The sequence below is a fragment of the Eurypyga helias genome, unplaced genomic scaffold (assembly GCF_000690775.1).
Source record: "Eurypyga helias isolate BGI_N326 unplaced genomic scaffold, ASM69077v1 scaffold21574, whole genome shotgun sequence".
NCBI classification, from domain to species: Eukaryota; Metazoa; Chordata; class Aves; order Eurypygiformes; family Eurypygidae; genus Eurypyga; species Eurypyga helias.
The window spans coordinates 1-51299 of NW_010244843.1; the positions used below are offsets into that span (position 1 = coordinate 1).

Here is a 51299-nt window from a genome sequence, read left to right on the forward strand (position 1 = left end):
TTGCCTTGTTTCGCTTTGGTTAATTACCCCCCCACACCTGCCTCCCATGTGCCGAGGAGCAGAACTCAGTTGCTAATGAGGAAACATGCATTTAGTCAATCGTAGCTTTTCTTTTTTTCGTGGTCTTTCAATTTTTTTTTCCCTCCTTCCACGCAACTTGCTTGTCAAGTCACACGTTCCAACTCTGGAAGTTCCTTCCCCGAGCGAGAGGTGACACCGTGAGCGGTATGTGTCGCGCCTCCCTCCGAGGCCGCGGCGAGGGCGCACGTATGGATAAGCCAGTTTATGTTGCACCCTGGAAAGTCTGGATTAAGCCTTCTGGAAGGTGCTCCGGTCGATGCCGAGGCTGTTTCTGTAATGAGAAGAGACACGGTTTCTGCTTCTTGAGGCTGCTGCGTGAATTATTAATAAATAAGGCCCAGTCGGGCTTTTCAAAGGCAACAGGTTGGATCTCGTGGGCTGAGGGAGCCGTGGTGCTGCTCCGAGTTACTGGCATTGATCTGTGTAGAGCTGCTTCTGTGGGTGCATGAAACACTGTCAAATAATGAGAAAACAGCGCTAGTTAAACTCCAGTTACAGGTTAACTTGCTTCTGGCGTATAATGCAATCAATCAGAAGCAGCTCTTCGAGAACAACAAAAATCCTGGTTTTCTTTTAATCCCCCCCTTTTTTTTTTTTGACCCTGCACTGCTTGTGCTTCCCAAGACCAAAGTTTGCGAGGATCGTATAAACCTGAAAACCCTTTTCTTGGGTTTGGTGAGAAGGCTGAAAATACTTTTAGGGTGTAGGGATGATATTTGATCTGAAGTCGGTTTGGTGGTGTTGTACACGAAATGTCAGCTCGATCGTTAACGTGGCTTGTTTTTACACAAGGCAGTCCCTAAAAATGTGGGGAGTTAAGTAATTTACGCCGTGGTCGCAGCCCTTCTGAGCTGGAGGATGTCACTTCAATAACTGAGAAGCTGTTGGGTTTGATTTTAGAGGATGAACGCTGCATCAGAATGCCTTTCTTTTTCACTTTTAGCGAGCACTAGTCTCCTCTCCTAACGGAGATCAGTTCTGGAAGGGACAAGTTTCAGTTTATTGAGCAACCTGGTGGATTATTTTCCTTTTTTTACTCTCTTTTTTTAAACTGTATTGAAGAAATCTCCTGCTTGCTCAACACATCTGGTTTTACAAGCATGAAAATCAAAAATAAATGACATTCATCAGAAATAAATGGCTTTGGGAGAGGTTTAGCTTTCGAATCGTTGGGCAGTGCTGTATTCTCGGCTTGGCTGGAGACCAGCCTGCTGACTTACCTGTTTCAGACAGCTGCAGCTAGCGTGGCTTTTGTTTTCTCAACCCTTTGGCTACTGGGAGACTTGAGCTGATTTAAATCAAGGCAGAGGAGCTCCTCTGTTACGATTTACTACCTGCATTGTGTTTCCTGTGATGAGAAACCGTTTGTTCCGCGCTCCTGAGAATAGCTGCCTAAATACCACTTAGTGCGAAGATGCCTGCGAGCGTCGCTTCGCACCTGGGAAGGGAACGGAGGTGGAATCTTTCGTGGGCTTTTTTTTAAAGATCTATTTTTTTCCTTGTATATTGGGAATAATATTTTAGCAGCGTGTTGGGATTATTTATGTGAATACATTTAAAAGTTCTAGGTCCTGTGATCATCAGAAGTGATCTTCCAGCTCATATAGAATGGTGTCGGTCCTATCCCGATACAAATCGTGACGAAGTACAGTGGCAGATAATTCATCCTGTTCGGAAATACTGCAACAAGCCAGCGTCGGCGGGTGGGCTGGATGACGGGTTAAAATGGTTCTGTGTCCTACGGAGCTCGAAGATGTTAATTTTACATCATCTCCCAGTTTCTCCGAAAGCCTGTGCAAAGTTCCTCCATTGGAGATTTGGCCACTGTAGGAGCCGGAGATACTCACGGCCTTGTCTTGGGCTGCTTGGAGCAGCTCTGGGCAAAGGAAGGTAAAACTTAAGTCCGTGGTCTCTCTGTATCCCAAACCGGGGATCGAAGTAATCCAGGGATACTGTGAGGGCACGTGCTCAAAGTCCACTCAGGATCTTCGGGGGGTCAGGGAGGGACATGATCCACAGGCCAAGAGCACGTGTCCCTTTTTTTTTACTGACGTGTCTCTCTGAAACCTTTGTTTGCTGCCGCAGTCGCTGCTCCCTGGGGAAGTTCCAAAGGGTTCATCGTCTCCAAGGCTTACGGGCGTCTTGCTCATACTGTGATATCACCCAGAAGTACTCGTGAATCTGCAGTCTCATTGTGCCGGGGATCGGAGACGTTCCTATTCCAGGTAGCCTGAAGGATGCAGAGGGAATCAGAAAGGTTGTGAAGAAGTGGACTGAAAACGTAACTTTTCTACCAAACCAAGCTGCAGGTTGTGTCGTGGCTTCGTCTGTTCTGGCTTTTTCAGCCGTGTCTCAGCTGAGGAGTTAAAAGCTGGCTGGTGCCACTGTGGAACTGAGGAAGGATTGGGGAGGAAAAGGCGTTTGTTTAAACTTTGTGGGTCACTCCACAGATGGGGCAGGAAGGGGGGAACGATCTCGTGTGTGAGGGCAGATGGCCGTGACGAGGGCTGGTGGCAAAACCGGTGTCTTTATCAGAAAAGCAGGAGTTGGTGTAAGAGGAGAATGCAGATAATGGTCTGCAGGCATCCTGCTCAGCAAGGCTCAGGGTACTCTGAGTGTGAGAGCGTGCTCCTCCTTGGCAGGCCCGGCCGGGGAAGGTGCTGGGCTGCTGGTGGGTGTCGCAGTTCTGGAGGGAGGGTGTAGGTGAGAGCCCTCCCAGGTGTCAGGGGAGCAAAGTGCGGTGTCCGAAGCATCAGGGAAGAGTGAGGAAGATGATGGGAAAAGAGTGGTTTCTGTGAGGTGAGGGAAGGAGTCAGAGGGGATTTATAGGTGACAAGTTTGATTCCTTAGGAAAAGTGATGGTGCTCAGCAGTGGCAAAGAAAGAGGGAAGAGGTGACACAGACCAGTATCCTGAGCAGCAGCACTTTCAGTTCGCTGTAGTCAGCACAGTTTAGGGAAGTCCCATCTGCAAAACTGGACCAGTTAGTAGCTGGTGGCTTGGAGTCTTTTTGCCTTTGTAATTTAAGGAATAGATGGAACAATACAGTGACTTCAGGTAGAAAATAAAATGCTGAGGTACCTTAACAGCAGCGTTTGCCCCGGGCTGTTACGAAGGCACCGGTTGAAATATGTCATAAATGTCAGTGTGTTTTGCATCCCTTTTGTGACTAATGTCGGATCGATGGATGCAGCCAAGTTAACTGATCGATGGCAACACCAATACTGTGACCTGGACGGTTTTACATCCCGCGTTCGGAAACAACGAGGATCTGTGTAGGGATCTCCGTGTCAAACGTCGTAAATACTCCACAGGCTGCCTGTAGTTTTGTGTTCCTACGTCAGGGCGCTGGCGCGAGGAATTTGGGGTTTAACATTGAGCCGGCTTCGTGCGAAGGGGAACGCGGTGGGAAGCGGCAGTTTAGCAACCCCGAATTTATTTCGCGTGGTAATCCGGGAGTGTGTCGAAATCGATGTCTCGTTATTTTCGCCTCGCAAGGATTTTCCTCGCTCCGCGCCTTCTGGGAGCGGGTTGCCTGGTTGTGGTTGGAGCGCCGGGCTGGAACTCGACGCCGAGCTTCGCTGCAGATTTCCTGTGCGATGCTGAGCGAGGCGCTTAACCTCTCTGCCTCCTTTCCCCGTTTGTGGTAGGGTTTTTTGAGGGTACCTTGGTGGCTGTTCGGAGACCCGTGGAGATGGGCATGGCAAAGGGGCTTGGGGCATGTAACTGGGGGACTTTAAGGGCTGGGGAGGGAATAATCTTGCTTTCAAGGGGGGAAGTGGAGAGAGCAGCCTTTGCAGCCGGCCAGCTGGCATCTTCGGGCTGCCGGAGTGGGAATCCAAGGAGCAGCCTTTTCCTCTGGGCAGGCTATGGGTAGCCAGTCTCCTTTTTTGTTTCTCCCAGTATGTCAAAGCAGTGCCAGTACCATTGTCCTGGTGGAAGTCAATTAAATCTCCAAAAAGAGTTTGTTTGAATATCCCCCTCAGGCAGGGAAAGTAGAAACAATAACTACTTTATTCCTAACTTGAAACTTTCTTTTCTCAAACTGAATGTGTTCATATAAAGAAATGCAATTTGGGATATGGCTGCGCAGTTACTTAACGATTCCTTCTTTATTCCACCCTACCCACCAGTCTCAGAACAGTTTTCTCATCTGTTTCCTTAAACAGCTTTATCACATTTCTAAAATTCTGTAGCATCATCCTTTCTCTTCGCGTTGCAAAATTAAGCAATCCCTTCCGGGGGAATATAAGCAGTGTTTCCAATTCCTCAGCGGGGCAGTTGATGTTGCCCCGTGATGTGACGTGTGCCGGGGTGCTGACCTCTTCCTGACAGCGACTCGGAAGCTGCTAAAGCTGACGCTGTAAATAAAGATAAAGGAGACCCCTCGGTTGTTCCTGTAGCTGGCTGGAGGTATGCTTGGCAGGGCCTGGAATGAGGAAGTGCTGTATGGAAATACCATCCGTGTGTGTGTTTTGGAGGTTTACCTGGCTCGTTGCCCAACTTGAAGCAAGTCCAGTTGACACGCTTAGCGTTGGATGAATCTGGTTAGATGACTTGCTGCTATTTATGGTTCTAGAATTGAGCACTCGCTCGGCTGCCTTGGTGGTGGTAGGGGAGAGTGGTTTGGAAAAGATGCGGTTGAATTGGTCCGTGTAGGATGTTTGTGTGTTTAGGTGTGTACGCAGCAGAGCAGCTTGTTTAAGACCTGAGTGAAGAGAAGATGAAACAGAAAAGGCTACAAGAGGCAGTTCCATCTGCAGTTTTCCCCTCAATTAGGAATTGAATTTCTTTTGTTATGATTTTCCATTATGATTCTTCTAGAAGTGGCCAAAATACTGCTGGGAAAAGGACCAAATTCTGGAATGTCATTGAAAGCTTTTACCTGTATTGCTGCTTTGATATTTTTCATGAAAACTGATGCTGATTTATTCTCCCAGAGTAAAACAAGCTTGTGCTACCTTGGTACTGAAAATGCTTTGTTCTTTCCTATTCCAGCGGTTGGAGGGGGGAAGGGAGTCAGGGAGATCTTGAGTCTCGAATGCTTGTTGACAAACCCTGTGCCATTTCTCCTGTTGAGGATCTGTTTAGGGTTTAGAGTAAGCCTGTGTCCAGGTCTCGCGTGTAGTCCTCAGAGCAAGGCTGGGGTGCTGTCTCTGACGGTGAGGACGGTGCTACCGTTGATGGACTTGATGTCATCTCACCTTCTTGAACGTGCCTGTTGGAAAGCCTCAAGTTGAGCGTGGAGGTAGCCGAGACCGAGCACTCTTGTTAGGGCTGGCAGTGAGGAAGCTGCGCTGCTCTCGGGTTATGATGTGCTTGCAAACGAGTACCTGCAGGTCCTGCTGCGGTAACTCAGGGTGTTACCTCCTTGCTATTCTGCTGACCCCCCACTGCCAAAAATTTGTCACCCACCACGAGAAAACTGGCGGATGCAAACCTGTGCTCACGCTTCAGTGCGCGTTCAGCTTCTCCACGTGAGTCTAGCTGGAGAATTTAAAGGAAGATGCTGGACTTTAAAAAGCTGAGGTATGTATCTGTGTTGCCATTATGGAGGAGCTGACTTTGGGTGAGAAAAACCGAAGAGAGAGAGGGTAGTGATCTCTTAAACCACGCGGCAAGCTTTGCTAGAGCTTGTTCGTTAGCGTACGTCAACTGACAAACGATTTATTTAGGTGTTCGTGTCATAGAAGAAGAAACCCACCCGTGTGCTTGCTAAGGAGGAGTCGGGAGGTCCGTAACAGGTTAAGGTGCTGCGTGTTTGTAAAATCCGTTTCACATGTCTTTGAGAGGAAATTCAGTCTTTTTTGAAAGAGGATCCCTGGGGATATTTCTCTCTGTTTTCCATCTCTCTCTTTCTTTGTGGAAGTCGTAAAACGCAATGGGAGGACAGAACAAAAATATTGAAAGTTTTTCTTTCAAATATTCTCTTCCGAACGGGCAACGACGTGAGGAATATTTGGGTGTATAGGAGCTGGGTGATAAATGCGCCGATACTCGAGTTGAATTGGCAGAATAAGCATGCATGCTGCTTTAGAAAGAATCTCTCCACAGGGCTGTAATAGCTTGATGCCTTCCTCTTCAGTAAGTCATTTTTGTCAAGTTAAAGGCCAAAATTCAAACTGGCTTGTTGTCAAGGACACTAAGCACAGCAGGCAAAAATCCCCAAGGCTACCCAATTCACAGCATAGATAAAGCTGGCAGAGCATGGTTTACTCTTCCTCCCCTCCCCCATGAGAAATCCTCTTGCCTGGGTGGGTTTTTTTTGAGGATATGGACACTATTATGCATACTAATACAATTTAACAGAAAATATTTAAATGGAAGGTTTGTTCGTCTGTTTGTGGGTAAAACAATGCATTATTGTTTGGGTGTAAGGCCACAATAACACACAATTCCCCCAACACCCCCCCCCCCAAGTGATGCCACGGTGCTGCGGGCTGCTGTGCCGTTCCAGCTGTGCTCACCTCCGCCACAGCTGGCTGGAGGGAATTGTCACTGGCAGAGGAGCGGCTCCAGCTCCGCGTCCCGGCGAGCACCAGCCCTTTACGTGTGGGCTGTTGTGTGATGAAGCGGTTCAAACGGGTTAAGCTCATAATCCTGAATCGTGCTGTTACGACCGTAAGAAATGATGGCAAATCCTGTGGAATTAGGTGTTTGTAATAGCTTTATTTTACACTTTGGTTCCTCGTTCTCTCGGAAGAATATACAGCAGCCCATTTAGGAATAAAGGGCAATGTTCAACCACGCTATTAAGTACAAGTATTATTGAGCACTAGAATACTCCAGGAATATTATGTGTCCCTGAATGTCCTCACTAATGGGCAGTTTTAGCCACGGCTGGTTTTTTTGAATGGTAGATGTTCCTTTCCCAGTGGATTATGAGGAAGCCGTGATGAAGAAAATAGAATTTGATTCTCTTTCTTTCATAGATAACATGGTATTATCTTTCTCTCACAGTAGTTTTTGCTTTTCCTGGTAACCAGTAGTAGGTAAAAAAATATTTTTCTACAGGATCCAGTCTTTTTTTTCCTCAAGTTTATGAGTCTTTGTTGATACATTTTATTATTTGGAGAAAAATGGCATTTTTTTGTATGAGTGAATAGGAGGAATAGTGTTTTCTTTGACCTTTTCATGTGTTTGCATTTTTGTCTTCCATAAAAATCTGCGTGTTTCCTCTGATGGTTAGACTAAAATAAAACACGTATGTTCTTATCAGCGTAAAGTTTCCATCTTTTGTTTACTTCACCAATCGTCAAATCAAATCTGCATCTGTTAAAATCTATTCTTCTAATTAACCTCCCCAGCTTCCAGGACACTATACTAAAAGGTCTCCTTTGTATTCCTCTCCTTAAAATAAAGGTTTAACACCCGTTCAAGATAGTTGTCTTTTGATTTATTTGGAATTCAAGGCAGCTGCTGACATCAGTCTGAGAACTTTCTTTTCATCATCCTGACGTCTCTTCCTCCCCCCCAGATGTGGTCTGTATCCCATCCCCAGGGCCAACCAGGGTGCCTGTGGTCAGTCGCGTTACGTCTCCGAGCGCGCGGGGCCTCTGACGCGAGGAGCCGCTTGAAAAGGAAGCGTTTCAGAAGAAAAAAGCCCAGACTGCAGATGAAAATGAACCGCGTGTGTGGATTGTGCTGTTGCTTCAACGTCTTTTATTTTTGACCGCACAAGTGCAGGATGTAGAAAAGCGAGGAACTGCAGTTGGGTTCAGACTTGCAGGGGTGGATACGCTTCCAGGGGAAGCCGTGCTCTTCATCCTTGCGGTTGATCTGCTTTGGTTTTGTCACGTGTGCAGACGTTTTTATCAGCACGTGGGAACTTTTAACTTAGAATTAAAACCCCGAGGTGTCCTATCCTACCCGTGTACGTCTAACGAGTGGGTACCTCGTTGCTGAACAGGGCATCTTCCGTGATTGCAGCCTCAGTGGGGAATGAATCCATTAGATATGGTAAACTGTGGGTTTGGCATGGAGTAAGTGAGTGTTAGCTAAAGATCTGATTGACAGCCTTTGAAAGAATAATTGGGTGAATTTTTGGGGTTCTTGAAATGATATTCACTTCAGCATTACTATACAGTAGTAGAAACTCCAAGGAGTATCCCTTGTATCACTTCCTTAAACGTCTCCGGACAGGTAACCATCAAGCTAAATACTGCCATGGGCACGTTCGTATTTCATGTTAATACCCTGTTAAACAACAGATCAGAGAGAACAGAAATGCCTTGGTGCAAAGAAAATGAATAATGCCCGACGTGTTGGGGCTTTTGGAATTTGCAGAGAACTTCCATGTGTCTAATTTTTCATCTCCCAGCTCTGTGTGTATCTTTATGCTGCAACCTGCCGATGCATTTAACCTACTCCTGAAATGATTTTTAAACAGAGTGAAAATACTTCTGTTGAGGTCCTCCTCTGACAGATGAGTGCTGAAATGAGGTGAGATAAGGTTAAAAGGCACTAAGTGAGGTTTGGGAGGTAGTAGGTGCTGGTGAGTGCACAACTCATTCAGACATGAGGTGGTCCGTCAGCCCGTGAAGGTACAGGAGTCGGAGAGGGGGTCCAGATTGTGAATTTACTCTGTAATGACTTTGTTTGACTTGGTAGTTGTGTGATTAAGTTAAAACTCTGGTTTTAATCTCTGCCCTTGCACCTTTTCCCAAAGATCCTGTAATTCATGAAATAATCCAACATTATATTTGCCACCGCAGAAGCCCAGGGTGTAGGAATAAATGTCTGGCTCTTTGTAAGACTGACTTCTGCATATTGTGCAATAATTACCTAAAACAGTGTGTGCTGCACCTACAGCTAACACACCATAATCGAAGCACCTGCGTCTCGCATTCCTTCTTTCCAAGTCTTTTAGGGAATTGAGACTTTTTTTCCAAGACGTATTAATTAGCTGTGTCTGCTACAGCACGATAAACCAGCACAGGTATGAGAGATTTTTTTTTCTGAGAGGTATTAATTAGACGTGCCTGTTGAAGCACGATAAACCAGCACAGGTATGAGAGATTTTTTTTTCTGAGAGGTATTAATTAGACGTGCCTGTTGAAGCACGATAAACCAGCACAGGTATGAGAGTCGGTCAGCCAGACTGACACCAGCCTGCAACCCCCAGATCTACTTAGGGTAATGTAATCAGTTCCGATAATTGCCCTGTCACCAGCTCTTATTAGTAGTGCTTTTACGTGGGCTAGAAGGAGACTTCGGCAAACAAAAGCAACATGGAAATGGGCACTTTTCAGTGTTGTGTCCTTCAGTTTAAAATTAAATACCTTCTTGGAGTTAAAGGTCTGTCTGGTAACAGCATAAATAATACCTGGTGTAATCCAACAGCTTGGCTTGGACATGCAGTCACAAATGAAGGGGTTTTTCGATGGGATTTTTTGTTCAGTCATAAAAAGTAAATTGACCTGTCTACAAATAATGTTTTGGTAAACGTCAATAGAAATTAGCAAACCCGCCATCAAATGGGATTTATAAAAAGTTACTTGGGAAAATGTGTTGTAAGTAGTCTGCAATTCAAGGCATTTCCTTTTCAGGATGCTTATCAAGTCTGCATGTGCTACTTCTAAATTGAACTGGAGCACAGAGGAGAACTATTTTTGATAGAAGGGGAAGGAAAAAAAGAAAATAAAGCCCAGTTGGAAAGTAGTATGGTTTTTTTTTATCATTGCCCGAGGATGTAAATCCTACAAGTGTGCAGAGAGAAAACAGACTGAAACACCAGAAGGAATCAGATTAATCTGTGATGTTTGAGATGATGCTGGTAGTGTAAACATGATTGAAATACTCATGGTAGGAGTGGTGAGTAAATATACTGGAAGCCTTTGAATAAACTGACTTCTCTTTGATAGTATGTATACCAAATAAAGACAAGATGTCCTGCTTGTTTCTGTGATGTTTCCTCACCAGGGTGGCTGTATCAGGGGAGCAGCTGCCACTTTTGAGGACAGTCATGCTTCCAGATGCTGATGTAAAGCTCTTTATCACAGAATCACGGACTGGTTTGGGTTGGAAGGGACCGTAAAGATCATCCAGTTCCAACCCCCCTGCCATGGGCAGGGACCCCTTCCACTAGCCCAGGTTGCTCCCAGCCTCATCCAGCCTGGCCTTGGACACTTCCAGGGATGGGGCATCCACAGCTCCTCTGGGCAACCTGTCCCAATGCTCCCCACCCTCTCTGGGAAGAATTTGTTATATCTGAATCTCCCCTCTTTCAATTTAAGCCCCTTGATCTTGTCATGTCGAGCATGATAGCAGCAAGAGGTCCCAGCCATGGCTGCCAGCTTCTGGGTTTGGTGGGATTAAGATGTAGAAAGACCAAAGGGAAAAGAATCCAGCAAATATTTTTGCGAGGATTTATTCAGATATTGGAAAACTGCTATTAATTGGTTTTGTCGCCTATTGTTGGTTTCACCAACAAGCAGTGAAACCTGGTACACGGAAGCCGTCTTCTATAGATTTGGGGAGGTGGTGCTGCCTTAGTTCACCATCAGGCTGATGGATACATTTAGGGGACAAGCTTAATCTTCTTTCCAAACCGAAAAACTAGACTTTCCAGGCTGACAACAGGATTGCAAGTGTCATTCTCTAAATAATTTTTGCCTCTTCATCTGGTTTCAGTCAAATTTGATAAGGGCGTGAGGTGTTCTGCATACGATGTCTCCAGGACTCGTGGGGATGGGTAGCTTGGTGGAATGAATCCCCCCGCCCTCAGCCTGCTGGTGCTGCCTGGGGTGCCCAGGCCTGGTCCCAGTCAGGACAGGAGATGTCGATGGAGCAACCTGGGAGAGTGGGAGCGAAGCTCTGATGTGGGAAGGGGAGAAAATAAGTGTATTAAGTCCACCACACATGCAGGTAAACTAAGCTCCATGAATTAAACTCCTAATTGCACAACTGGACTGAGAGTGGTTTGGGTTTTTGGTTTGTTTGTTTTTTTTCCCCCCAGAACTTAACAACATTCTCCAAGGGAAACATCCAGATGACTTTATCAAGCTGTTGTAATAACACTCCCTATACGTTTGTTTTGACTTAGGGGGCTGGTTTTGCTTTTTAACCCAGGTGAAATTGTGCGTTAATTCCTTACACACAGACTCGTCTGCGCCCTGTGAGCGTGGCACTTACAGCGTCAGACAGTGCCTCAGCCTCCTACTGGCATTTTTTAATTAAAAGAACAGCACTCTCACGTCCAATTAGTGCCACGCAGCTTATTTTAGTAAGGAGTGAAATGGTGTTTAAAGGTTTTTCTCTTATTAAAATTGTTTATTAAACTGTGCTGTCTTTTGGTTCTCTAGTAGTCTGTCATTCAGTGCTTGGACACGTTCAGGTTCCTGGGCGAGTGATACGAGTGCAAATAAAAGGCTTCCTTTTAATATCTCATTTAATAAATAGAAATCACCTTCTTAAAATCAAACAAACGTGTTACAGTTTTATGGTTCCCACAGAGCACGCTTTAGCCTGTTTTCACGTGCATTCGCTGTGTGGAGAAGGCAGTGAAGAAATAGGTATTTCTGGGAGGTTGGGTGCCATGAACTGTGAAGAGCTGCTTTCTGTAATCCTGTACAGGGAAATTGGTAGGCCTGTGTTATACTAAATTACTCTGAGAGCAAGTAATATATCCAGTGAGAGCTAGCCCGAGTGAGAATTTTCCTCATACAGCATTTCATTTCAGCTGGAATGTTAGCGCCGTTAACCAGCCATGTGAAATGTAATGTATTGGATCTATTTAATCAATTTAAAATGGAAAGCAAACGTCTTCGGGTTGACTGAACCGGCTGTCCTCACCTATTGGGTTTGGGGTTTTTTTAGGTATTAAATTTTAGACTGGATATGTTAATACAGCAGTTTGATGAAGAACTATTTGTTTAGGAGAACTTTGCGTGTCTCGTGGCAGGGTGCCGCAGCCAAGTGGGTGTTGCTTCCATAAAATCCCGAGTCTGAACGCGAAGTGCATCCGTTAAGGTCGCGTGGGTAGAAGCATGGTACCTCTGGGTTCAAACTCCGGTTCATTTACATAATACCTTTGATCCAGGTATCTCGGAGCAGTAGCGGCGTTACAATTTATTGGTGGAACGGACACTGACAATTTTTACAAGGAAAATCGCAAACAGCTGCTGCTGCAGCGAAGAGGTGAAGGGTTAATGTTGAGAAAATCATAACAAACATCCTGGTCGGAATAATCACTCCAAGGATTTCATCGAGATCCCAGCCCTTGTGACTGGATTCACTTGGGGTTAGAAAAGGGGTTTCCTTTACTGAGTAGCTTGCAAATTGTTCTTAAAAAAAACGTGAGGGGATATCCACGTATGTTGCTGTTAAGGCACCGTAGGGAAACAGACTGTGCAACGAAAGCGTTTATGGGGTTTAATTTTAAAAACGTTTTTGCTGGAACGCTCCGCGCAGGCTGTACGCTATCTGTTCTCATGCTAAACTCTATTTCTGTTTTGCTCGCCGAAGCCAGCCCGTCTCTCAAACATCCCTGCCATCTTTTGGCCGGAGATGTAGTCAAGGACGTTTTTCATCCTGCTTTCAGGACGGTGCTTCCAGCCTTTCCTGAGGTTGGTCCAAAGGAAATTTCCTTCCGTGGCGGGTACGGTGACAGTGAGGGAAGTCACAGCTTATGGCCCGAAGGCTTTAGTGACATCCTTTTGCCTTCATCAGGTCCTACCACGTTTAATCTGGAAGCAAAGGGAAATACTCAGCACAGCTAGATGGTACAAGGTAAGGGTCGGAATCACTGCATCCACGGTGTTAGTTCTGCTCGAGCTCACTCAACTCACGAGCTGGTTGTTAGCAGATTAATAGGGACAAATGTTTTATGGGATGAAGGAAAGGGACTGTGTCCGTGTCCGTAGGCGACAGACCTCCCTCCCCACCTCCCAGCTAAATCGAAGGGTGTTTGCCCTCGTGGATGGGTTTTTCCTACTCCACCACAGATTGGCTCTCACCGGGCTGTTTGTTTTGTTGTTCATCCCTGGTGACTGTCAGTGGCGCTGGGCTGAATAAACAGAGACTATTGATCAAATTTGAAGTCATTAACTTGGCAGTTTAAATAGATGCTGTCCTATATAATTAGAACAAGGGAGTAACACATAGGCTGATACGGCTTTATTCTGAATAAAAGCCTTCTTTTCATGAGATCTTGTGTGGTGCTATTCAGCTCTCCGTTTTGTGCCTCCCCGTAGGTCACGCAAGAATTGGACGTTTTGTTTAAAATGCCTAACGTGAGGAGGATGGCTTTGCTTGTGCAAGAGGGCGATGGCACCAACGTATCGTGGGTCTGCTGAACTTTGATACGAATCGGAAGTCGTGTTTGGAAGAAGGGGGTGCTAACATGAGGTTATCGGTTAACCACGTCCAGCTACAGAGGAGTACCGCTCCGGATTACCCTCTGGCTTTCAGCTGGGAAGCAGTAGTGGTTTCTGATTGTCCATCTCGCTGCTGCTCAGCTGAGAGCAACGCATGCCTGTTAGATTGGATGTTTATACTCAAACACAACGGGTGATTAATTATTTCTGAAGGATGATTAACGGCTACTGTCGTGCAATGCGCCCGTCAGCCTTCTAACTCGTTTTAGCATTGGAGACGGAGCACGGCTGTAAGAGACGCGGAGTATTTTGCTGCCTGTGTCCCGGGCTCCTTGAAGGTGCGTTACAGATGAGTGGGGGTGTCGTGCCATCGCATCGGCCAGGAGCAGCGATAAGCTCATTAATAGATGCGCAGCGTGTGCCGGCAGACGGCCGGCTGCTCCTGAGTCACACTGCCGCGAGTCCCTGGAGAGCGTGCAAATTCAGCAGTAGGATGCGCGCGTGCTGACCCACATTTCCTCGGGCAGAGCAGCAGTCACGTGCGTCTCGCCGCTTGGAAATCGGATGAGAACGGGTGTAAACTTGGTTCATCCAGTACGTGCGTGACCCGAGCCAAAGTGCTTTTCGGGATTTACCGCTTGTGTGACTAATAGGTGATTAGGTGGATTGTAGAGTGTCTGTGCTGCTGGTAGACAAGACACCGTGTAACAACGGCGGCAGCAGTCTCTTAGCACCATTCTCTCATCGTAGCTTTTAAATGTTCTTTATTATATATTTAAATCAGATTGTTTTTTCTCCGCATAAAAGCAATTCTTTGGAAAGTTTGTTCACAGGGATGTTTTTCCTTCAGCAGATGGACAAATAACCTATAGAAGAAAACAGTGATTCTGCACTGGAGTTAATAGAAAGAACAAAATTACGTGAATGAATGATAAAAATTTGGCTTCCAAAAGCTATTAATATCGCTGTAATTGCAGCCTTTTTTTGGAACAAGCCTCCTTTCTGTCCTGTTCTTTCCCCTCTCCCACAGCTTCCGTATTCCCACACACACCCCCTCCTTCCGCGTTCTCGGGTGCCACCGCTGTCACCTCCCGCTCCCCACGTTCCCCCCGCGCCTTCAGCAGCGCTGGCGCGGGGCCCGGGCTAATAAGCCGAGACGAGCTTATTGAGTGGCAGGAATCCAGCATCGCCGCTCACCTTTTAGCATCGGTGCCCTTCGCAAATACAGTCGTGTGGTGCTTCCTGTGGTTTTTCGTTTGTAAACAAGGAGGGTTTAAGCTGAACTCTTCAAAAAAATGGAAAAAAAAAAAACCTTAAAGTGGGGAGTGGTTTGTAGGATCTCGTGCAGATGTTGAAAGGGGTTATAGCAGGCTGAATAGTGAGGAAACAAACTGAAGATTTCAGAGGTGAAAATTTCCAGGAATTAAAAACAATATTCTAAAACAGCTGAGGTACTTTATTCAGAATCAGAAATGATGCCCAGAATTTAATTTGGATGAACACAATTTGTCTTTCCTCTCCCTGAATTTAAACTCTGCACCTCTATTTTAGCTTTTGTATTGGAAATTTCTCAAGTAATTCATCCCTTTTTGTAGCTAAGCACTTGATCCGTCAGAATTATTTTTTAAATTTTACCTGGACAGTCAAGGTGTCATTTTTCCCATTTTTTGGATGTACCTCTTGCATCGTCTGGAACCCGATGGAGATAATTCGAATATGAAATGGTAACAAAGCCCAAACTAGATGTGTGGCTCTATTTTGCCCAGTGTCAGTATGTAACAGGCTCGAGGTTCGTGATCCTGCAGAACATGGGTCTGGCGGTGGCTGCTGCCAGGGCGATCCTCTCCCATGCCTGTCATGGGGCTGCTGGAACCCTACCCAGGACCTGAAAACAGGCGAGGTGGTGCTTTCCGTGAAACCCTGCTCCATCCGCAGCGTACCGTGTCGGTTGCGTGCGATGAGCGAAACTGCTCACCTCCTTTTTAGTACAGGTTTGCTCCAGGGAGTTACCCAGGCGGCATTTGGAATAACTCTGGCTTTTTTTGCCACAACAGCTTTACTTGAATGAGTATTTTTAAAACAAATGCAGTCTTCCCTTTTCAGTAACCCATACTGCCTGTCCTGTGTTGACAGCAGCTGAAACCTGGCGAAAGGATGGAGGTTGAAACTGTTCACTGATCATTACACGTACAAGGTAATCCTCAAGGACAGAAGTCAGTAGAAAGTTTTAATTCCATCCAGCTTGGGCAAATCCTATGGTTTTCCCCACAAAACACTAAAAAGCATTTATACCTCAGTACTAAGATCCAAGTTAGGATCAAACCTTCATTTATTATGGGCTGTTAGGCTGGGCCACTTCCTTCCAGCACCAACTCGATGATCCATATGCGTCTTACCCTCAGGATGGTACCAGCAGCCTGGGGAGCTACGGGGAAGGAAGAAGGACTTCTGAAAGAGTTCCAGCCGGTTCCGTTTTTGGTTGGCCCTTTGCTAAGCAGCCCAGAACTCGGTGCTCCAGGCTTTTGTGCGCTGTTAACTCTTCACTGACTATTGACTTTCACCACCCCGATATTTGAATCTGGGCTCGCACTTGGTCCCTTCAGGAAGGACTACTCCGTCTTATCTGTTTGTTATCATGCCTAGCACAAAACGAAGTGGATCTGTGGATCAGGAAGGGAAAAGCTGTAAGAGGATGAAAACGCTTCTTTGGCAGCACTGCCCATGGCTTTGAAAAGCCTTATATGACGAAACTTGAGGGTTTTTATGTTGCTATCCAAAAAGCACTCCGCATACCTCAGTTAAAATACCAGCATGGAGGAGAGCTCAATGCGCTAGAAATTAGGGAAAGTTTGTAAGTCATTAGTTAACCAGAGGCATGTGGTTTTAAAGCAGTGATAGGGTGCTGATGCCTCACTTGAAAGCAAGAATGCTTTTCATTTACTTGCAAATAAAAATCTGGGGTGTTGACTGTGCCTCTTGAAAAGTCATCCAGGACGTGCTGGAATTTCTTCTGGTCAAAGGTACTGACATCAGGAGTAGTGCTACAAGAGGTGCTTGGCTCTTAGCAGCACGTTTCCAGTAACTGCTTGTTATAAGATTGTCCAGTTATTGAAGCAAGGCAAAATGGGTTCAGGTTTTACTAAAACAGCTTAAGCCCACTGTGCGTTTTTTCCTGAGGGTTGTTCTTTTTAAATACCTGATATTCTATAGGCTGAACCTCTGCAGAATTTTTGTCTTGGAGATTCATGACTCAGATGTTTCAGCTTGAATGAAGAACTGTGGATTCTTGAATATCGTGACCATGGTGGTTATTAGTGTTTTCATAGAATCACAGACTGGTTTGGGTTGGAAGGGACCTTAAAGATCATCTAGTTCCACCCCCCCTGCCATGGGCAGGGACACCTTCCACTAGACCAGGTTGCTCCAAGCCTCATCCAGCCTGGCCTTGGACACTTCCAGGGATGGGGCATCCACAGCTTCTCTGGGCAACCTGTCCCAGTCCCTCCCCACCCTCTGCGGGAAGAATTTATTCCTAGTATCTAATCTAAGTCTCACCACTTTCAGCTTAAACCCGTTACCCCTTGTCCTGTCACTACAGGCCCTTGTAAAAAGTTTTGGGGGTTTTCTATTTTTTTTGGGGGGAGGGTGGTTGGTTGTTTTGCTGGCAGTTAATTTCAACATCGGCAGCATCCTGGGTCACCTCAGCACATCTCTCGCCCCCTTGTCCTGTCACTACAGGCCCTTGTAAAAAGTTTTGTGGGTTTTCTATTTTTTTGGGGGGTGGGTGGTTGTTTTGCTGGCAGTTAATTTCAACATCAGCAGCATCCTGGGTCACCTCAACAATTCTCTCGCCAGCTTCCTGTTCCTGGGTCACCGTGCAGCTTCAGTTTAACACTGAGTTGAGCACTCCGCCTTTAACCAGAGCCAAACCTGGATATTTAGTTTTAAGGCAATGTTCCATGTGAATTGCTTTAACTAAAACTCTTCTGCTGATACGCTGAAGCCCTCATGGGATGAACTAATAGTTTACATAGTTTACAACTTACACATAACTTAACGCCATTCATTTTTTAAATAACAATGTTCTGGCTTTTAAGCATTCGCCTCAGCGCTTGATGGAAACCAGACATTGATTTTGTACTGTTTGTTAAAATGCCCCCACTAGAAAATTCTGTTCCTATAAAGTTGATTTTGTACCTTATTTAAGTGCAGTACGATATCAAAGGAGCCACATAGTGGTTCTGTCTAGAAAACCAAATCTCAGTTCTTAAATTGAGATTGAGAATGTGTTCAACTGCATTTATTTTTCCTCCCTTAGAATAGTGTTTAGCATTCAAATTGTTCTGTTGAATCATTGACGCTACCTGTAGGAGAAGGGCTGTAAATACCAGCCGCTCTGTGGAGATACAAAACACATGTTTTAGGTTTTAAACTGAAAAATATGCTTAATTTTCGCTTGGGATTTTTAGACCTTTTACTGTTTGACAGAAACTCAGTGTTTCTATTGAAATGTTCCTTGGCTGGATCTAGTCAACCTTTGCCAAGATTTCCAGTACTGAGGTTTCTGCTGTCATAGGTTTTACATGTTTTGCAGTGGAAGGTCAGGTTTTTTTTCTGCAAAACAGGCAGATATTTTGAGGCAAGACAATATGTGTGTGGAGAGAGTTGGAGATCATACTGGCTTAGAAAGTACAGCAGTTGTGTGCTCTGTTCCTGTCATTTCGAAAATGTTTTGCTCATGGACAGGACCAAGGCTGGATCTGTTTTAATCAGTCTGATTGCTTGGTCCTCCTACTACTAGGTGCATACTAGGTGTATGGTAAGGATCCAGAGACATGTTGTTTCTGGTTTTGGTCTCTTGTTCTGCACTTTTTCCTCCTTTATAAAGCAGCAGAGAGCAGTTGTGCAGGTTTTCCTCCCAGGCTTAGAGCTTTTACAAGGCATTCGTTTCCTAAATTCTTTAATCGGGTGGCATTTTTTGGGGGTAAAAAAACTGCTGTTAATACAAAAATGTACTTGTAACTTGAGTCTCGCAAAGTGGTTGTAAACCATAGACCTGTAGTGGTGTGGGTAGCCCCGTCGAGAATATCAGGGAAGAAGGAGAACCTAAATTTGTGTGTTTTATAGTGAACATAATATTTATTGAAAAACCCTTTTATGTACTGAATTAGTAAGCAAATGATCAGCTGCACAGCAGAGCCCTTGTAAGCTGCTTTTGGGTAATGAAAATAAGGTGTTTAACGCTTTATACGTTAAACTTATGAAAGTGGAGATCAGAGGCATGTTAAATTACACACACCTAAATTAAATGCTGACTGAGCAGTAGGCTGTGCCGCACGTTCTCCGTTACAGGAGTGTCAACTGGTTAATACATAGTTTCTGCCTAGGTAGGATCTAGAGTGTTGGGGTTTTTTTCTGTATTTGATTAGTTGTTCATCTAGCATCTTCCAGAGAAACCCATCTACATGTCTGAAGACTTGGTATTTCTAGAAAGGACCTTTTGTTTACTGGTGTTGGGAGTAGGGCTGGGTTTGAGCCTGATCCCCAGCTCTGGGACCTGCTGTGAGCAGCATTAGGTTGAGTATACGGTGCTGTTAGGTGTTGGCATTTGTAGGGATTGGGGAAAAAAAGGTGCTTTGAAAACTCCCAAATGTTAAAAGTGCAAAATATTTTTGGCAATCTTAGTAAAATTCGGTTTGGAATTTGAGTTATGAGCGCATGTGGGTGGAGGAACATGTTTTTCATGCTTTAGGAATTTTTTTCCAGATGCTTTTTCAGTGCTTGGGTAACGATAAAAGCTAAGTATTAAGACTTCAGCAGAGTTTTATTCCTTAGTTTTAATGTAATTTAAGAAAATTGAGCTGCATCGTTTTGTGGTGCGTTTTGAACTTCACTGTGGCGACGATGTCGCGCAGCGCACGCTGGTGTCTTGCCTCAAAACGCAGGCACGCGCGCGTGCAAACGCGACGCCTCTCTGACGGACACTACCTGCCTGAAAACGTGAATTGCTCAGTGCGAGGGTGTGTGGTTGGAGATAACGAGAGGGGTAAGGGAAGAAATCCAGAACTGTTGATCTCAGCAACGACGACTTCCCCAACGAAGCGTGGAGGAAATGCAAAATGCCATTATGTATTTCCAGTGGGAATTTTGTCGTTGAAATTGTTAGGTTTAGCTGTCAGCTAAAAGATTGTGTTTGCCCTGAGAGTGGGACATTATGTGATTTTAAGAGAGATTTTGAGTTCTTTCCAGATATTTCCATTTCTCACTAGTGTATTCAGAAGCTGACACGGGAGCAGAAGCCTGAGCATATACTCTGTTTTCAGGGAGTTGGGAGACCATCTGTGGACACTTGAACAAAGGAAAAACTTGCCTGAATGTGGTAAATCTCTCTCTACAAAATCATTATTCTGCTTGGTTGTGATTCTGGCAGGTGCGTTGGTAAGGGTGAGGAGCTGAGTTTTAAAAACGTTACAGGAGATGTGAACGACCTTATGTTCTGTTAACGTTTTCCCTGGTAAAACTCTGTGATCGTAGGGTGGTTTTTTGAGAATGGCTGTAAAATGGAGATGGTAATAACTGACCAGGAATTTCGGTTCTCGAGAAAAATGGTCGTGCTTTGAACTTGCTGGGAGACAGTCTGCAAAGAAAAGGTACGAGGATGTGAGGGAGGACGGAGCTTGAAGAGCATCTTCTTGTTGAGAGAGGAGGCTTCACCAGGTACAGTCTCTCTCCTGCCCCAGCATCTCCGGCTGCATTTGTCACAGCTGAGCCGTCAGCGTAGGGCCAAGAAGAATGCTTGGCTGAAGGCAGTGAAGAAGCAGTTTATGAAAGGTTTGGTCTAAAAAAATACATTTATTTTTAAAAAAAAAACCCTGGAAGTACAAATTGAGTGAGAAATAGGAACATGGGGCAAACATGTTCCACGGTTGGGTTCTGCTTGTGGAGCTGAGGCTGGGCTGAGGGCAGGTCTGTAAGACACCAGTAGCCAGGGGTGCTTGGGGTTTACATCTAACTGGGAAATAGGAGACTGTAGAGACGGTACGAGAAGGTTCTTGGCCTGGATTAGAGGAAGGCACAGTCGTAAGAAAACTGATGTAATAGCTAGGATTTAATGAAAGATTTAATCTGGGAGGTAGCCTTTATATCAGGTATTTGTGATATCTGGGATGTGAGCAGAGGAGGGGGAGAAGAGACAGAAAAGTTAGTAGGAGGGATAATTGGATATGCTTATTTCCACACCTCTGATTTGCATGCCTTTCTCTGATTCTGTACATCAGCATTCATTCAGCTTCCTATTGATCTCCCTTTTTTTTTTTTTTTATCCCTGCAAAGTTCTTCAGCTAATTCCAGAGCTCTCAGTGGTTTTAGGAATCAGTCAGTTCGTTCTCAAACTTGCTTTACTGGCCTTGTGTTGCACGCAGCCTCAGTTAACTGGGAATGTCGTGGGTCTCGTTCTTTCAGTAGTCCTGTGCTGGCTTTTTTAATGATTTATGTTACTGAGGGCTAAATCAGCCCTTGCTGGGGTGTATATGTATGAAGACTTACCGTTGGTCAGCGCCCAGGAGGATTTTTCAGTTTGACTAATTGTTAGGAATCCTGGAGATAAAACTCTTCTGTTTTGTCAACTTGGTATTGTTTGCACTGCGAGGACTGACTCTCCTTCGTGACGAGTTTCTGCTTAGGTAGGACGGAATTTTGATTCTTGGCTAAGCAGATACTTTAATGACATGTTAATGGACTAATAAAAATGGCTTTTTCTGGGTGTGTGGTTTTTTGAAGATCTCTTCAAAGTTGTCTAGTGTTTGCAACCGGCTACGCGAAGCCAAGTTCCAGCCCACGAGGAAAGCATGCCTTGAAAAGCGGCTTTGATTTTTACTGCAGCCTACACAAACGGGCCACAAAAAGGCTTCGTGTATCAAACCCAGCAACGCTTTGAGAATTGAGGGCTTTTTTCATGAAGCATCGCTTTAATCTGGTAGTCAAGGTCTGGTTTAGCATGCGTTCAGGCAGAGTCGTTCGGCGTCAGGGCATGATGTGTACTGGTCCTCCACTTTGAAGGATTTTGGGGTTTTTTGGGGTTAGCTTACGTGTCAGGGTGCCAATCTCATCGGCACCACGATATGAAGATTGTTAGTGAAGGCCACTCAGTGTACACATCTGTATAAAATTAGTTCTGTACAGCTAATTGGTTCATAAGAAGATCGTTAGTGAAGGCCACTCGGTGTACGCATCTATAGAATTAGTTCTGTACAGCTAATTGGTTTGTTTGGCTCATGTAAGGGAAGACTTGGGGTTTGTTTATCTTTTCCTGCATGTGAGGTGCTGCAGCGATTCAGATTTGGTCACTGAGAAGTTAAAGCAGTCCGCGGATGTATGCGTTTCAGTCTCAAGCAGACAGAGAGGAAGACCAAAAGTATTCCTAAAGCCAACAAAAAAAAGGACTAGAATAGAAACTTTGGCCTTTGCAGTTACAATTTCAACTCCAATTTGTGAATAAAGTGGTATCTTTCAGTTCAGTGATGTGGCTGGCTGTAAAGAAAGTGCGTTTTTACACACTTGGTGCCTTTAGCCATCTTTCTCATTGAGCTCTTTCTCTTGTACCCTACCAAGCGTAAATGACTGTTACCCCTAAAAAAACCCAGAACACTTAAAACCTTCGTGGGTTGCCTAGTAGTAGAAATAAACCCGGACGTCTGTCTGCAGTGAAGTCTCATTGAAAGTGGTGTGCAGAGAACAGGAACGGTAAGCACTCATTCGTCAAGGCGGTTCAGAAGGGGCGAGTTGTGGCATTCGGAGTATTTTCCACAAAATATGCCGAACCGTTGGGACGAGACGCGATTTCACGGGTCGGATTCAGCAAACATTTTAATTGTGGGCCATGGCGCTTCGGGGTGTTAGGGCGGCATGTGGTAAATAGCTAATGTTTGCCTTTTTTTTTTTTTTTGAGGCTTTTTTTGACACTTCAAGCACATCATTTTTGCCGTGCAGCTTTCTGTTTTTCAGAATGGCAGAATTTTTGCTGTGGAAGCCTGTAACCAGCGTGCGGGGGGGCTGTCCTGCTGCCGCGCAGTAGCGTGGGAGCACCGCTACCGCTCGCACAGGTTGCTGCTTCACAAGTCAGAAGCCAGGCAGACTTGGAAGCAGTAGCAGAGATGTCTCCGTTCATTGGATATATCAAATCCGACCTGCTTTGCGGCCTTTTTTTATTTTTCAGTAGTATGCAGTAAGTTTAGTTTTGTTTTATGTCAACATTTTTAGCCCTCTCTCCGTCAAAGCCTCATTGTTCTTCTTTGCTTCTTGCTTATATCTTCAACTAACAACCTATGATGGTTTTAACGATTATTCTACATGTTTATGTCAACATTTTTAGCCTGCTCTCTGTCAAAGCCTCATTGTTCTTTGCTTCTTGCTTATACCTTCAACCAACCAACCTGTGATGGTTTTAACGATTATTCTACATATCTCTATGATTAAAGATGGTCTACACAGTAGTAAATATTACGTAAAATCCTTTCTATGTCATCGGCCTGCTGGTCTGTGTTTATCTTCTGTCAAAAAGTACAACGAATGTATCCTGGAATCTAGCTGCCTGTTTGTACAAGCACAAATGATTAACCTGGAGTGTCGAAGGGAAGGCCAAAGATGGCCAAGAGGTGTATTTGCCAGCATCGTTCAGTGTGACCTTCCCTCCCCTTTTCTAAGGAAGATGTGGACGTACCGCTGTCTTGGCATGTCTTCAGGACTGACTTGAGTACTGCATTGAAGGCTGGCGTTAGTTCAGGTCCCATCCCTGTGTAAAAGTCCTTCATAGAATCATAGAATCACTGGGTTGGAAAAGACCTTAGAGATCATCCAGTCCAACCGTATCTGTCCACCACTAAACCATCTCTCTCAGCACCTCATCCACCCGTCTCTTAAACACATCCAGGGATGGTGACTCCACCAGCTCCCTGGGCAGCCTGTTCCAGGGCGTGATAACCCTTTCGGCGAAGAACTTCTTCCTTTGAGCAAGGAGGCTCTTCCTTCTAACTCACAAAGTGTGAATGGATGCAGTCGAGGTGCAAATTTGCCTGTTATTTGGCACTGGTACAGCCTGGGACCCACTGAATATTTTCATCACCTAATTTTTTTCCTTTCTTTTTCCGAGGTCCCAAAACACAACTGCCTCGTTTTTACACCGTGCAGCTGACAACCGCTGTAGCATCTTAGCACGGGAGCTGATAATGGTTGTACGTCTTGGCAGGGGGCTATGGGATGGGGTGTGTTACACGTGGATAGATCTGGTGCGGAGGCAGCAACGTGCAGCCTCTCTCTCGGGGCAGCCGCCATCCTGTGAGCACGGACAATCCGGGAGGAGGAACTTGCACACCAAGGCTTTGATTTTGTAGGCCGGGTCTGTTTACTCAGGGATGTTTGAAATGGTTCCTCACCCAGGCTGTCTTTTCCCTGCCTCCTCTCTGCAAATGCTGCTCTTGCTGCAGAGATGGGTGTCTGAGCGATGAAGCGGCAGCTTTCTGATGCAATTCTCAGCCGGGTTGTGCGGCCATCGGTGCCTCTGTGCTTCCCTTACTACACCCGTCTGCAGCTTGTTCCTGCGGCACCTCCGGAACCGCAGCAGATGATTCATTTCTGCTTTGGAAGCAGGGTGGACAACCTGGGGCTGGCAGGGGAACCGCTCAACTCGCTCAAGTTACATCTGCATTGAAGACATCCCCAGGGTGAATACTGACTTTGTATGAGGCTCGTCCTTTCTTCACCTCCTGCCAAATACGCTTTCACACTAGTACTTCACCCAGCTGGCTAATTGGCCTTTGAAATTATCTCAATAATGTCAGGTACTTAAAAAAAACATTCCCATCCCTTTATAAATATTATAATCTAGATGTAAAGACATTGTTTCAGTGTTGTTTGGGATCTGTTGTATTAAAAAAAATAATAAAAAAGTAGTTCTTAAGTGCTGTGCAGCAATCCAGAGCAGAGTATAAACAAATACTGTGTCAAGCTGAAACAAGTCGGTTGACTTTGAGAAGGCAGAATGTAAATGCCCAAGTCAGGAGAATTAGTACCTTTTGTAACGTTGCAATGAATGCAGCGAGATTGCTCCTGCGGACAAGCCCTAAATCTTTCTTGTTTAAAAGAAAGAAGAATAAAAAGCCCTTTGGAAGGATGGAGAGTGGGTACAGGTGAGGTTGGTGCAAAGTGCCTGGTTTGCAGGTAGGTATCCAGCCCGGTCCCCTACGCTGCCTCTGATACAGGGATAAAATTAATAATTTTTTAAGCCTTTGTAGCTGAATCTACCCGAGTTCACAGGTTTGGAGTAGCAGCAGTCAGACCGTGCTGGCACTCTTGCCAAAGTCCTGTTGGAGACAATGCATTTAAGGAGCAAATCTGGCGTGTTCTCAGCTTTACAGAGCAGGGAGGGGCTGTCTGCTCCGCCGCTGGCGTGGTTTCACGTCCCAGTCGCCCGTTGCTGACCTTTGTCACCTATTTTTTTACTGGAATTTAGAAACCTATGGCTTTTAAGTGATACAACACTTGAAAACATGTTTTTTTGCTCTAGCGGGTTTAATGTGCAAATAGTGGAACAGAGCCAGCGGTCCATCTCCGGCAGCCCGATTCTGGAGACTGCTCCATAAGGCTTTATTTCGCCTATTAGCTCTTGTGCCAATATTTTTCTTACAAGAAAGAGTAATGATTTTTTGCAACCTAAAATTGAGTGTTTCACAGGCTGCAACTGGAAATTTGGCAGCCGTGCTCTTCTGCTGTAGCCTGACAGCCCGTGGCAGAGGGAAAAGTGTTAAATGAACAAATATAATTCTGCAATAATAGCTTTAGAAACTTACTCTGCTAGTTGGGGCTAGAAAACACACCTGAAATACAGAATAAAGGTGGTAATTATATAGTCAGACTATATGCAGCTCGTTGGAGATGACATGCCTTCCCAGCTCAATCTGTGTTCTTAAAATTGGGGATGGGGAAGTGAAATGAGTTATTTGATTTAAAAAAAAAAAATGCAGCTCCACCACTCACAGGGACTTTAAAATTCCTTTTGGCTAATACTAGAACATACAAGTTCTGATTTTACCCGTACTTATTCCCTGTTTGCCTGGTATTTTATCCTCTGAAGCACTCGCCACAGGAAGAGGAAATTAAAGGTTGCTGGGTCGTGCTTCCATAGCCCAGTGGACGGTGACTCCGTAATCCTGTTTTGTTTCAAACTGGATTGCCATAGTCCTGCAGACTTCTCTTTTTTTGGTCAGCTGTTCAAAAAATAAAACGACGAGACAAGCTTTCGCTGATGATGCAGTTTGCCAGTGTAAGAAATAAGTCATTTTTAATCCATTCTAAAAATAGTTTCCTGGTGTAGCTGCTTTAATTTTTACTAAGACGGAGGATTTGTGTATTTTTTCCCATGACCATCTGGGTTAAACAGGGGACCTCCTTGGTCTGCTTGCTCGACATGTGGGGTGAGGCAGTTTTTATTCTGCTGGCTGTTTCAGGTGGGGAACGCTGCTCTGGGGTTGAGAGGTGGGATTCTAGTACCAGTGTAAAAAAAGTAACACGTTGTTCCAGTATTTCTGGCACCACATCTTCCCTTTCCCCGGTGTAGGGTTAAGGTGTGTGTAAACATCCCCGGTGGGACTGTAAGTCAGGAGCAAGGTGAGATGCTCCATTGGGGGTGGGGGGGGAATGGCCATTTGAGCATCTTCTGAGCATTCATTGTCATGCTGCAAGAGCAGAGCTGGGTGGGAAAGAGGCTCCCTCAAAAGTAGTTAGGTTTTCTATCGTTACCTTCCTCTCTTGGATCTTAGTTTTAGATAAGTTAGGGCTCTAATATGTTCACTTTTGGCTCTGTGGTTATTTTTTCTGGCCCCTTATAAGAGTTTAATGGATATTGGACAAGTTGGATTGCTTAAATCGGACTGAGCAGTCCTTATTGGAAAGCAAACTTGGGCTTGGAGCTGGTAGTAGACCTAGCAGAAACGGAGATTGATGCGAGTGTCCTGATCTGCTCTGCCCTTTAGTAGACTTGGAGAGAGGGAAATGCTGTCTCATTTGCGGCGCTAACAAAGGAATGCATCTTGATGCAATCTCTTACTCCGTGTATTGTTTCCTCCTGGGTGAGGTGCTGTCAGACCACAAAGCCTGTGGCTATTTGCACACTGCTTACCCTGTTACAGCATCCCGCCCGCGCGTCGTTGTAGGGTGTATCGCGCACCTTTCGCGTGCAGCGAGCAGGAGCTTGCACCGTATTGGATGGCACTTGGCACGGAGATCTCCTCCAGGAGCCCCAGACCCCATCTTGGTCTGTGTAATCCTTGTTCTGAAACGGGCGGGTTCTGAAACAACATGTGATTCTGGTTTAGCATTGGTGTAAACACGTAGTATCGAAAATTACGAGGTTTTAACACAAAGGGCCATTCATGAATTCTGCTGTATATTGTAACAATAGAACAAAAGCAAAGGAGTTTTTTTTTCTTTATGTAAATACATATTCCAAGCACAGATAAAGAAAACAATGCTTACATTTAATATTCGGGTGGCGTTTTATGAATTACAACCAGTAGTGTTGTAGCTGGTATGATTGCTGGAAAGCCCTTATTTTTTTTTTATGGTTTTAAAATTTCTCTGTCTGATGTTTTTGTTTTGCAGTATTATGTGCCAAGAATCTTGCAAAGAAAGATTTCTTCAGTAAGTACGCCCTGATTGTATAACCTTCTGCTCTTGATTAATCAGATTTATTTGTAGATTGCACATTGCTGTCGTGGCTCAGCTACGTGTGTCATTTGTGGTGTGGGTCCATTCTTGCGTTGCCACATGAGCACACATTACCCTGGGTTGTACTGAGATAGCCTAGGCTCTAGGATTGGAAAGACACTCAGGTCCTGGTTGAAAGCCTGGCTGGTGAGACCGCAGGCAGGTTGCTGCTTACAGTTCTCTGTGTGGGGCACCAGTATCGTCCATCTCAGATGACTCTTAGTGAAGCGTGCCAGGGGGGTGAGTCAAGCATCCCACTGCTGCAGCCTCAATATTATGTTAAGGACTGAACAAAACTCGTGGAGTCACAGACTGGTTTGGGTTGGACGGGACCTTAAAGATCATCTAGTTCCCCCCCCCCTGCCAGGGGCAGGGACCCCTTCCACTAGACCAGGTTGCTCCCAGCCTCATCCAGCCTGGCCTTGGACACTCCCAGGGATGGGGCATCCACAGCTTCTCTGGGCAACCTGTCCCAGTGCCTCCCCACCCTCTCCGGGAAGAATTTCTTCCTGGTGTCCAATCTAAACCTCCCCACTTTCAATTTAAACCCATTCCCCCTTGTCCTGTCACTACAGACCCTTGTACAAAGTCCCCCCCAGCTTCCTTGTAGCCCCTTCAGGTACTGGAAGGCTGCAGTATGGTCTTCCCTACTTATCAGCATGAATGTGTCACTTAAGCACTGTTAAATTAAGCACATTTAACCTTTTGTTTTCTAAAAAAATTGGCAATTTATGGCAAACATCAACCTGTATGACAGAAGTACGTTACCTAATTAGAAAGTCTATTCTCTGTTTTGGATTTTTTTAAAAATAGTTTTAGGATAATAGCAACTTTCCTTTCTTGGGGGCAGGGGGAACAAGCAGGAGCTCATGACAGCATTATCTTGGAAGAAACCAGCCAAAAAGTATTATGTTTAATAGCATCTTTTCCCTTCCACAGGACTTCCTGACCCATTTGCAAAAATAGTTGTTGATGGGTCAGGTCAGTGCCATTCAACTGACACTGTGAAGAACACACTGGACCCCAAATGGAACCAGCACTATGATCTGTGAGTTGATAAATCATAAGTAAAAAATACTCCAGAGGTTTATCTAGCAAACGGGATGCAAGGGCTGGCACTGCAGCTTCGTTTTGGGTTAGCAAGAAGTCACATTTGCTGAGGACTGACTTTTTTTTGGCAACAAGAAATTAGCTGCTAATAACAGAGTGGTACTTTGCTTGTAGGTGTTTGAATTTGGAAGTATTTGTGTCTCTGGGATACAGCACAACTGCTTAGAGTAAGCTCTGCTGGAGCAGTGCAGTCCAGCTTGTAACAAAAGACTGTCCCTTTTAGTGATTTCTCTTCTTCAAATTACTAGAAACGTAAAGTTTTGGGCGTTAATCAGGTTGTTGTGTAGCTTTCAACGAGGCTCTGTAGTTAAATTCATGCTGCAGCAGTATCAATTTAACAAGCAGTAATGCATTAATAACACCATTTTGGGCTTTCTGTCTTTATAATAAAGCAGCAATGTACTAAAATGTATCAGAATTTGTACCAAACAAAACATAAATTCTGGGCAGTAAAAAGAGGTTATTTTTTCTAAAATTACTTTTCTAATATGTATTTTCCTAGATATGTTGGGAAGACAGATTCCATAACCATCAGCGTATGGAACCATAAAAAAATCCACAAGAAACAGGGAGCTGGCTTCCTGGGGTGTGTCCGACTCCTCTCCAATGCCATCAGCAGGCTAAAGGATACTGGATGTAAGAACAATTCCCACCTGGCACAATCAAGAACCTTCCATGCCTTGTATCTGAGTAGTGAATGGCGTTCCTACCCCCCCTCTGTGTTTTGTTGATCCTGCCTATTCTCATTTGCAGACCAGCGTTTGGATCTATGCAAACTAAATCCCACAGACACCGATGCTGTACGAGGCCAAATAGTGGGTAAGAATACTCTCAGCTAAACTTTGATTTTCTGGGGTAAAGATACTGTATGGACAAATGTATTAAAGAAGAAACGTGTAGTCATTATTGCTCTGTGCCTTAAGGCTGAGAGAAGTGGGTTAAGGCTGAGAGAGTTGGGCTTGTTCAGCCTGGAGAAGAGAAGGCTCCGGGGAGACCTTATAGCACCTTCCAGTGCCTGGGGGGGCTACAAGGAAGCTGGAGGGGACTTTTGACAAGGGTCTGTAGTGACAGGACAAGGGGCAACAGGTTTAAATTGAAAGTGGGGAGATTGAGATGGGACATCAGGAAGAAATTCTTCCTGGAGAGGATGGGAGGCTCTGGGACAGGTTGCCCAGAGAAGCTGTGGATGCCCCATCCCTGGAAGTGTCCAAGGCCAGGCTGGATGAGGCTGGGAGCAACCTGGGCTATGGAAGGTGTCCCTGCCCATGGCAGGGGGTGGCACTGGGTGGGCTTTAAGGTCCCTCCCAACCCAAACCAGTCTCTGATTCTATGATTCTCTGTGTTGTTTTTTCTGACTTCAGTGGGATTAAATTACATGACCTGAAAATTTTCATTGCACTCCTAGGTAGGAGTTTGTTTTCTCTCAGTTGATAATGGGAAACTATTAAAAAGAAGTTTCCCATTATCCCATTATTAAGAAGAACATCTGAATGTTACTGAGTGAAACTGGATGAATGTTACTGTGAAACTGATTGCATTTGGACCAGGGTGACAAGCAAAGAGAATCTTATGTAGAAAAGAGGATCTGGATCTGGAGGAGTTAAAAGACATTTTGCAAATTACTGTTTTAATACCTTCGACTTGTGTAACCCGCTTCCAAATTTCAACAAGGCAGTGCTAGTTTTACGGCCAATTTACTCCATCTTACCATGTTTTGCTGCCCCTCAGCCCAAGCTTTTCCTTAGAGACGCAGGAATACAGTTGGCAAGCGCCAAATTCTCACCGTAGGGATGACATCTAGTGGTGAGTCATTTCTTTCCAGCTTATTGCTGGATCCTCATGAAACGCAGATGCAGAACCTGACACGTTTGATATGTACAGAAATAGACTCAGCCTAAGGTTTGGCATGGTGATGCCTCTGGTTTCTCTTTTCCTTTTTAAAAATCAGTAATGCTTCAGGTTTATAGCAGGAGCTTTAGTAAGCCTGCGTAGGACATAGCTTTCCTTAATATTTTACCCTGTCTAAATGTGGGTCGTTTGGTTTTATGTTGCTTTTACAGGGACGATTGTCCTTTTATTATTAACTTGTGGGGTTTTTTTTTTTCAGTCAGTTTACAGACACGGGACAGGATAGGTACAGGAGGCTCTGTCGTAGACTGTCGAGGGCTTTTGGAGAATGAAGGGTAAGGATTTTCTTTACACTTAATTAGAAAAATGGTTTATATGTGGAAAGAATGTAATTAACACTAGAAATTTAAAATATCAATGTCACTCATGTATTGTCTGGGAATATCTATCAGGTAGTAAGGTTATAGTTGGATACTTGAGGAAAACAAGCTAAATTGGGTAGGACTTGATATTTTTGGTTAGCAGCGCTTCTGGCACCTCCATGAGAAATTTGGGGTATGAAAACATTAAGAAAGTGGCATATCTTGGGTTAAAAGTAGCAGTTCTTGAAGTAAAAGAGAGAGGGAAATGGTTATTTCTGCATTCACTTCTCTGTGATGGAAACTCTTGAAGTTTCCCCATTTTCAGAACGGTTTATGAAGATTCCGGACCTGGAAGGCCGCTGAGCTGTTTTATGGAGGAACCAGCACCGTATACAGACACTACGGGGGCTGCTGGGGGAGGCAACTGTCGCTTCGTAGAGTCCCCCAGTCAAGATCAGAGGCTTCAGGCACAGCGGCTTCGGACTCCTGAAGTCAGAGGTCATGTACAGACACCTCAGAACAGACCCCACGGACACCAGTCGCCTGACCTTCCGGAAGGCTACGGTAGGCGTTTTCCGGAACTATAAAATTGGCGTTTTTTCAAAAGACTTCAGAGAAGAATTCTCCTGTTTTAATATATAGATGTGGTTTACCTGTTAGAACATGCAGCATCCACGTGCATCTAATGGCCTGCGTTTTGGAAAAGGAACTAAGCAGTGCAGATGGAAGTCTTGAGATTGGCTAATTACCAGTTGGCTACGCCAGGATACACTGAGGGGTTGATGGTAAATTAAACATGAGTTTGTGGTATGATGCTGTTACAGAAAATGCACTGCTAATCTTGGCTGTGTATCTAGGGAGAACGAATGTAAAGAGCTCTTTAATCTAGAGCAGTAATGCTATTTTTTCCTTCCCCCTTGGCATGTTGTGTAGGTTTGAGCCCACATTTGAGAAAAGATCAGGGAAATATAAAAGCAACAAAGAAGCCAGCAGTACAGAAGATTAGGGAGGATAAGATTAAGGAGAATTTAAATCTCAGGAAAAGAGCACACCAAATGTAGGAGTAAAGAGATCCAGTTTGAGGGTTTGGGTTGTCTCAAAATCTAAAAATAAAAATACGACGCTAAAACACACTGGGGCATGGATTTGAGTTTCAAAAAGAACGCTGAAATGTGTTGTCAGGTATACTTGTGAAGGCTGTTTAAGGACAAAACGGTCCGTGCTGCCAGAGGCCAGGTGGGATGGCTCAAGTTCATTCGCCCGGCTCTGTCAGAAAGATAATATGCTGCTGGATTAACAAACTGTGCATTCTGGGGTGGGGGGGTTCAGATTTATAGTTAAGAATAATCTTTCTTCCTTTTTCATAGAACAAAGAACAACGGTACAGGGACAGGTTTATTTTTTGCACACGCAGACTGGAGTTAGCACGTGGCATGACCCTAGGATACCAAGGTACGTGTCTGCAGTTAAAGTCGTGTTGGTTTTGGGGGGCAGGTGTGCGGCAGTAAGCTGAATCTTTAAGAGCAAAAATCCGTTAAATGGCCTGTCTCAATTTCAAGGGAGACCTATGAGCAGAAGAATAATTGTCATAGAATCTTTTAGGTTGGAAAAGACCTTTAAGATCATCAAGACCAACCATTTTGGATGTTTCTAGACACCTTTTCACCAAACATTAAGAATGGCTCTTTTTGAAAGACGGAATTATCTACTTGTGATTTGTGTCAAACAAAAGGGAAGAAGTTTATGGAGTCCTTCAGGAATTCTCATTTGACAAATTCTTCCTAAAATGTTAATGTGACTTTGTTTTTTTGGCTAAGGGTACAGATCGCTGAATCTTACCTGATTTTTTGTTGTCGTATGAATATGTATGTATTCGGACTGCAAATTCAAGAAAAAAAGTGACTAGTTTCTTAAAACCATTGTTTCTTGAGTATTTAGCTTGTATCTTTTGCTCTAGTCATGCTCACTTAGGTGTAACTAAAGCAGAAATTCCTTGTATTCTTTAAACTTGAAGTGGTGGTGGGGTTTTCTGTGCTTTAGACCAATGATTTGCAGCTAGAAAACTTGAATCCTTCACCTGATTAATTTCGTAAAGCCTCTTTAAACCTTAACCTGCAGTTAATCCAGGTCTTTGTGACTGAGGTCTGGCGCTCTTCCTTGAGGAGCTCTGAATCTGGGCTGTTTGGCTGGACCACCTGCACACCAGATTGAACAGCGAAACACAAAGCTCGTAGCTCTCCAGCTGCTGTGCTGGCTGGATAATACGTGATTGTGATACAGGATATTAGAAAAATGATATGAACTAGTGCAGGCAAAAGTGTTGATAAAAGCACAGTGTATGAGAGGATATGAAAAACAAAGCTGAGGGGGAAAATAGCTGATGTTAGATTAGCTGGTATCGTCGGAAGAAGAAGTGACAGTGCTCGTTCGTTCCTGTTACTCGTGTCAGGCTCGTGCCTTGTCTCTTCGGGTGATGCTGCTTGGCCTCATGAAGGGTATTGCTGCTTCTCTCAACAAACATTAGAGCCAGGTTTTCAGGGCCATCACTGTAAGGGGACGCAGCGGTGTGTTGTGTGTCACAGGTCAGCCTTACTTCAGTTGGAGGTGGCTTTCATACCACCAGCTTGCACTGCAAAACACTACCCTTGGCATTTAGCACAGATAGAGGTTAAAACTCGAGGTAAGGAGATCTCTGCGGTACTTTCAGAGGCACAGCTGATGGAAACAAATGGTTACAACCATAATCTCCTTTAAGGAGCCTTACAAAGGCTTGTCTGTCTGCCACGAATCCCCTGCTGGCTTGTGCTCCCTGTGACACTAACGGAGCCTTTGGTCTACCAAGTGCTTCGACCTTTCTGAAGCCTCTCACTTTACCCATACCGATGCCGCCTGGTTAGATTTAGGTAAGGAAATACACAGAGTGCTGTCTTCAACGCTGGATAATAGATGAATCCATGCCAGCTGTTTAAAGAATACTTCACTTAACAAGAGCTTTTCTGTCTAAAAATCATCTTCAGGTTTCCCTCCTTCCTTTTCTTGCCACTCTTAGTATTTTCCTCTATTAGGGACCTGGGGCCTTAAGTGTTTTCCGTTTTCTGGGTGTAAATACATCCCACAGGCTGAATTCGAACACTACCTGAAAGTGAGTGACTACCATTAGCAGCACTTAGAATGATACACGAAATTTATCTGGGGTGAAAGTGCTGGTAAAGCTTTCCTGTCAGTGATTTGTCAGTCAAATAGTCAGGATTCTAGCCTTCTCTAATTAAAGAGGTGATTTTATTTTTTAGGTGATGTTAATATTTGGCTGCCTTAGCCTCTTAGCGACTGGTTGGTGCAGAGACCTTTGGTTAATTATGTGGTTCTTCTGCGCATGAATCACGTTAGTGTTAATGGGAATTTTTCTGCGAAATTTTTGCTGTGAAAAAGTGTCTCTTCCCCCTTTTACAGCCCTCAGCAGCACAGTCATCACCGTCATGGTGATGCTGCATATTGAAGTTACTTCTAAGCTCTTCGGCTTTGTTACTTTCAAAACCTTTCAAAGGGCAGAGGTGTCTTGCTGATTTGCTCTTCTGCCCGCGTACCACGCACACACAGGGAGTTGCACTGCTTAGACTGAGGATTCTAAAAAGGCAGCATTAAAACAGCTATTCTGTCTTTCCTCCTAAGACTTTGAGCCTAGAACCACTGAGTGCCAAATTCATTCCCCCCTCTCCCCTGAATGTAAATTGGTTCCGTCTTAACTTCATAGCTGCTTTAACACTTCGTTTGCTCTTCTCCTTAGAGACCTTAACAGCGTGAATTGTGATGAACTAGGACCTTTGCCTCCGGGTTGGGAGGTTAGAAGTACGGTTTCAGGAAGAATATATTTTGTAGATCATAACAACAGAACCACACAGTTCACGGATCCACGACTACATCACATCATGAAGTAAGAACCTTGCCCGATACATAATTCATCTCGTTTGGATTCTTAAAACTGGACATAAATGAAAGGTTTAACTACAGTCTAGAGTCATGAGGAGCTGAAAAACTGCGAGATAGTGATATTGAGGAGCAGATGCAACCAGTGCTCCCGTCAGGGTCCGAGCAGTGGTTCTCGGTGCTGGTCATATCTAAGCTTTTTGCAGAGACATTCCTAAAATGTTTTTATTGTGCTTTGCAGCCCTCAGGTTTAAGGTAGAGCTTGCTTCATTCGACACAACACTGATCTCTCTAAGCTGGTTTGATAAAATTGCCCCATGCTGTGCTGGAGCGAATATGCAAGTTCTGGAAATGCTGGGCTGTGGGGTAGAGGGTCTGCCAGGCTGTTTCACAGCAGCCAGCTCATGCCTCTGGATTAGCAGTTCTAGCTCTGTGCTAGCTATGCTAGATCCAAACTGGCTTCCTGGTTCCTTGAGCTCCAGACAACAGGAATATAAAGCCAGCTGGAGTCTGGTCACCTGGTGCTGTGCACAGCCAGCTCGGGTTTAGCAGGATTTGATAAGCTCCAGTTCCGCATCATGCAAAGGCAGCCCAACTGTTCGAGAACTGACCCTGGGAGCAGCCTGGCAGTGCTCTTTCTGCCCAAGACCAGACTTTTTCCTGGATTCCAGTTGTCTGTGCTTGAAGCCAGCTGGGAAATCTCTGTATCTAAAAAATCATTGCTCCACAACCCAAATAAAGCACTGACAGATAAGGATTGTTGCATGTATGAAGCTACAGCTATTTGGGAGAAGTACATCCTTCTCCTTTAATAACCGTAGCTGCAATACTTTCACTGTGTCAAGAGTCTCCAGCCTTCCTCTCCATGGAGCTGGAATAAAATTCATTGCAGCTGTTAGATGGTTCCACTTACCAAGCTGCTGTTTGTTTCATTAGAGCTCTCTTTTGTTGTGTCAGGCTCTTGAAAGTTGTCTCCATATGGGAGAAATACCACACAGACTCTTGAGTTACTTCTCAGTCAGCATTCAGCGATCGTGCTCCACAGCCTTCCGCAATGTATCGCCATGTAAAAAGTGAGCTGAGAAATGCTGAAACTCTATTGCAAATGCCTGCATTCCTTACTTCCCTAACTGCAGGGTAGTGGTGCTGTCAAGTCACCCAGCTGAATGTACAGTTCATGCCAGGTTCCTCATAGAGAAGCTCAGTCAGTTCTTCCGTCATTGTTTTACAAATTCCTTTTTATTATGCCACTAGAATAAGTATTTTACTTTCTTTTCAAAGCCATCAATGCCAGCTGAAAGAGCCCAGCCAGCAGCCCCTGCCAGCTCCGAACGAGGGGTCACTTGAAGACGGCGAGGAGTTGCCCGCACAAAGATACGAAAGAGACTTGGTACAAAAGTTGAAAGTTCTTAGACATGAGCTCTCTCTTCAGCAACCACAGGCTGGTCACTGTCGCATTGAAGTATCCAGAGAGGAAATATTTGAGGTATTTGATTGACTTTTTACTACTAATAGCAGCTTTTGTCACTCAGGAGTTAAGTAAAACTGATCTGGGAGTATAGCAAGTTTGCTTCACAGGAGAGGTGGTGAGTACCACCAGGTGTTAGTGAGTTGTCAGTGCGATTTGCTTCACATCAGCACCTAAACAGGATAATGTTTGCTGTAGTTGAATTGCAAACCGTGTATTACAGTGATGCATCGTAGTAGACTTAGTTATAGGAAGGAAATAAAATGTCTGATTGTAAAAATATGCGTATAGGAATCCTACCGTCAGATAATGAAGATGAGGCCAAAGGACTTGAAAAAGAGGCTGATGGTGAAGTTTCGAGGGGAGGAAGGCCTGGATTACGGAGGAGTAGCAAGGTGAGATGTGGGGGTTTGTCTGACACTTTTTAGCTGTAAAATTGCCCTTAGTGACCGGTGGCTGATACCATTCCCTTTCAGATGATCTGTTAACGGTGTGTGTAAGTTATCTGTGATCTAGTTCATAGGAAGTGGGTGTAAGGTTCACTCTCCATATCATGGTAGGTTGGAAAGTGGAAGCATTTGACCACAGTTGTCCCACAGCCCTCCTGGTGTCAAGGGCACATACTTAATGACTTGGTATGCCTTGTATTTGGGAATATTACTGGGATTAACGCCAGACTGAGGTGTTTCAGTTTACCCTCTTCTCCATAGGTACTCTGTTTTCATCACCATTACCCAGTGAGTGCCAAAGGCTTGTTTAGGATAGGCTATTGATCTTACTGGAGAGAGTGCTGATCCCAGCAACAGGCCCCAGTTTCATATGTGCAAGTGTGATCAGCTCAAGTTGTAAAGTCTTTCAAGAAGCCTACAGACTCTGAAATAAAATCCAAATCACAGCAAAGGTTTTGTTAAACGCAGCTGTCTGACTTCCAGCGACTGGATTGCAAGACGATAGGGGTTCCTTTTAGTTACGTCTCAGCTACGTTCTGGAGAGTCCCCTGATCTGTCGAAGCAGGAGTAGAAATCCTAAACAAAAGCTAATGTTTTAGAGAAGACTTGGTCTCTCTTAAAAATAATTCCCTGCGGGTCGCACCAGATCTGACGTTTAGGAGGTGATTGTAACCTCATCACCCAGATACTCACCTTTACAATGGCTCAGACGCATCCTGTAACTTCACCGAGAGATTTCTCAAACCCACAAAAGCTTCATCACCCACTTAAGTGTCTTTCAGCTGGACAAAATACAAAAGTTGGAGCATTCTGAGCTGCCTTACCCAAGGCAACCGTGAGCATCTCCGCTGTTGCCATCCCGTTGCCCTGGTGGCTTTCACAATTGCCCCTTTGCTGCAACAGACTCGAATCAGTATTGCCCTGCTTCTAAGCACTGAGCTTGATGGTTCTCTCAGAATATTTTGAACCTGGGATGGCTGTCCAAATTTAATAATAAAGGACTGTTTGTCATGGTGAGTTGGGAGGTCAGAAATAGCCTTAGTTCAGTTCCAGTCCTTGTATGTTACTGAGATGAGAGAATTTACCTGACCCCTCCTCTCTGAATGCCTTTTGTCTCTCTGCCCGTTCTGGGCTGGTCTGCTGAAAGCAGAGATTCTCTGGTCATCAAGCATTGCAGAAAACCAGCTTTTCTGAAGACTGCCAGTGCCTGCAGTGGTTTTAAACAAGAGATCTTTGCAATATTACTTGATCTCTCCAAATACCTGAACTCTCTACAAAGTCAAGATTTTTGTGGAACTGGGTCTTGTTCAGACGCAGGTTGTCGATGGTGCTGTCCAACAGCTTGCTGTAGCCTCTCTAATGGATGTTATTCTCATCAGTACTGCTAACTAAAACCGGTCTGCCTGTGAGTGGAGTAAGGCACTCTGTGGGTTTTTAAGCATACAGTTTTGGTCTGCAAACGGAGGGCAGTACAGGGTGACCTGATTTTGAAATGGGCATTTCAGAACTGGTAATTCATAGAATCTTAGAATGGTTTGGGTTGGAAGGGCCTTTAAAGACCATCTAGTTCCAACCCCCTGCCTTGGGCAGGGACACCTTCCACTAGACCAGGTTGCTCCCAGCCTCATCCAGCCTGGCCTTGAAGACATCCAGGGATGGGGCATCCACAGCTTCTCTGGGCAACGTGTCCCAGTGCTCCCCACCCTCTGTGGGAAGAATTTCTTCCTGATGTCCAATCTAAACCTCCCCACTTTCAATTTAAACCCGTAAATTCACAATGATTGTGTTGTCTGAAAATATCAGTAGAAGTTGCCCCCTTCTAAAATAACTTGTTTTGGTTTACTCTGTTGGCAGAGAGTGGTTGTATTTACTGTGCCATGAAATGCTGAATCCCTATTATGGACTCTTCCAGTACTCCACGGATAATATTTACATGCTGCAAATCAATCCAGACTCTTCTATCAACCCTGTAAGTACTAACTTCTGAGCGACATGCAGAGCTTACCAGATGGCCCCTGCCGCTTTTGTTGGAGCTGTTCTTCCGTGGCGAGACTGTAAACTGAAGAGTAAAGCAGAATAAGAACGTGTTAATGAGTCTCACATTGACACAGTATGAAGCAGAGGGGGTTTTGTTCAGAAATCAAAAATGTGCCACAGGAGGGATCCTCCGATTCCTTCAAGACTCCTTGGTACTGGCTGGGATGCTCGGTGATTCCATCAAGATGTATGTGGGTGAAATTCATCTTCGCTGGGAATGCAGACGGTTGTGTCAGCAGCGCTGCATCCTAAGCCGCGTCCGGCCCATGACCGTGAGGGTTTGTACGCCTTGCTTGCCCTTTCTCAGGAAGCTGCTGCGTTGCTTGTTTTCCTTGCTGGAGGATCTGTATTGATGCAGGCCCTAAAAGGAGCGGCAGTTCTGTGTTAGTACAGCGGAATTTTTCCTGACATGACATTTCCTGACATTTGCTCTGTAAGATGAGGGAGATCGATGGGAAGAATCTCAACCACGGGACTTAGGCCTCGGTTCTCAAAAGTCAGTTTGTAAGCAACGTGGCAGACAGGAAGGAAGCGAGCACATGGCCTGCTTCCTCAAGAGCAGAACAATTTTGATGGTTAAAGAAAGAATAAGCTAATTTGTTTGGAATTGTCATATCTTGGATTCTGGGGGTTTCATGGGGGTTGTTCTCTTCAGGAGTTTTGCCTTTTGAGAGGTCTAGAGGATTTGTATCCAATTTATTAGTCAGGTAATGCTCAAGAGACTCAGTCGAGGCATTTAATCACGAGATATTTCCGTTCTTGGCTGCGTTATAAGGGAAAACGGTGGCTCCTCTTGCCCAGAGAGGCAGGCAGCTGGCACGGCACGTAGAGCTGATAGGGTGGATGTAACCACAAGATGTCAGTGTCTTCCCACCGCCTGATTTTCCTCTCCGCTCTCTCCCCGCAGGACCATTTGTCTTATTTCCATTTTGTTGGTCGGATAATGGGTTTGGCTGTGTTCCATGGACACTATATCAATGGGGGTTTCACGGTTCCCTTTTACAAGCAGCTTCTGGGGAAGCCCATTCAGCTATCCGATCTGGAATCCGTTGATCCAGAGCTACACAAAAGTTTAGTGTGGATCCTGTAAGTAGCTTTCTATTGCCTCGCTCTAGAGAAGATGGGGTACAGTTTGTTGGCAGTGATGATGCTGGATAGAAAACGTTTGCAAAAAGCTTGTAACGGGGGAGATCTGTACAAAATTAGGAAACTGCAGTTTCTATGGCAGAACTCTCAAGGTGCTTGAGGAAGAGTTTTCATTGCAAACTCGGTGTTAACACTACTGGCAGCAAAGTAGATACTGAATCATCACACGTTGCATGGGTATGGTGGAATATCCCAGTCTCAGAACCCATTCTCAGGACAGTTCTGAGGGGAAGTACAGCTTCCTCGTACAAGAGAAAGCCAGCTTTGATTAAAAAGTAAATAAATTGGAGTAATTTGGCCTTCTGCACATTTACGGTTCAGAACAAAATCCACCATTCAGTTGGCTTTGTGACTCTTCAGCTCTGCTTTGTGTTTCGTTACGGCTGTCGCTGGGATTCACTGCACGCTGTCTCTTCCGTGCTCCACACCGACCCGTGACAGCAGATCAGCTTATTGCTCTCTGTGGGTGTATATAAATATATATTAAAATAGCATACGTCTGTGTGGGTATGTGCATCTGTGTGTGTAGGGTTCGATTCATTACGGTGATCCTAGAATTAGGCAGGTGACTCGTATCTGGTCAGGCTTTTCACCCATTAAGCTGTACAGAAACCAGTGATTGTGGCAATATTTCGAGTGGTGTGAAAGGCAGATGGCTCGTTACTAGGCTTATCCTCAGGTCTAGGTGTTCAAATAGCAAACTATCAGCGTTACCAAAGTACCAAAAATACTGACTTTCACCTTTTGTCTTCCCATTGCCAGAGAGAACGATATCACCCCCGTTCTGGACCATACATTTTGTGTGGAACACAATGCTTTTGGGCGGATTTTACAACATGAACTCAAACCAAATGGCAGGAATATTCCAGTGACAGAAGAGAACAAGAAAGAATATGTCAGGTATTGCAGAACAAAAACACATCCTGCAAATGTAGTGGAAAGAAGGTAGTAGATAGGTGAATTTTTTCATATGGTGAAACGAGTGAAGTAAGTATTTTGGAGGGAAATACCCGAGTCATAAATGACGTGAGAGTTTTCACACGATGCTTTATTGCAACACCTGGGGCCATGAGGCTGTGAATTGTACTTTCTTTGTTCTGTTGATGACGCAGTAATTAATTGCTTTTGGAAAAAGAAACCCATAAGCACTTCCTTCGTAATAAATGTAAAATAATGTGTATTAAAACATGTTCCTCCGTAAAACAAGGAGCTGTTCTACATTTTCCAGCTCTGCTATGAAAAGCCCAGTCCTATCTAGCTCATCATCCCGGACTTTTTCCCCCTCAGGTTGTATGTAAACTGGCGATTTATGAGAGGAATAGAGGCACAGTTCCTGGCTCTGCAGAAGGGTTTTAATGAACTTATTCCTCAACATCTCCTTAAGCCTTTCGACCAGAAGGAACTTGAGGTATATGTTTTATCCACATGGAATATTGTTGTGTAATTTGTTTGATCCACAATCAAGCGCTGGTTTTAAAACCAAAACAAGCCCACCCACAAAACTTACTCCAATTGACAGACCAGAAAGCTGTGTATTTGCTTAACCAAGGTTTATTCTAGACATTCTTTGGGTTAACATTATTCCGGGGGCTCCTTAAACAGGGAAAGACAAATACACCATGTATTCTGAGCAGGGACTAACGCTCAAAGCAGGTGGTCCGGGCAGGGAGGGAGTACTGCAAGTCTGAGGAGTTGTTGGCAAGACCTGACACGTTGTCTACCCCAGAACTTGTTTTCTTCAGTCGCTGTTTTCATACCTGGCTGTTTCTACATGCACACGGGGCTTGGTTTACAGGGACTGAAATAGCCGTGTAGAGCATACAGAAATGAATTTGTCTTTTCATTTAATGCTGAGATGCAGAATGCTACCGCTTAAAATAATTCCTGTTACTGCAATTTGTCTTCTGATTTTGCCTTTTTTTTTTAAAAAAAAAATAAGGCAACCTGTGGAATATGGACCATTTGTGGTATTGGAAGCGCTGGCTTCGTGCTTGTTGTTCGTGCTTGCTGATTAATCCCACGGAGTTACTGCATTCCATTTGCTAGCTGCTTGAAATGGCAGATTAAAAAGTCGTTAAACATTTCAATACTGTCTGCGTCAGAACAGACCCAACTGTCCCAGTAATGTAAATGAGTGTAAGTGGGGGCTGTCTTGGTGGCCCAAAAAGGCAGCTGCTAAATGGTAGTGCTTAGAAATGTGATCCTCAATGTGAAATATTATGGGAAATTTGGAATATGATGCACGTCTTGAGGGGTGAAGCTTTCTCTGTGCCATTTATTTGCCGTTGCCGGGGGAGGTGGTCAGATTCGTAGCGAGCAGTGACTTCCTTTTAAAGTATTTCGCAACCTGGTTCCATCTGAGATTGAAAGAATATGTCTGGTCTGTGCCAGAGCCTCTCACAAATGACATCAGAAGGCAGATGCAAAGTGTTGGTCGTTTGTTGTGGAACAGCACAGCAGTGAGGATGTTACCGTAACCCAAGCGGGATCCTGTCACGGTTGGTATGGGCGCACTCTGGGACAGCCCTGCATCAGGAAAATGATGTGTAGTGCAGGGCTGCTGGGGAGACTCTTGTGAAAATTCTGGTTCTGGTAAGTGTAGCCTTGGCCTCAGTTTCACTACAGTCAAACTGGAGAGTTTTAGTGCCTGTTTCGAACCGCTTTGGAACGTTACCATGCACCAAAAATGTGGTTCAAGCGCGTAAAGAATGCTCAGCTTGGTGAAACCGTTGATGTATCTTGTTAGAACTGCAGACCTGTTTGAGTGCTAAAGTGTTTCCTGATCCCTTTACCAGCTAATCATAGGAGGCCTGGATAAGATAGACCTGAACGACTGGAAGTCAAACACACGTCTGAAGCACTGCATGGCAGACAGCAACATTGTGAAGTGGTTCTGGCAGGCAGTGGAAACGTTTGACGAAGAAAGAAGGGCAAGGCTGCTGCAGTTTGTGACCGGGTCGACACGTGTCCCGCTCCAAGGTTTCAAGGCTTTACAAGGTGACTGATGTGGAGGCCAAGTTAATCTGTGGTGGGAGAAAGAGATAAAAATCACATGGGATTTACTAGCCCCTTGTAGAATATCAGCATGTTACTGGATAAGTCAAGCACTTCCAAGCTGTAGACCCCCAGAGCAGTTTTACGTCTGTCAGCAGCTCTGCTGACGGCGAACACGTCAGCTGTTGCTGACCAGGGTATGAGCTGCTCAGTCTGTCAGTGCGTGGCACTTCAGTGTCAGTTTTAGCTTGGCCATCTCCTCCACGTCTGTGGCCTGGTGTTAAAAACACTGCACGCAAGCACGCACGGGACTCTGGAGTTGACCAAACAACTTTTCCATCAGAAAACCATATTCCTTTCGTTGTTTGGCAACAGATCATTAGACTGCAAAACAAGTTCCTGAAAATTGCAATTTTTGTCATCAAAAAAGGTGGCGGTGTCCTCGGCTGTCGTGCTTCTCCTGGTAACATTCCATCTGTTGGCTGACAGTGAACTGATGTTCACAACTAAAATCCATAGTTCTGTTTTACAAGGAAAACCTTCTTGCACTTTTCATGTTTGAAGGTGCAACTCTGTTAATAGAAAATTTAGCAGCTCTCCAAAACGCTGGCCAGCAGATTCCTTGTCATGAACAGCCCCGTCCCTTCATCAGCTGCAGATCTGATCCGCAGATGTAGCCTATGACACGCTTATGTTTGCAGCTGGAACTCTGATTTTCTCTCTCGCCTTTTTATAAAGGCAAGATACACACAGATACAGATTTCATATGTATTTATAGAGAGTATAAACATATGTATTTTACAGCTAGCAAATCTGTGGGCATGCGTGATGTTTTGTTGAAGTGCATTAACTAGAATGTCTGTCTGTAAGGTTCTACAGGCGCTGCAGGACCCAGACTGTTTACCATCCATTTAATAGATGCAAACACAGACAACCTTCCAAAAGCCCATACTTGGTAAGCTGAAAACATTCTGCTTCCTCTGCTTGCTTTCCCTTGGTCTTGGTTTAAGGGAGTCATCCCTGTTTGTCCTGGGTGTGGACTAACCATGGGATATGCACAGATGACTCCAAGTGTGCTTTGCCAGCTTGGAAATACCTGTCCTCTGCAGCCAGCGAAGTAGTCAACTTTTCCTCTTATAGCTTGTTTTGTCTTCTGCACTGTCTGTGCTTTTGGTTTGTCCTGGAGCGGATTACGCTCGACAGTGAGATGTCTGTAAGTTTATTTCTACACGTTCAGCCAAAGGGCTCACGGAGAAGTGAGTTGCAGTCCCTGTGCAGGATTCATAGAATCACAGACTGGTTAGGGTTGGAAGGGCCCTTAAAAATCATCTAGTTCCAACCCCCCTGCCATGGGCAGGGACACCTTCCACTAGACCAGGTTGCTCAGAGCCTCATCCAGCCTGGCCTTGGACCCTTCCAGGGATGGGGCATCCACAGCTTCTCTGGGCAACCTGTCCCAGTGCTTCCCCACCCTCTGCGGGAAGAACTTCTTCCTGATATTTAATCTAACCCTCCCCACTTTCCATTTAAACCTGTTCCCCCTTGTCCTGTCACTACAGACCCTTGTAAAAAGTCCCCCCCAGCGTCCTTGTAGCCCCTTCAGGTACTGGAAGGTGCAATAAGGTCTCCCTGGAGCCTTCTCTTCTCCAGGCTGAACAAGCCCAACTCTCTCAGCCTGTCCCCATAGCAGAGGTGCTCCAGCCCTCTGAGCATCTCCGTGGCCTCCTCTGGACTCACTCCAACCAGTCTATATCCTTCTGATGTTGTGGGCTCGATTGCACGGAACCGAGCTCTGGGAGGGCAGTCTCACCCCGTCGGAGACGGGAAGCCTGGTCAGCAGCAGCACAGGTCATCTGCGGGCAGAGCAGGGGCCAGGCCTCTCGGATGGTTTGCTCTACTTGCGGGTCTCCTGCACCTGCCTCCCCACAGACGCTGCCCTGTTCAGTCCTGCTGCACAAGGACGGTTGGTTTGTATCCTGTCTCCTTTGGCCACCGACGTGGCTGAGGTTTTTACAAACCCCATGTACTTCTGTTTTCAGTGATTACTGTAGATTCATGTACTGCAACGTGTCGTTATTTCACCCCCAGCTTTAACCGGATTGACATCCCGCCTTACGAGTCCTACGAGAAGCTTTATGAGAAGCTGTTGACAGCTGTGGAAGAGACGTGTGGCTTTGCCGTCGAGTGAAAAAGCAACCAAAGGCAACAGATGCTAGCTCATGGACCACCCACTCAAAAGCTAGAAGAAGCTTGCTGTGAACTTCCTGCTAAGCTGTCTGAAGCATCGGAACTCTCGACAACTTAGAGATGGGGCTGTTTCCCTTCCGCCGCTGGTGGATGAGGGTGGGGGTGGGGGCTTTTGTTGGTGGTCCCAACTCTGTTTTTCTCCCCTTTGTTACGATAACCCCTTCCCTCTTCTTCCATCCCCCATGAAACGAAATGAGGCCAAGTTCAGCATTTGGCTTTGGTTACACAGGAAACTCTGCTAGATTTGTAACACATATTGTGATAGGGTCAGTGACCTGTGGGGGTTTTTTTAATAAGAGAATCAAAGTGTAATTAAGAATGAGCTTGATTTGCTGAGGACCTGCCCCTGGTAGGCGTACCAGGTTAGTTTGTCTGAAATCAAGCTTGAGCCCTTGTAGAGTCCGGCGGGTGCAGAGTGTCTGACTGGCACTGGAATTTGCGTTGCACATTTTAAACACCTGTTTAAAAAGTAAAACTTCTAGCAGAAAATACCTCCATATGAACATTGAACTGAAAGGAAAAGAAATCCAAGCTCTGCCTTAGCAGGAAGCTCCCAGTGGAAGCTGTGGCTCACCGTGAGAAAGTGAAGGAATCTGGGATGGCTTGAATGGTATTGTACGATTTCTTTTTGGTTGTCCTGGCCGAAATCTTAATTGTTTTGCACATGAAAACAATGATTTCCTCCTGCAGAATTGCTTCCCGTAGTTCGTTCGGATGTAAGTACCTTGCGGAAGAGAAGCCTCGTAAGGAGACAGAGGCTAAACCTCTGTTCAGCCCCAAAGCTGTGATTTCTGTGCCGCTGTTTTACCCGAAACGCGTTTGTCCGACTTCAACTTCCCAGACTGGCATGGAAACGGCCAAAAGCTAAGCAAACAGAGCAGACTTCTGTTCGGAAGTTGTTGGCCTCGGGAAAGGTGTGTTGGGAGGTTGAGGTGAAAGGGTGACTAGAGAATTGGGTACGTTTTAAATGCTACGGAAGGCTTTTGGAAGAATTTATGCCTTCGGTTCTGTAGGGACAAAAATTTCTCCAGAGAGCCATATAAGGCTATTTTTTAATTTTTTTTTTTCAAATATCTGAAACTAATATTAAAAGATTTGTTCTCTAACCCATCGCTAAAACGACTTCCCAGGGGAAACAAAAGCAAATCAAATACCTGAATCACTAACGTTTTTCCCAGTTTGCGCACCACAACCAGACGCTGTTTTAACGAGGAACTCGGCGTCGGAAAGACCCTGTTCTCTGTTGGTCGTGTCTAAACTCGGAGGTGAAGCAGGCTCGCTTGTATAGGATGGGTTCTTTTGTCTGGCAAGCCTGATTTTTAGAGCGACTCATTACTGAAACAATTAACAGATGTTACGTTTATGGCATAGTGCGTTGAGATTGAGCTGTGGGTGAGAGATCGTTCGTGGGTGACGTCTACTGGAACACTTCTATTTCGTCTCTTTTTTAATTGAATTTGATAATAGCTTTAAACTGTGATAGGACAGAAAGTAGACACTTGTCAAAACCCTGGCATCTTTCTCTTGTTTTGTTTGTGCTTTTCTGGTTTTTTTTCCATTGACCATAATCCTTGTAATTTGTCGTTGGGAGTAAGGATTGCATTTGAGGTGTAAAATTGTACCGTCTTGTGAGATTTGCCCGGGGTGGCTGAAGATGCTCACCCTGCAGGACTGTACAGGAGAGGCGTGTTTAGACCCATGTTCCGTAGGAGTCTTTTTTTTGGCACTTGGGGACCACTTTCTGCAGCGCTGGTTGTTGGGATGGGGATGAAACTGTGTGGCTCTGGAGGAAAAGAGAGGAAATGCAGCTGTCTGCAGAGAAGCATCTGCAGGGTCTTGGGCCGAGTAGCAGAATCCCCACAGCCCCGGCTTTTCCCCATGGCTGTGAAGTCGTACCTGTTCGTAGAGTGTAATTAAGCCTTTCAGTACGTGTGAATGTGCAATAAACCGGTCGGATAGGGAAAAAAATGCAAAATGGATTATTGCCCGAAAGCTTTGCATGCAGTCTCATGTGGATTTTTCACTAAAAAGAGTTTAAAAAAAAAAAACAAAACCCAAACCCCCAGATACCGAAGCCCACCACTGACAAGAATCCTGTCGCGCAAGCTCTGGAGGGCGGACGTCGAGGCCCTCGGGTCGGAGATCTCTAGGTCGAGTCGCTTTATGTCAGCGACACGGTTGACATCCGGTAGTCCCCAATGTCTTTGCTAGGTCAGTGTTTTATCGAATGCACAGAATAAGAATAGGCAAGGATTGGTGTTTTGAAGAGTCCGTCTGTTTTTTGCTGTATTTAAAAGCCCTTCTCAAGGTACCTCCTCCACGCTGACGGTGACGAGAGTGGGGCAGTCTTTTGAATTACTTCAGTTCTCTCCTGAACAGCTTCGCCACCTCCCCCATCGTGTTGTCTTTGCAATTTTGTGCCACTTCAGCCACGACGAAGGCGTTTTTTGTGGTGTTCTCTACGTGCATCTGGGGCAGGCCTTCAACTGGTTGGATAAAGCGGAGGAGAACAAGGTGAGGCAGAATGGGTTTTAAGGGTTGGCTTGTTCTTCCCGTGGCTGGCTCCAAGGCCAGGGAAGGGTGAAATGCAAACAGGAGTTTGCATGGCTCGAGCCACTAACTCCCTGGGGTCTCGGGAGCTGTCGGGATAACCTCAAACCGTCTTGATTTGTGTGTTCATTCCCACCTGGTCTGCCAGCACTCGAACTGGTCGTTACTTCTCAAACTTGCCCAAAGAATAACATCAAGTCTGCTGTTCATTTTGTCATTACGCGTTCCGCCTTGTGCACGGATACTCTTGGATCTGACCGGAAGGAAATACGAGGTACAGTGTGTCTTTTGTTCCTGTCCTAAAGGCAAACCTAAAAGCCAGCCCCTTGGCCCAGCCCTTCAGTGCTTGCCCCAGTACTGCTCATCAGCCTATACTACGCTCAGGGATGTAGGAAACCACCACTTTGCTCGTGTTTTAAATCGGGAAGAAATGAGACCGTTTTACGGACGTTAGAGTTAACTTGGGCATTACGTTAGACGAGACCCTGCTTCAAAAAGGCTGCTCGACGCTCCGGACGGGGAGATCGGCGTTTGCTCAGCAGTGTGGGCTTGGTTCAAGTCGAGGCGGTTACGAAATCCAACAGATTTTGTAAATCAGCGATCCGGCCACCGGGCCCTCCGGAGCCGGGGCCCAGGTTCAGGGCGGTGTGGCACAGCAAGTTCCCAGAAACACAGTATGGATCTGATTTTAATTTGTTTATTTTTTTTTCTTTTTGTTCCTCAACCACTTTATAATGTATTTTTTTAATTTATTATTTTGTAATGTCATGTTTAAGTATTGCTGCTATCCTTGTTATTCTTCCCACTGTTTTTATTGCAGATTTATTTTGTGAAAGTTGTACACTAATATTTCATTTTATGTCTAAATCAAAGTATTTAAAGAAATACTAGTTCTATTTAATGTGGTTATGGAACCAGCTGGAATAAACAGTGATTGTATAGGAGGCTGGACCCAGGAGGTCATGTTCATTTTTGTTACATATGCAATAAACTCACAACTTTAAACTCTTGATATCCACCACTCTGTGTGTTAAAATATTTATGGAAGTCACGGGAAGATTGATTTGCTCTTAATGAAAGGGTGTGGTAGCGCTGTGCTCAGCTGGAGATGGGGCGGAGGATAACGACAGAGCGTTAAAGGCTGCAGCGGCAGAAAAATGTTGCTGTCATTGAAATTTCTGTGGCATTGCAAAATACTGAGTGAGGCAGAAAAGATAAAACCCAGCTTGTCTGAGTTCAGGGCGGTGAAGCTGCCCTGGCGTGGGCAATGACCACGTGAATACTGAGCGTCGGTGTTTTCCGGCCCACGCTGTCCGAGTACCAGCATCTCCGCAGTGGGATCCTGGCTGCGGCGGGCAAGATACAGAAATGCCGCTGATTTAACAGGTCTGTGCGGACAGCCCTGACAAAAGCCCTCCTTTCCAGGTAGAACACTTAGCTTCATTATTTCTTTAACTGCTTAATTACCAGCCTTAATCATTTTCTGCGTCCAGCTGTGGGGCCCTCAACATCAGAAGGATATAGACCGGTTGGAGCGAGTCCAGAGGAGGCCACGGAGATGCTCCGAGAGCTGGCGGCCCTCTGCTGTGGGGACAGGCTGGGAGAGTTGGGGGGTTCAGCCTGGAGAAGAGGAGGCTCCGGGGAGACCTTATTGCAGCCTTCCAGTGCCTGGGGGGGCTACAAGGAAGCTGGGGGGGACTTTTTACAAGAGCCTGTAGTGACAGGACAAGGGGTAATGGGTTTAAATTGAAAGTGGGGAGGTTTAGATTAGATATCAGGAAGAAATTCTTCCCGGAGAGGGTGGGGAGCACTGGGACAGGTTGCCCGGAGAAGCTGTGGATGCCCCATCCCTGGAAGTGTCCAAGGCCAGGCTGGATGAGGCTGGGAGCAACCTGGTCTAGTGCAAGGTGTCCCTGCCCATGGCAGGGGGTGGCACTGGGTGGGCTTTAAGGTCCCTTCCAACCCAAACCAGCCTGTGATTCTATGATTTTCCTTTCTTACCTTATTTGTCCTGTTATTTTTCCAAAACCTCATTTTTCAATAAAGAAATTCTGACACAGACACCCCCCCTTAATGAGAGTTGGGGAAAGACTCATTAATGCTGATGAAGCTGCTTTCCTGTTTGGTTGGGGGGGAGTGTTAATTAATAGTGTTTTGCAAGTGAAGACAGACCGGTGCGAGTCTGAGGACGGCGCCGGCAGCGATGACCCAGCAGACCTGTCCCTCTCTGAACCTGCCCGCTGCGCCTTCTTTAATCTGTGCTTTTTTATTCGTTTTTTCAAAGGGGGTGAGGAACAATTCAATATTTTTTACTCTTTGAGTAACTTCACAGTATGACCAAATGCACTGACGAACAACAAGCAAACGGCTGTGGAGCTGGTTTGCCCACCCCCTCGTTCCAGCCGGCAGCAGGGACGGAGCCACTTCTGCGTGATCATTTGGAGCAAGAAGTGCTGTCGGTCCCTCAGCGCTCTCAAACGCTGCTCCTGTGGGTTTTCTTTAGTAAAGTGCTTTCTGGGAAGTATTCCTGATTTTTGGTATCCTGTTGGTATGCAGACACAGCCAAGAGAAAAGGAGGGTTCCCGCTCCAGTGGATTCGCTACCCCGTAGAGGGGTTGCTGTAGGACTTCTGCACTATGTGAACTTTTTGTTGACATGGTAAAAAATTGATATTTCCCTGAAGAAATCTTACAGAGCTCAAGACCGTCTCTTTCGTGGAAGCTTGGCACATCAAATTCCTCCAGTTAAATTTTCTGGCCTCCACCTCTTCCTGCAGGACGTACAAAGCCGGACTAGGAGTGCAAGCACTGGTCTTGTAGTGGCAATTTCTTTTCTGATTCACGACGCTGCTCCTGCGTCCCGGGGCACTCTGCCCGCCCGGGGACAGACAGCCCCTCCCCACCAGCGTGTGCTTTAAAAAGACACAGCAGAACGGGGTTTAATTCGCAAGCAAACCTCTCCGTGTTTTCTGTCGGCGCTTTACAGCGTGATGCCTAGCTGAACCCTTCCGCTCACTTCCCTTTTCGGCCTTCTTTGCCAGTAAATAACCGCAGATGAAATCCTCCCGGGGGTGGCGGGGGTTGAGGAGAGGATGCTGCCCCTCTTTCCGACCATGCTAACTCAAAACAATCATAGAATCATAGAATCATGGAATGGTGTGGGTTGGAAGGGACCTTAAAGACCATCTAGTTCCAACTCCCTGCCATGGGCAGGGACACCTTCCACTAGACCAGGTTGCTCCCAGCCTCATCCAGCCTGGCCTTGGACACTTCCAGGGATGGGCCATCCACAGCTTCTCTGGGCAACCTGTCCCAGTGCTCCCCACCCTCTCCTGAAAGAACTTCTTCCTGACATCTAATCTAAACCTCCCTGATTTCAATTTATACCCATTACCCCTTGTCCTGTCACTACAGGCTCTTGTAAAAAGTCCTCTCCCAGCACCCTTGTAGCCCCTTCAGGCACTGGAAAGCTGCAATGAGGTTTCCTCGGAGCCTCCTCTTCTCCAGGCTGAACAAGCCCAGTTCTCGCAGCCTTTCGTCATAGCAGAGGTGCTCCAGCCCTCTGAGCATCTTCGTGGCCTCCTCTGGACTCGCTCCAAGTGGTCAATATCCTTCTGATGCTGAGGGCTCCACAACAAGACGAGAAGGGGGTGTTAAATTTATATAACCCCTCGGCGATCTCGCCGCGGCCGGCTGGCTGATGGAAACACCCACCCGCCTTTCCGGCGGGCCCCCTCCCAGCCTTGGGCAGAGTGCGGCCTGTATCCCTCCGGAGAACCAGCCCCTGACGTGGGACCAGGACGCTGCCGTGGCGCACAGCCGCGCGATGAATAAAATCCGCCTGGATTGCTCGCGGTTGGCCCGGAGGTGACGGGGAGGTGCTCAGGCACCGGCGGGTCGGGCAGGATGGACGCTTTCTCGCTCCGCAGCCTGTTTAGGGCCTGCAGAAGGGCCGTGTCCCGGGGGCAGGCGGCCGTGGGAGAGTCGGGCCGCGTTGCTGCTCCCCATCCC

At 45.6% G+C, this 51299-nt stretch overlaps 1 protein-coding gene across 1 annotated transcript; it reads left to right on the top strand.

Annotated features, from left to right (window-relative positions):
• Positions 1–27049: 27049 nt before the first annotated feature.
• On the top strand, positions 27050–44680 carry SMURF1 (SMAD specific E3 ubiquitin protein ligase 1; the record flags this gene model as incomplete). Its single annotated transcript, XM_010149897.1, has 17 exons — positions 27050–27088; positions 28094–28202; positions 28767–28900; positions 29018–29083; positions 30372–30447; positions 30800–31038; positions 31842–31926; positions 34259–34405; positions 35680–35884; positions 36158–36261; positions 38170–38284; positions 39260–39438; positions 40261–40398; positions 40786–40906; positions 42294–42495; positions 43372–43447; positions 44581–44680. Coding segments are annotated over 17 exons (2135 nt in total), but the record flags the coding sequence as incomplete, so codon positions are not given.
• Between the last annotated feature and the right edge of the window lie 6619 nt (positions 44681–51299).